This window comes from Malania oleifera, chromosome 13 (assembly GCF_029873635.1).
Source record: "Malania oleifera isolate guangnan ecotype guangnan chromosome 13, ASM2987363v1, whole genome shotgun sequence".
In the NCBI taxonomy this organism is placed as follows: Eukaryota; Viridiplantae; Streptophyta; class Magnoliopsida; order Santalales; family Ximeniaceae; genus Malania; species Malania oleifera.
In genome coordinates, this window is record NC_080429.1 from 13,653,696 (window position 1) to 13,725,784 (window position 72,089).

The 72,089-nt window shown below is 38.0% G+C and overlaps 2 protein-coding genes across 5 annotated transcripts in view; one reads left to right on the forward strand and one right to left on the reverse strand.

The window, feature by feature from the left end:
- The first annotated feature begins 3,198 nt into the window (after positions 1-3,198).
- LOC131145503 (F-box protein At4g00755) lies at positions 3,199-34,590 on the forward strand. Of its 2 annotated transcripts, none has more exons than XM_058094626.1 (6): positions 3,199-3,361; positions 4,502-4,701; positions 5,307-5,720; positions 5,830-6,008; positions 31,826-31,944; positions 33,771-34,590. In XM_058094626.1, exons 2-6 carry the CDS (start codon positions 4,566-4,568, stop codon positions 34,051-34,053), a joined length of 1,131 nt encoding a protein of 376 aa, XP_057950609.1. In that variant the 5' UTR covers positions 3,199-3,361; positions 4,502-4,565; the 3' UTR covers positions 34,054-34,590. The 2 variants fall into 2 exon arrangements, with proteins under 2 accessions (XP_057950609.1, XP_057950610.1); XM_058094627.1 differs by having other exon boundaries at positions 3,353-3,439.
- A 36,277-nt stretch (positions 34,591-70,867) lies between these two features.
- Positions 70,868-72,089, reverse strand: part of LOC131145504 (probable transcriptional regulator SLK2) — a 10,256-nt gene continuing 9,034 nt past the window's right edge. For all 3 annotated transcript variants that reach the window (XM_058094628.1, XM_058094631.1, XM_058094629.1), the window contains one exon: positions 70,868-72,086. In XM_058094628.1, coding sequence (XP_057950611.1) covers positions 71,164-72,086 — 923 coding nt within the window. In that variant the 3' untranslated portion in view covers positions 70,868-71,163. The remainder of the gene's footprint in view (positions 72,087-72,089) is intronic.

A 72,089-nucleotide genomic window follows, 5' to 3' on the forward strand; every position in this document is an offset into this window, starting at 1 on the left:
TTACCCCATTGACCTGTGTTGTGCGGTCCGAGACGAACTGAACTTAGCTGGGCTGGCCGACCAAACTAAATCAACGTACTTAAACTTATAAGTGAGATTTTCCATTATTAAGTCCTGGACTTAAACCAGGTGTGCACTCAGGAGAAATCCACTAACATAAATAATCACTCTGAAAAAGCAGTGTGGGTGCACTTTGAATCCGTATAAACTTAAGCTGCGGTACCGAGCATCTGTAACTTTGAACTTTCGTTGCCATAGAGGGGTTTGAAAATCATCTTATTATCATTTATGCAATTTAAAAATAATATCGTGAAAATCTCATCTTTACTCATATTTCATAAAAAAAAAATGTAACGTAGAAATAAAACTCATGCCACACAATTTTTGTGTTAAAAATATATATAATTTTATTTTTGAATAGAAAGAAATGCTGGAAAATTTACCCGAGGGATTGGAACATTTCTTAACCCAAAAATAGATGAAAGTATATTAAATATAGAACTGATATAATTAAATATGCGTAAAAATAAACTCATGGAAATTTTGTGGAACTAAGTAACATAATTAAAATTTACGTACAAAATAAGTTCGGGTATGAATTTAAAATAAAAAGAAACTAACATAATCAAAATTTACTTACAAAATAAACTCGGGTATGAATTTTAAATAAAAAAGAAACTAACATAATCAAAATTTACTTACAAAATAAACTCGGGTATGAATTTTAAATAAAAAAGAAACTAACATAATCAAAATTTACTTACCTTCTTCTTTTACCGTGTGCTACGAACACAATAGTTATCTTTAAGAAATGAGATCGGAAAAAGTGGGTGATTGAGAATTTATTCAAAAATTCTCTCTCCACCACAAATTCTTTCACTCACTAATCCTTCTCTTCCTTGGAAAATTGTTGTGAAAAATGAAGGTTGAGAGCTCCCTATTTATAGGAAAATTTTGGGGAAGAAATAGAATTTATAAAAATGTGGGGAGATGGGTGAAATTTTTTTTTTTTTTTAAATTAAAGAATGGGCAAGGGATGGGCAAGGTATGGGTTGAGTATGGGATAGGGATGGAGGCCATGTGGGAGTGCTTGCCACCATTCCCACTAAATAATTTTTTTTTTTTTTTAATTAATTACTTACCTAATTAATTAATCAATAACTTAATTAATTATTCTATTATTTTATTATTATTTTTTTCTAATCATTATTATTATCATTGTTATTAATTTTAAACTACTTTTAGTATTTATTTATTTTATTATTTTTGAACAAGAATTAAATTTAAATTTTAAAAACTCATGTGGGCCCCACATGGTCTTGTGGGCCCCACACAACTTCGAGACCCGAATGGATCCTACGTAACTCGAATAACTCTTATACGATTTTATGCATCCTACATAGCTTTGAGACTTGTGAAAACCTCCATACGGCTTCGGGACTTATGTGGGCCCCATACGGTCTTGTGGGCCCCGCATAGGATACCTATATTATTATTATTTTATCATATATCTCTACAAATTATATCAGTTAAAACATTATTTTATGTACTTATTTACGTATATAAACAGTGTCTTGTGGCTCCGGGACTCATGTGGACCCCACATAGTATTGTGGGCCCCACATATGATACCTATATTATTATTATCTTATTATGTATTTCGACAAATTATGTCTGTCAAAACACTATTTTATGTATATATACTTATTTACGTGTACAAATAGTGTCTATCCTGTTTATCCTATGAAATTCCATTTTGACCAGGCCGACCTCCAGGGAGCGACTGAGCCGCAATGGTCTCTGAGCACTCGCTAAGACAAGGTCTTTCTTAGGCATCAAATATGGAATCAAGGATCCTACAGAAAAATACTTATATATTGATATTAACTAAATGACCATTTTTATTATTTTATTATTATTGTACTTTAATCATATATATATATATATATATATATATATATTTTTGGGTCATCACATGTTGTGAATAACATTTTAATGAATAAATTTGCATAACTTATTTCTGGCTAAAAGAAAATAAAATTACAATACAATGTTTTTCCACAAAATAAAATGGAAGCAGACACTTGATAATGTTTCAATGGAATATGTTCTCATTGAACTTTCAAGATTTAAAATTTTCAAGCACTAAATAATGCATTCCAATAAAACTAACCAAGAACTAGTATAAATGTTCTTTAGATTTCACCTAATTTTCATGGCTCTAAGGTGGTGTTTGAGAGCATCCATTAAATATTTTGAAGCTGAATTCGTTAATAAACACAAAACCAAATTTGTTGAATAATCTGAAGGTCCTAACTATTTACACCAAAACTGAAATACTCATCCTAAATGCAAAATCAACTTCAAAGACAAATTATATTTTCCATTCTAAACCTTCTAATAATTTCTATCGAAAATTAAAAATGAAGCAGCAAAAATGTTGATAAATGCAAACCCAAAAAACACACATAAATATAATAACAAAAGTAGAAGAAGAAGAAGAAGAAGAAGACGAGGAGGAGGAGGAGGAGGAGGAGAAGAGGAAGAGTTACTGCCACTGGGGTCCGGCTTTGCATGGCGAGGTGGTGGCTGAGACTGAGAGTCTGAGACGCTGAGGATCGAGACGAGAGGCTCCAGAGGTGGTCCGATGACTCCGATGGCGAGGTAAGAGAGCTGCGGCCTGTGGGCGTGCGCCGTGCGAGGCAAATCGGCACTCGGCACTCGGCAGAGCGCAGAGAAACTGAGGAACAGAGGAAGCGAGAATAAACCCTAACTCTAATCCTCAATGACCCAATCCGGCAATCCTCGATTCCCCACTGTGAGAGTGTGAGTCTGTGTCTGTGAGTGTGGAGTGAACTGAGCGAAGGCATGAAGCCTTTTTTTTTCCCCAAGCCCAGGCCCCAAGCACCAAGCGGCCAAGCGAGCCAAGCCTGAGTCGCCCGCCGGCCCCGCCCTATTATTAATATATTATAAAGTATATTAAAAATTCGGTTAATCGGTTAATCGATATTTTTTTAACCGTTAACCGAACCGAACCCGATTAACCGAGAGTTTATAGAATTTTAACCGAACCGACCGAACCGGATTTTTTACCCGAATCGAACTGACCAATTTCGGCCGGTTAATCCGATTAATTCGGTTTTCACCGAATTATGCTCATCCCTAGATATATTATTATTATTCATTTTTTAGTCTCCCAACAAATTTATGTTTGGCATTTACTTGCTTAATTCCGAAGTTGGCCTCCCCCACTCTCTCCTGTGCCATCCAAATCTCTGGCTGTCGCCGACTCGCTCTCGCTCTCGCTCTCTCTCTCTCTCTCTCTCTCTGTTATGTTTGCCGTTGCTTCAGCAATCAGCAGGTATGTGCATCCTGCCGCGCTCTCTCTCCTTTTCTCTCAGTGGAAATTTATGGTGTCGGTTGCTAGATTGATTTCTGTGTAATTTCTAAAATTCCCCTTCGAATTTGATTAAATTCATGGAAGTGCGAGAATCGGAGCATTGGTTTGAAATGTCGTCTAATATGTATTACACATATGTCTCCTGGAGGGAGAAGAAGGGGTTTTCCCTGTTCTTGGGTTGCATTTATGTGCGATATAACTTCTTATGGTCTGTTTATGCAGATGTCCCTATTAGGTTTTGACAAATTTTGTTGTTTCCCCAATCAAAAGGTTTCTTTGTGCCACCGAACCCTGTGTTTGCTTGTTTCATTAATAGCTGTCTCAAATGAGTTCTCCTTTTTCTGTTCCATATCTGTCTGCTGTGGAGCGTCGACTTTTTTTTTTTTTTAAAACCCATAAATGAACCAAAAAAAAAAAAAATTAGTCTTAATCAGAATTCAGAAAATGGAATTTTTTTTGGGGTGAAAATTCAAACAAAAAATTCAAGATTGATGTGTTGAATTGTAAAGTCATTTTTTTTTAGCATTCAAAGTTCAATATGGTGGCTGCACTATTCATTTGATAGTTTTGAAAAGGAGACTTACAAATACCTATAAATAGGGAAATAGTGGTGATAAGAGAGAGAAATCAAGTGCTCTCCTAAAAAGTGTCTCAGTTGTAGCTTGTGTTTTAGTTTCTCCTATTTCTTAGAAAAATTTGTATACTCCTAATACAAGAGAGAGTTATCATTGTTCTCCTCTAATAATTAGAGAGAAGTTGTAACATCATTTTTTTACATAGTAGATTCCTTCTACTCTTGTCCGTGATTTTTTTTTCGATTTGTTTGGGGGTTTTCCACGTAAATCTCGGTGTCAATTCTTATTTTCTCATTTTTTATTTTAGCTGTGTGATACTGTTCCTACCCATTCAATTTCTTAACATGATGTGACACCGAAATGAATAAAGGATCTACTCGTATAGAACTCCATTGCATGGTATCTGATCTCCAGCAATACATATGACAGTTAAATTCTTACAAACACACAATTTATTTTCCTATGTTTTTGTTTGATACATTAACTCCTTGATGTACTGTATTGAATTTCTATGCACTTCAATCAGGTTTCTGGAGTTGCTGCAAGAATCAGGTTTTTGGAGTTGCTAGAAGGCTACCATTATCCCTTGTATGCCTACAATGGAGGGTTGTAGTGATTTTATAAAGTGGTTGGGCACTGACATGTCTATTAAGATTTTTCTGCATTTGGAGGATCCATCTGATCTTGTCCGCATTTGCTCGGTTTCAAGCTCTTGGCGCCAATTTGGTAAGATTATGGGTTTGAGTTATTTTGTTTTGACAAGTTATTAGATGTGTATATTGGCTGGGACATGGCCTCGATATGCTGCTTGGCAAATAGGATTTATGTGGCTGGCCCAAGTAGCTGCAAAAGAAAGCTTTGTTGTTGTCATCCCTGCTAGTTGGTTGCAGTCACTTTCTTTGTTCATTTAGGATTTCCAGCAGATGCTTTGCATGTTTTGTCGATCTCATTATGTGGATTTGCCTTAATTCATCAATAGACATTATCTGGGCTTTGTTCTAAGACATAGTAAGTCATTATTATTGAAATTTGAAAGGAACCTATTTTTCATTCTTAGCACTTGGAATATTCACTTTCCTGCCCTTTCTTGATGTTATTTTTCAGGATTTATTTGCAGACCTAGTAACCTACTTCTATTTGATAATAATTGTGGAGACATAAAACAATAATCTTTTCATTTGCGTAGAATAGCTGATTGTTATTCAATAAGTGAAAATGATATTAATTGTTGTATTTTTTTCACAACCTTGAACAGAAGTTGTGTCTCGTAAAGCTCACTACACTCTAATGTGTCAATTAATGATTCTAATAGTGGTTAATTTTTTTTGCAGTGATTGCAAATGAACTTTGTAAGCAGCTCTGCTTTAGAATATTTCCTGAAATGTCAAATGTTGCTCATATTATTGAAGTAAGCAACATGATAGAACCTGTAGAAATTGGGCCCAAGGATTCTACGGAATGGAATTATCTGAAAAGAAATCATAGGGTGTATGCCATTCTAGCTCGAGGTCTCACCCCAGTCATGAGAAGAGATTGCATATCAAGGGCCATTAGTGCATCCAGCACTGATAACTATCCTGAAGAAAGCATTCAAAATACTTTGGTCCCAAGTGATAGAGTTGATCAGAGAGCTTCATATTGGTCAAGTGAAGGAGCAAGTGATCCCAAGGTTCCTGAGATACTAATTTATAAGTTGATGGCTGATTTGTGTGTTATTACTGAAGTTCATGTCCAGCCATTTCAAGGTCTGTCCTGATATTCCTATGTACATTTCTTGTATATTTGTCTTGGAACCTGAATTTTGATTCAAAAAAGTTGTTTTAAACTGATGGAAGAATTTTGTTTCCATATCAGCATATTTTCAGTTTGGCCACCCTATATACTCAGCTAAAGCTGTGAGATTTCGAATGGGTCACTCTAAGTATCCACTGGAAATAGAGAGTGACCTCATAGATGAACCTGTGGTTGGTCATGAATTCTTTGACAACAGCTTTGTATGGACATATACTTCACCAGAATTTCCAATGGTTCAGGTGAGTTGCACTACCCAAATCTGGCTACTGTAGCTTTTTTTGTTCATTTGAAAAGGACAAGGGCATCATTTTTTGGGTTGTGTTATTGTTTTTCAGGGTAAGTTACAGCACAAGTCCTTGAAGTTTGACTGAAATCAACTTCACTCCCTGAAGTTGAAACTTCAAGGATCAGTTGAAACTTCAAGGATCAAATTATCACAGTATAAAATTCAAAGAGTGAAGTGCTATTCACTCAAACTTCAGGGACTTGTGAAGTGATTTACCTTTGTTTTCAATTCCCTTTGTGCTTGTTGGGTTTTAAAAATGGATAAAGCATTTGGTAAATGCATTTCTGATACAGAACATATTAAAATATTGGGGTTTATGATGGCTTATGTTGCAGCTGGTTCATTACAACTGGCATCTTGACAGCAGTGATGCCAACAGCAGTGTTAACTTATCATGTACATGGATGAAGGGTTTTGACTCCTCACTTTACTGCAATAGGATGTAGAATTATAGAAGAGTGAGAGAAAGAGTAGAGGAAAAAGGACATAGTGCTGGGGAAATCACTTGGTTAACACTTTAGACAACAATCTAATTTATAGGAAATATTAGAAAGAAGAAAACAAACAACAACAGCAAAATCAAGCCTTAAGTCCCACTAGGTGGGGTCGGCTATATGAATCATTTTTCGTCAATTTATGCAATTATGGATAATTTCTTTTGACAAATTCAGGGTTATTAATCCTCATTTCTTTTGACGAATTCAGGGCTATTAATCCTTACTCACTATCTCATTCCAAGTTATTTTAGGTCTACCCCTATACCTTCTATTGTCCCTCATAGTAATTAACTCACTCTTCCTTATTGGTGCACTAAGTGGCCTACATTGCAAGTGCTCAAACCATCTGAGTCGTCCTTCCTTTATTTTATCTTCTATAGGAGTTACACCTAACTTACCGCGAATATGTTCATTCCTTAATTTATCTTTTAATATTATACCATTCATTTATCTAAACATTTTCATCTCGACAACTTTTACTTTTTGGATATTTTGTTTCTTCGTTGACTAACATTCTGATCCATATAGCATAGTTGGTCTTATAGCCGTACTATAAAACTTCCCTTTTCATTTTAAAGATATTCTACGATCACAAAGCACATTTCTCCATTTTACCCATTCTATTTTAACTCTATGCATTACATCATCTTCAATTTCTCCTTCAGCTTGTATAATAGATTCAAGATATCGAAATCTACTTGTGTTATTTATTTCTTCATATAAAGTTTAACTTTGTCTCTAATATTTCTCCTACTATTACTGAAGTTACATTTCATCTATTTTGTAGTATTTCTACTTATCCTAAAGCCTCTAGATTCCAAAGTTTTTCTTCATAATTCTAACTTAGCCTCTACTCCGCCTCTAATTTTTTCAATCAATACAATATCATCTACAAACAACATACACCATGAAACCTCATTTTAAATGCTCTTAGTCAGTTGGTCCATCATTAAAGAAAAAAGAAAACGGCTTAAAGCAGATTCTTGATGTACACCTATGGCGATTGGAAATTCTCTAGTTTCTCCATCTATAGTCCTTACACTAGTCATTACTCTATCGTGCATATCCTTCTTGACATCACTATATCTACAGCATACACTCTTTTTTCCTAAAATCCACAATAGAACTTTCCTAAGTACCCTATCATATGCTTTCTCTAAGTCAATGAATGCCATACGCAAGTCCCTTTTCTTTTCCTTGAGCTTTTCCATTAATCTTCTTAAAAGATATATAGCTTCTTGGTAGATCTCCCAGACATAAAACCAAATTGATTTTTTAAGACCTTCATTTCTAGCGTTAATCTTTGTTAAACTACATTTTCCCATAGTTTCAATGTATGACTCATAAGTTTAATTCCATGATAGTTATTACAATTTTGAATATCTCTTTATTTTTGTGTATAGGTATTAAAATGTTTTTCCTCTATTCATCTAACATTTTCTTAATTTTTATAATTGTGTTAAATGAATTAGTTAACTATATAATTTCGTTATCACCTAAGCATTTCCAAACTTCTATTCGGATGCTATCCGATCCTATAGCTTTTCCATTTTTCATCTTTTTTTAGTACAAATTTAACTTCGTTAAGTCTAACTTTGCGAATAAATCTCATATTTTGAGTTTTTCCTCATTTGTCAATTCCTTTAAGCTTTTTATTTGATTTTCATCAAACAACTTACTAAAATAACTTTGTCATCTTTCTTTTATGTCTTCGTCCTTAACCAAGATTGTAGTAACCCAAACAAAAAAAAAATCTTGGAGGAGATGTTTTTAGATATTTATATATAAATATCTTGGAGGAGATATTTTTAGATTACTTAAAGGCTAAGTTATTTTTATTATATAACTCTCTCTCTCGCTCTAAGATCTCGGGTGGCTTGTTGCCCGAATTAACGATCCAACGTTACTACGTGGATCAGCGGGTGAATCTCTACAAGTCCTATGGAGTAGAATCTCGATTTGAGAATTTTCGGGGTTTTACCCCAAAGTTGAGGTAAGGGTCGAAACGAGCATAATGACTTGTAGATCTGTACTAAATTGGGTGATGTTGACGTATGATCTTTCGGTTTTAGGATTTGGGAATCCGTGTGGCTGTTTTGAGCCGTTTGGAGTCGTGTTTCGATATTCGTGAACAGGTAAGGGGATTTGTTTATATCAGTTATTTTTAAAATCTGATCTGGTAGAGCTGTAGGTTATGTTATACGGATGTTTTGGTTACTTGTTTGGAAAATTTCACCGGGTGAGATTGTCGGTTTTTCAAGTGTACGGTTTTCGGGAAAATTAGGGTTTCGGGTTCGTCTCCGTTTCTTTTGGAAAATCGTTTATTTGAATAAAACTAAAGTATATAGATGACCGTACCTTTATTTTATGTTAAACTGTATTTCCGGATCAATTATCATATGATTGTTTAATTATCCAAATAGGTGTGGCAGGAGAGGATATTTTGTGATGATTGAGTTGTGATGTGTTTGAAATGAAATATAGGAATTGGAGTTCCAAACTGTTTTCAGGAATGGTGGTTACTGACATGCCGGTTTCATTACCGTGGGGTCAATAATGACATGTCGGTTTGATTCCGTGGGGTTGAGACATTCCGGATTAATACTGTGGGGTTGTCAGACATGCCGGGTTAATACTGATGGTCGTAAATTGCCGGTTTATGCCGAAGAGTGTGAAAACACTAGGTTTGTGCCGGTTCAATACCGTGGGTCAATAATGACATGCCGGTTTGCCGGATTATGGTTACTAAAATGCCGGTTCAATACCGTGGGGTCAATAATGACATGCTGGTTTGCCTGATAATATCAAGGGTTATGGAATGCCGGTTCAATATTGTGGGTTTAATAATGACATGCCGGTTTGCCAGATTATGGTTATAAAACGCCGGTTCAATACCGTGGGGTCAATAATGACATGCGGGTTTGTCGGATAATATTGAGGGTCGTGGAATGCCAGTTCAATTCCGTAGGTTAATAATGACATGCCGGTTTGCCGGATTATGGTTACTAGGACGCCAGTTCAATACCGTGGTGTCAATAATGACATGCCGGTTTGTCGGATAATATCGAGAGTTGTGGAATGCCGGTTCAATACTGTGGGTTAATAATGACATGCCGGTTTGCTGGATTATACCGATGATTGTGAAATATATTGGAACTGTTTGTGAAAATACTGGAAATGCGAATGCTTTGTTTCTTATTGGAATAACACTCATGTGCCCACACATTGATATAACCTGATTCTCCTTTACTGAGAAGTGTCTCACCCCAATCATATAAATTTGTTTAAGGTTTTTTAGGTAGCCGGAACTAGCGTTTTGGAGGGTTTTGGAGCGTAGTAGTCTGTTAGTTTTTGTAAGTACTGTTGTGACTACTGAACTGTAGCCAGGATGTCATTTTGGATTATGTTGGATACCTTGGGTTGATATTTTGTATTATGACAGACTTAGTACTCTGGTATGAATGAATGTAATAGGTTGAAATATGTTCCGTTGCGTTATTCATGTGAATAGTGGTTGTGAGTAGGGTATCCGTGAGCCCTATCGGGTTGGACCCTCATATTTATTGGTATCATGGATGTTTGTATGATACATATACATGTTAGGTTCTTAGATCACACTCTAGGGCTCACTTTCGGGGTTTGGGGCGGGACAACTTGGTATCAGAGCAAACCATGTTGTTAGGTCTTGTAGACTTTGTTAGGCTTGATTAGGTGAACATACCAAAGTATAGGAATGTAAGGAATGGGTAGATTGAGATATGGGTAGAATAGGTCAAGAGTTGTCTTGTAGCTAAACAAGGATTCATTGACGGTGTTCTGTGTTTTTCTTGGACTGACGATTTCAGTAAAACCACGGCAAACCATTGATGGTTTCATGTCGATGCGGTGAGGCAGACATGGACCCGGGAGTTTAGATGTTAACATGATTATTTTACAAGGATTGTGTTAATTGTGTTATGATATAAGAATACTAATCTATTCTTATCCTGTTTTCAGAATGGAGCCCAAGGATAACAACTTGGACGGTAGCTCGTTGGGGACTTTGAGCGATTGGTCTCCTACCGTGCCTTGAGGCTTGACTGAGCAGGTCTTGTGGAAGATTGGGCGGAGTGTTAGGTGACGGGAACGTTCACCTACTGCTGTGGGTTGCACTATCGAGAAATTTACCTGTATGCATCCTCTGACGTTCACTGGAGGATCTGACTCAATAGTGGCCGAGAACTGGGTGTAGAAGACGGAGAAGATACTGAAAGTTCTGCACTGCACAGACGAACAGAGGGTTCTATATGCTACATTTCAGCTAGCAGGTGTAGCTGAGAGATGCTGGACGACTGCGAGTCTGCTGGAGGCTTAGAGGACCGGGCCATTAGAGATGACGTGGAGCCGTTTCAAGGAGGTATTCTTCGAGCGATACTTCTCAGCTTCCACCCGAGACACGAAGGTAAATGAGTTCTCAAGTCTGACCCAGGGAACCTAGACGGTGCAGAGATATGCGGTCAGGTACATCGAGCTATCTCATTTTGCTCCGTGCTTGATATTGAATGAGTATGAGAAGATTCGGAGGTTCGAGAAGGGTCTGAGGAAGGATATCCGTAAGCAGGTGGCAGTCTTGCAGATTCGGGAATTCGCTGTACTGATGGATAAAGCCACCATGGCTGTAGCTAGTCTTCAGGAGGAAGTGTTAGTCTAGGATCAGAAGAAGAGGCCAGCGCCTTTTGGTTCTCAGATTGGTGCTCGTTAGGGGCAGTGGAAGAAGAATAACTACGGTGCTGGTAAACGACCGGAGGTGGAACCACGGGGTCCACAGGGGGATTCATCTTGCGCATGGTGTCTTAGGTGCCATAGGTGGCATGAGGGTGAGTGCCGGCCGTTCACGAGTAACTGTCACTGTTGCGGCGAACAGGGCCATGTGGCACGAGTCTATTGTGCGTTGATGAGTGCTACGCCTGCACTGAATCAGTATGGGGGAGGTAACCAGGCGCCCCGGGGAAATTTGCAGAGAAACACAGCTTAGGCGAGAGTTTACTCGCTTACCCCTGCTAATGCGGAGAACGCGGGCGACATGGTGACAGATACCATGTTATTGCTTTTGAATAAAGCCGTTGTCTTATTTGATTCTGGAGCAACCCACTTCTTTATATCTGCAAATTTTGTGAAATTGTGTGGGGTTGAAACCTAAGTGATGGATGCGGAATTGTCCGTGGCGACACCATCGGGGAGTATGGTGATATGTAGGAAGAAGCTGGGGGATTATCCTATAGAAATTCAGGGAAGGACGCTACCGGTGAATCTAGTGGTATTTGACATGTACGGGTTTGATGTTATTCTGAGGATGGACTGGTTTTCCTCCAATTTTGCTATCATCTACTGTAACCGGAAAGAGGTAGTGTTCAGACCTCCGGATGGATAGGAGTATAAGTTTGTGGGATCGTGTGTGCGCTCGACGCCACAGATTCTATCGACAATACAGGCAAAAAGGTTACTCTTGGATGGGTGTAAAGGGTACCTAGCATGTGTAAATGAGCTACCACGGGATGAGTTAAAGTTTGAGGATATTCGAGTGGTTAATGAATTCCTTGATGTATTCCCGGAAGACTTACCCGGTTTACCTCCTGATTGTGAGGTGAAGTTCGCTATTGATTGCCGTCAGGAAAGGTACGGATTTCTAAAGTTCCATACCGGATGACTCTGGCAGAACTTAAAGAATTGAAGGAGCAGTTGCAGGAACTACTGGATAAAAGCTTTATCACACCCAGTGTTTCGCCTTGGGGAATTCCAGTGTTGTTTGTGAAAAAGAAAGACGAGTCAATGAGGATGTGCATTGACTACCGTGAGGTTAACAAGGTAATAGTTAAGAACAAATGCCCGTTGCCTCGTATAGATGATCTGTTTGACCAGCTGCAGGGAATGCAAGTTTTCTTTTAGATCGATCTACGGTTAGGGGATCATCAGGTGAAGGTTAAGTCTGAGGATGTGGTAAAGACTGCTTTCCGAACCAGATATGGCCACTACGAGTTTCATGCCATTCGAGTTGACTAACGCTTCGGTGGTATTTATGGACCTAACGAATAGGGTTTTCCATGAATACCCGGACCAATTCGTGGTGGTGTTTATCGACGATATTCTGGTATACTTGAGGAGTCCGGAAGAGCATGAAAATCATCTAAGGTTGGTGCTTCAAGTACTGCGGGAAAGGAAGCTATATGCTAAGTTGAAAAAATGCGAGTTCTGGTTGGAACAGGTTGCATTTCTGGGCCATGTCATGTCGAGGGGTGGTATTTCAATTGATCCAGGTAAGATTGAAGCAGGGGTTGACTAGGTGAAACCGGAGAGCGTGTAGGAGGTTCGGAGTTTCCTAGGACTGACAGGGTATTATCGTCAGTTTGTGGAGGGATTCTCTAAGTTATTTGGCACTTTGACACGGTTAACGAGGAAGGATGTGAAATTTGACTGGACCAATAAGTGTGAGCAGAGCTTCCAAGAGTTGAAACACCGACTGGTTACTGCTTTGGTTTTGACCATCCCATCTGGGGACTAAGCTTACCTTCAGTACGACACTTCACCCTCAGATTGATGGACAGTCGAAAAGGACGATTTAGATCTTGGAGGATATGTTACGGGGTTGTGTGTGGGACTTCGGCGGTAGTTGGATACGGTTTCTACCGTTGGTGGAATTTGCCTACAATAATAGTTTCCAAATTAGTATCGAGATGACACCATTCGAGGCATTGTATGGTCGGAGGTGTCGATCTCCTATGTATTGAGATGAGGTCGGTGAATGACAGATGTTGGGACCCGAACTTGTGCAGTAGACTTCTGAGAAGGTTAAATTTATCAGGGATAAAATTAAAATAGTCTAGAGTCGGCAGAAGAGTTATGCGGATGCTCGCCATCGGGAGTTAGAGTTTGGGGTAGGGGGTAAGATATTCTCGAGGATCGCTTCGATGAAGGGGGTGATGAGGTTTGGTAGGAAGGGCAAGCTGAGCCCTAGATACGTCGGGCCATTCGAGATTCTGGAGAGAGTCGGTTCGGTGGCGTACAAGATAGCATTACCCCCAGCACTGTCTAGGATTCACGACGTGTTCCACATGTCCATGCTTAGGAGGTATGTTCTTGAACCTTTGTATGTGATCAACTACGAGTCCTTGGAGCTCGGGGACACTTTAGCATATGATGCAATATCGGTTCTGATTCTAGACCGTAAGGAGCGGGAGCTACGTACTAAGAAGATTCCTCTTGTGAAGGTACTTTGGCGTAATCATGCAGTCAAGGAAGTTTCATGGGAAGTTATACGTCAGGAGTATCCTCAGTTATTTAGAGATGCTCAGAGTTAGTCAGGTAAGCATAGTGGTAAGTGGTTTGTTTGGTCTCTGGGAGAGCTTGTATTTGTAATCTCTCGAGACGTTATGTGTAACTATGGTATTCCTCCGCCATAAGTGAAGGTAGGTAATAAATTTGGGACGGGCCTGTTATGTGGGTGGCCGCCGGCTCTTCCTAGAGACAGAGCAGTTAAAGTTCAGACAATGTGATCGAAACAGTTGGCAAATTTCGTGGGCGAAATTTTATAAGGAGGAGAGATTGTAGTAACTTGAACAAAAAATAAAATAAAATCTTGGAGGAGATATTTTTAGATTACTTAAGGGTTAAGTTATATTTATTATGTAACACACACTCTCTCTCTCTCTCTGATCTCGGGCGGCTCGTTGCCCGAATTAACGATCCAACATTATTAAGTGGATTAGCGGGTGAATCTGTACAAGTCCTACGGAGTAGAATCTTGATTTGAGTATTTTCGAGTTTTTATCCTGAAGTTGAGGTAAGGGTCAAAATGAGCCTAGTGACTTGTAGATCTATACTAAATAGGGTGATGTTGACGTATGGTCTTTCGGTTTTAGGATTTGGGAATCCGTGTGGTTGTTTTGAGCCATTTGGAGTCGTGTTTCGGTATTCGGGAACAGGTAAGAGGATTTGTTTATATTAGTTATTTTTAAAATCTGATTTGGTGAACTGTAGGTTATGTTTATACGGATGTTTTGGTTACTTGTTTGGAAAATTTCACCAGGTGAGATTGTCAGTTTTTCGGGTGTACGGTTTTCGGAAAAATTAGGGATTCGGGTATTGTCTCCGTTTCTTTTGGAAAATCGTTTATTTGAATCAAACTAAAGTATAGAGATGACCGTACCTTTATTTTATGTTAAACTTTATTTCCGAATCAATTATCATATGATTGTTTAATTATCCAAATAGGTGTGGCAGGAGAGGATATTTTGTGATGATTGAGTTGTGATGTGTTTGAAATGAAATATAGGAATTGGATTTCCAAACTGTTTCAGGAATGGTGGTTACTGACATGTCGGTTTTATTATCGTGGGGTCAATAATGACATGTCGGTTTGATTCCGTGGGGTCAAGACATTCCAGATTAATACCGTGGGGTTGTAAGACATGCCAAGTTAATACCAATGGTCGTAAATTGTCTGTAGTAACTCGACCCCGAAAAAAAAAAAAAAAAAAAAAGATATTTTGGAGAAGATATTTTGAAAAGAGATATTTTGAGATATTTATGGAGGAGATATTTATTTAGATTACTTAAGGGCTAAGTTAGGATTTATTCTATAAATTCTCTTATTCTCTCTCATTCTCTCTCTCTCTCTCTCTCTCTTTAAGATCCTTTGCCGTTCGTCGTCCGTTTCCAAAAACGGACGGTACTGCGTGGATCAGAAGAGGAAACTCTATACTTTTAGTGAATCGGATCGTCGTTTCGGAGAGTTTTGGGTTTTCCCAAGAATCGAGGTAGGAATCTGATCCTAATTTTGATTGGATATTTGGATAGTAGTAGAAAACATAGTAAGGTTATGTTCTGTGGTTTTAGGTTTTCGGGATCTCGGGTTGTCATTTTGGACCGTTTTTGTACGAAGTTTCATTTCGAATATAAGGTAAGGGGAACTTGATTACAACAGCTGTTTTGGAAAATTAAACTGCTAAAAAACTAGTTTATGTTATTATGTATGATTTAAATGCTTATTTGTGAAATTCTACCGAGTAGAAATGCCGGTTTGACGATTTTACGGCTTTTGGTAAAAATGAGGATTTTAATGTGTGATCTCCAAATTTTACAAATATTGTTTATTTGTGTTTATACTATAGTTGGAGAGGCTCGAATCCTTTATTGATTCAGTTAAACTAAGTATATTGAATTTATATCATTTAGCGGGTTTTTGTATCAAACTTGGGTGATATATGTTGAAATGGAAATGAATGTATTTTCTATACTACTGATATAGAATATGGGAATGAAATTCCAATTTGTTATACTGACAATGTGATAAACAGAGGCTGGTGATACACCGAGCCGCATCAGTAAACAAAGAAGGGTAAACTGAGTGGAAAGACGCCGGTTTGAACTCGCTGGGATTATTTCTATACTATTGATATAGGGTTGAAAAATACTTTCTTTGCAAAGTTGAAATAAACTACTGTTATATGATACGACACGATATCGTAGCTAGATGTACACGTGCAACCACACCTACTAAACGATGTGGGTACCAAGATGGTCGGCTAGCAGGGTGAAACCATTGGCTGATATTGGGCCAATGGAGGCAGTTAGATCGTATGTAGGTACTCGGCAGTGTCTGCACGAACAGGGCATTGGACGAGTACCAGTGTACAACTCGAGCCACGGGGTAAAATTGGTTATAGGGATATTTTGCTGTTGGTCATCTGATAAATCATTAAATGGTCGAAAGATAGATGTGGGAATTTTGTAATATGAATAATGATATACCTTATGCATTACTGTATTGAAAATATTTGATTTATATTCCAGATGTTGAATGAAAATATGCATGTATACAGTCACACACTGTTGTAACTCCTTCTTCCTTACTGAGAGGTGTCTTACCCTATCTTACAACCTTTGTTTTCAGGTCTGTCCGTGCGTCGGTCCTAGTAGATAAAGAAATTGGGGTGGTTATTTTGGTTAGCTTACGTAAGCATCTAAATTTTGTACTAAACTTGATGAAAGTCTTTAGTTGGAGGGTTGTAATATAATGATTACTCTAAGTCCGAATGTATGTAAATTATGGATGTATTAGTGAACTCTGGTATAAGGCTAGTAGTAATCCCAATGGATGTTTGTGTTTTTCCGCGACATTTACATCATGATTATGTATGATTTACACCCGTATGTCCCTGTTTAGGGCGGGTTGTTTCCATATCTTGAACAAGTATAAGTATTTGATGTATGTGAGTGACACCTGAGTCCGTTTAAAGGGCCGGGTCGTTACAGTTAGTATCAGAGCCCATAGCCAGTCGGAAGTATGATTTGAATCATGCTGCTTGGTTCGGGATATGTGCTAAACTAAGAAGTTGCTAGTTGTTACAGTCTAGAATAAACCAGAGTATAGGACATGGCTATGACCTTGAGTTTTGTTTTGTATACCTGGAGACGAAAACAATTGGCAGACTTCTGTGTTTTTTTGGATCATTTGAAGGGTTTAGAAAATCATGGCAATCTATTGATGGTGTTGTTTCCAAGTGGAAGGGCAGAACTTGAGTTAGAATGATGATGTTAAATTAATGGCGTACATCGATATTCAGGATGTGGATTTAAGGAACTGAGTCTATAGTATGATAGTGTTAGTTGATGCTTAGGCTATTACCTTCTAATGGATTCTCGTAAATGTTTTCAGGATCGAATCCAAGGATATCACTGCCAATATAGATGGTAGTAGTAGTGAGGGTGCCGGCCTCGAGGCTGGTAACGACTCTACTAGTGTGTTACGTGAATTCGCACAGCAGCTTATGGCTGAGGTAGTGCGTACGAATAGAGGGCAGGATCGTCCTATGACTGAGTTGGGTTGCTCCATTGAGCAGTTCACCAGATTGAAGCCCTCTGCTTTTGTGGGCGGTACAGATCTAGTTCGTGCTGAGAATTGGATCTAGGAGATCGAGAAGATCTTAGGTGTGTTAAACTGCACTGAAAAGTAAAAAGTCACCTTCACCATGTTCAAGTTGGCAGGGGAGGCTGAGAGATGGTGGGGGTCGGTAAAGCAAATGGAGGAGCACCGACCGATACCGATAGTGTTGACATGGGCCTGATTCAAAGAGCTCTTCTTTGAATGTTATTTTCCGGCCACAATTAGAAACGCGAAAATAGAGGAATTTATGAATTTGACGCAGGGTTCACTGACAGTGCAGCAGTACGCTACCAAGTTCCAGGAGCTGTCTCGATTTGCTCCATTCGTGATTCCTGATGAAGTAAAGAAGGCTTGGAAGTTTCAGAGGGGTCTGAGGAGTGAGATCCGTAAGCAGACGGCGATTCTGCAGTTGCAGGATTTTGCTACGTTGGTTGATAAAGCCAAGGTAGCAGAGGAGTGTTTACTAGAGGATGCAGAAGTTCAGGTTACGAAGAAGAGACCAACGCCTCCTAATTATTCATCTGGGACAGGACAAAGTAAGTGGAAGAAAAATAGTGGTGGCACGTCCCAGAATGCCGCAAGTGTTCCACGTTGCTCTTTATGTGGTAAGAAACATCAGGGGCAGTGTTGGTTGTCTACGGGAGCCTGTATGCGGTGTGGTAGATAAGAACATCAGATGAGAGACTGTCCGAGGCAGAGGAATGACGAAGTCACACAGCAGCAATATCGAGGGAATGCTCCGACACAGTGTGGCAGTCAATAGGGGGGTACTGCCCAGGCTAGGGTATATTCTCTGACTCTTGGTGACGCTGAGAACGCTGGTGACGTGGTCACAGGTACTATTTATGTGTTTTTTCATGAAGCTGTAGTACTTTTTGATTCTGGAGCTACGCATTCTTTTATTTCTCGTAATTTTGTTAAATTATGTGGTTTGGAGGTGCAATTGTTGGATTATGAACTGGTAGTGACTACGCCGTCTGGGTCTGCAGTCGGGTGTAGTAAGTTAGTCCGTAACTTCCCTGTGGAAATTCAGGGAAGAATACTACTAGTTAACCTAGTGGTCTATGACATGCATGGTTTTGATATCATCCTTGGGATGGACTGGTTGTCGGCCAGTTATGCTAGTATTGATCGCCGCAGGTGGGAGTTGTTGTTTAAACCACCAGGGGAGCAGGAATTTAGATTCCAGGGGTCGTGTGTGTGTTCTACACCACGAATCCTTTCAGCTTTGCAAGCGAGGAGGCTACTCCTAGATGGCTGTCAAGGGTATCTGGCGTTTGTGAAAGATACGCCGGTTGAAGAAAATAAGTTGGAAACAATTGCTGTAGTGTGTGAGTTCCCTGACGTGTTTTCAGAGGACTTGCTAGGGTTACCTCCGGACAGGGAAGTGGAATTCGTGATAGAGCTAGTTCCAGGTACGGCGCCGATATCGAAAGCTCCATACCGTATGGCTCCAGCTGAATTGAAAGAACCGAAGGAACAACTTCAGGAGCTCCTAGACAAGGGGTACATTCGTCCTAGTGTTTCTCCTTGGGGAGCGCCTGTTTTGTTTGTTAAGAAGAAGGATGGGTCGATGAGGATGTGCATCGACTACAGAGAACTGAACAAGGTGACGGTAAAGAATAAATATCCGCTACCTCGGATCGATGATCTGTTTGACCAGCTTCAGGGCACACAGATCTACTCTAAGATTGATCTACGATCTGGGTATCACCAGCTGAAGGTGAAAGTGGAAGACATTCCTAAGACGACATTTCGAATTCGGTATGGCCATTATGAATTTATGGTTATGCCTTTTGGTTTGATTAATGCACCTGCAGCATTTATGGATTTGATGAACAAGATCTTTCACGAATATTTAGATCGGTTCGTCGTAGTATTTATCGATGACATCCTAGTGTTTCCTAGGAGCGCTGCAGAGCATAAGGGGTATTTGAGGCTTGTCTTGCAAATGCTTAGGAATAAGAAATTGTATGCTAAATTGAAGAAGTGTGAGTTCTGGCTAGAGCAGATTGCGTTTCTTGGTCATGTCGTGTCCAAGGAAGGTGTATCTGTGGACCCGAGTAAGATTGAAGCAGTAGTGGATTGGGCGAGACCGAAGAATGTTCAGGAAGTCAGAAGCTTTTTAGGTCTTGCAGGTTACTATCGTTGTTTTGTGGAAGGGTTCTCCAGTTGAGCAGATCCTTTGACGCGACTCACGAGGAAGAACGTGAGGTACGTTTGGACTGAGGAGTGTGAGTTGAGTTTCCAGGAGCTGAAACGGCGACTAGTTACTGCTCCAATCCTGACCATTCCTTCAGGGGATGGTGGATTCGTTATTTATAGTGACGCCTCTAAGAAGGGTCTTGGTTGTGTTCTAATGCAACAGAGCAGAGTAATTGCTTACGCTTCTCAGCAACTTAAAGAGTACGAGAAGAACTACCCGACACATGATATGGAATTAGCAGTGGTAGTATTTGCATTAAAAATTTGAGGCATTACTTGTATGGTGAAAAGTGCGAGATTTTTACTGACCATAAAAGTCTTAAATACTTTTTCATCTAGAAGGAGCTGAACATGAGACAACGCAGGTGGCTAGAGTTGATTAAAGACAATGACTGTGCTACTAGCTATCACCCAGGAAAGGCTAATGTGGTAACTGATGCTCTGAGTCGGAAGTCTGTTGATGCGTCTGTTTCAGCGATTAGAGTTCAGCACCAAATTTGTATGGATCTAGAAAGGTTGGGCTTGGAAGTGGTAGAAGGAAATCATCAGGCTGTGCTTGCCAGCTTGGTGGTGCAACCGACCTTACAAGAGAGGATCCGTGTAGCGCAAAAAGAGGATCCAGAGTTAGTTGAGGTTATAGAAGGAGTTCGGAATGGTTTAAAGCCAGACTTCAGTATTTCTGGTGATGGGATACTGAGATTCCGCGGCAAGGTTTGCGTCCCGAATGATGCCGTGATTAAACGGGTTATTCTAGAGGAGGCACACCGTTCGTTCTACACTGTACATCCTGGTAGTATGAAAATGTACCGGGATTTGAGGGAATCTTTCTAGTGGTCTAATATGAAAAGAGAGATCGCCCGATTTGTAGAACAGTGCCTGACATATCAGCAGATTAAAGCAGAACATCAGAAGCTGGCAGGACCACTTCAACCACTCGACGTCCCTGAGTGGAAGTGGGAACATGTCTCGATGGATTTTGTGACGGGTTTACCTGCGGCGATGCATGGGCAGAATGCCATATGGGTTATAGTAGATCGGTTGACGAAGACTGCACACTTCATTCCAATCAGAGTCAGCTACTCTCTGAATAGGCTGGTAGAACTTTATGTGCAGGAGGTGGTACGACTCCATGGTGTTCCTATATCTATTGTTTTAGATCAAGATCCGCGTTTTACATCTCGTTTCTGGAAAAGTTTACAGGATGCCTTGGGATCGCGATTGATGTTCAGTACGTCTTTTCACCCACAGACGGATGGACAGTCGGAGAGAACTATTCAGACGTTAGAAGATATGTTGCGGGCTTGTATACTAGATTTTGGTAATAGTTGGATGCGATATCTACTGCTTGTTGAATTTGCATATAACAACAGTTACCAGGCGAGCATAAAGATGGCACCTTAAGAGGCTTTGTACGGTCGTCGGTGTCGATCTCCGTTGTACTGGGATCAGGTAGGTGAGCGGCAGATACTAGGTCTAGAACTGATTCAGCAGACCTCTGCAAAGGTCGCATTGATCAGGGAAAGAATTAAAGCAGCTCAGAATCGACAGAAAAGTTATGCTGATACTCGTCGACGAGAGTTGGAATTTGAAGTGGGAGATATGGTATTCTTGAGAATCGCTTCGATGAAAGGGGTAATGAGATTCGGGAAGAAGGGGAAGCTAAGTCCTCGGTATGTCGGGCCTTTTGAAATCCTTGAAATGATAGGTTCGGTTGCTTATCGAGTGGCTTTACCTCTAGCATTATCCCGATTTCATGATGTATTTCACGTGTCTGTACTGAAGAAGTACATACCAGATCCATCGCATGTACTGAGTTACGAACCTCTAGAGATCAGTGAGACTTTATCATATGAGGAGGTACCAGTACTGATATTAGATCGGAAAGTTCAGCAATTACGGATTAGGGAAATACCGCTAGTGAATGTATTATGGTGTAACCATACAGTGGAGGAAGCTTCATGGGAGTTAGTGTCAGAAATAAGCCAGAAGTACCCGCAGTTATTTTTGGATGATACGTAATTATGTATAGTAGTATATGTGGTATGGTCTTCGGGAGAGTTTTGTGTGTGTAATCTTCCGAAGCATCACATTGTAATTACGGTATTCCTCCGCCATAAGCGAGGGTAGATAATAACTTCGCGCCGAAGCTGCTTTGAGGGCGGCTGCCGACTCTTCTGTAGGTCTCTGACGTAAGGTAGAGTATGCTTGGTATCAGTTGATGAATTTCGAGGACGAAATTCTTATAAGGAGGGGAGATTGTAGTAACCCGACCCCGGAAAAAGAAAAAAAAGAAAAAAAAAGAAGAAGATATTTTGGAGAAGATATTTTGAAAAGAGATATTTTGAGATATTTATATATAAATATCTTGGAGGAGATATTTATTTAGATTACTAAAGGGTTAAGTTAGGATTTATTCTATAAAATCTCTTATTCTCTCTCATTCTCTCTCTCTCTCTAAGATCCTTCGCCGTTCGTCGTCCGTTTCCAAAAATGGAGGGTACTGTGTGGATCAGAAGAGGAAACTCTACACTTTTAGTGGATTGGATCGTTGTTTCGAAGAGTTTCGGGTTTTCCTAAGAATTGAGGTAGGAATTTGATCCTAATTTTGATTGGATATTTGGATAGTAGTAGAAAACATAGTAAGGTTATGTTCTGTGGTTTTAGGTTTTCGGGATCTCGGGTTGTTGTTTTGGACCGTTTTCGTACGAAGTTTCATTTCGAATATAAGGTAAGGGGAACTTGATTACAACAGCTATTTTGGAAAACTAAACTGCTAAAAAACTAGTTTATGTTATTATGTATGATTTAAATGCTTATTTGTGAAATTCTACCGAGTAGAAATGCCGGTTTGACGATTTTACGGTTTTTGGTAAAAATGAGGATTTTGATGTGTGATCTCCAAATTTTACAAATATTGTTTATTTGTGTTTGTACTATAGTAGGAGAGGTTCGAATCCTTTATTTATTCAGTTAAACTATGTATATTGAATTTCTATCATTTAGCGGGGTTTTGTATCAAACTTGTGTGATATATGTTGAAATGGAAATGAATGTATTTTCTATACTACTGATATAGAATATGGGAATGAAATTCCAATTTGTTATACTGACAATGTGATAAACAGAGGTTGGTGATATACCGAGCCGCATCAGTAAACAAAGAAGGGTAAACTGAGTGGAAAGACGCCGGTTTGAACCCGTTGGGATTATTTCTATTCTATTGATATAGGATTGAAAAATACTTTCTTTGCAGAGTTGAAATAAACTACTGTTATATGATACGACATGATATCGTAGCTAGATGTACACGTGCAACCACACCTACTAAACGATGTGGGTACCAAGATGGTCGGCTAGCAGGGTGAAACCATTGGTTGATATTGGGCCAATGGAGGCAGTTAGATCGTATGTAGGTACTCGGCAGTGTCTGCACGAACAGGGCATTGGACGAGTACCAGTGCACAACCCGAGCCACGGGGTAAAATTGGTTATAGGGATATTTTGCTGTTGGTCATCTGATAAATCATTAAATGGTCGAAAGACAGATGTGGGAATTTTGTAATATGAATAATGATATACCTTATGCATTACTGTATTGAAAATATTTGATTTATATTCCAGATTTTGAATGAAAATATGCATGTATACAGTCACACACTGTTGTAACTCCTCTTCCTTACTAAGAGGTGTCTTACCCTATCTTACAACCTTTGTTTTCAGGTCCGTCCGTGCGTCAGTCCTAGTAGATAAAGAGACTAGGGTGGTTATTTTGGTTAGCTTACGTAAGCATCTAAATTTTGTACTAAACTTGATGAAAGTCTTTAGTTGGAGGGTTGTAATATGACGATTACTCTAAGTTCGAATGTATGTAAATTATGGATGTATTAGTGAACTCTGGTATAAGGCTAGTAGTAATCCCAATGGATTTTTATGTTTTTCCACGACATTTACATCATGATTATGTATGATTTACACCCGTATGTCCCTGTTTAGGGCGGGTTGTTTCCATATCTTGAATAGATATAGGTATTTGATGTATGTAAGTGACACCTGAGTTCGTTTAAAGGGCCGGGTCGTTACATTGTCGGTTTATGCCGAAGAGTGTGAAAACACTAGATTTGTGCTGGGTCAATACCGTGGGTCAATAATGACATGCCGGTTTTCCGGATTATGGTTACTAAAACGCCGGTTCAATATCGTGGGGTCAATAATGACATGCTAGTTTGCCGAATAATATCGAGGGTTGTGGAATGCCGATTCAATACCGTGGGGTCAATAATGACATGCCGGTTTGCAGGATTATGGTTACTAAAACGCCGGTTCAATACCATGGGGTCAATAATGACATGCCGGTTTGTCAGATAATATCGAGGGTTGTGAAATGCCGGTTCAATGCTGTGGGTCAATAATGACATGCCGGTTTGTCGGATTATGGTTACTAAAACTCTAGTTCAAGACCGTGGGGTCAATAATGACAAGCCGATTTGCTGGATAATATCGAGGGTTGTGGAATGCCGGTTCAATACCGTGGGTCAATAATGACATGCCGGTTTACCGGATTACACCAATGATTGTGAAATATACTGAAACTGTTTGTGAAAATACTGGAAATGCGAAATCCTTTGTTTCTTATTGGAATAACACTCATGTGCCCACACACTGATATAACCTGATTCTCCCTTACTAAGAATTGTCTCATCCCAATCATACAGATCTGTTTCAGGTCCTTCAGGTAGCCGGACCTAGCGTTCTAGAGGGTTCTGAGCATAGTATTATGTTAGTTTTTGTAAGTACTGTTGTGAGTACTGAACTGTAGCCAAGATGTCATTTTGGATTATGTTGGATACCTTTGGTTGATGTTTTGTATTATGATAGACTTAGTACTCTGGTATGAATGAATGTAATAGGTTGAAATATGTTCTGCTGCGTTATTCATGTGAATAGTGGTTGCGAGTAGGGTATGTGGGAGCCCTATCTGGTTGGACCCTCATATTTATTGGTATCATGGATGTTTGTATGATATAAATACATGTTAGGTTCTCAGATCACACCCTGGGACCCACTTCGGGGCTTGACAAAGACAATATGATCCTCACTTTTTATATATTTTACATTTCCTAAGTCCTTACTCTCCCTTTTTCTAATTTTAGCAAGCTTAAACATATCTCTTTTCCCTTCTTTTGTATTTAATCTATCATATAAACTATTGAATGATGCGTGTTTAACTTCACTAAGGGCCTTTTTTGCATTTGTTCTCGTCTCTTTATACTTTTCAAAGTTATCCATATTTCTACATTTTTGCCACATTTTATACCAAATTCTTTTTGTCTTTACGTCTTTTTGGATATCTTTATCCCACCATCAACTTTCTTTGCTATTCTAGAATCTTTCCCTTGATTCACCTAAAATCTCTTTTGCTATCTTTTTGATAGAACTAGCTAATCTACTCCAAAGAGTATTTGTATCTATCTCATCCTCTATAGTCTAATCCCCATCTTTGATCACTTTATCTTAAAATTTTATTATATTCCCTTTAAGTTCCACTACCTAGTTCCCTTACACTGATTTATTTTATCATTTTTCTTCCATTTTTTAATACATATATCTAATACTAAAACTCTATGTTGTGTGGTTAGGCTTTCACCTTGAATAACTTTACAATCCTTGCATGATAACCAATCTACCCTCCTAGTTAAGAAAAAATCTATTTGACTTTTATTTTGTCTACTTTTAAAGGTTATTAAGTGTTCTTTTCTCTTCTTAAAGCAAGTATTTGTTGTAATAAAATCATTTGACATAGTGAAGTCTAAGAAATTCTCCTTAGGCTCATTTTTGTCTCCATATACATATCCTTCGTGTATCTTCTCATAACCTTTATTATCCTTTCCAGTGTTTTAAAAGGTGTAAATGAGGCTTGCCTTGAAGCGTTTTAGGGCAAAAACGCATCAAGGTGTAAGTTAAAAGGTGCAAGTCCACAAAAGTGCACGCCTCAGGCGAGAAGGCGTACGTATTAAGCAAAAAACCTCGCCTTTTTACGCCTCAGCATCCAGGCGTACGCGTTTCAGTATCCCTGGCCAAAACCCAGAATGCAGCCTTTGCTCCCTCTTGAAGCCTCTGCTATTTCCGACAAAGCTCGACGAAGCCTCTGCTCTCTCTCGAACCCTCTGCTATCTCCTACGAAGCTCGTCGAAGCCTGTGCTTTCTCTCGAAGCCTCAGCAAAGCCTCTGCTCTCTTCGACGAAGCTTGAAGAAACCTTTGCTCTCTCCGACAAAGTTCGACAAAGCCTCTGCTCTCTCTTCGAGGCCTCCATTCTTCTCCTCTCTCAACGATTCCTCTCGACGAAGCCTCTATTCTTCTCCTCTCTCTACCATTCCTTTGTAAGAAGCTTCAGATTTCTTGACGAAGCCTCCAGTCTTCTCCGATGAGTTGACGAAGCTTCCGTAGCTTTCCTCAAGCTCCTTCCTCCCCTCCGACGACTCGACAAGCTTCCGTAGTATTCCTTTAACCCTTCTCCCTCTCTGATGATTCCTCTGTGGACCCTTCAATTTGATCTGCCTCTATTTATTTAGTTTTATATTCATAGAAATTAGTGGATGACTTTAATTTGGCTTTTTCTATATGCTTTAATTTGATTTTTTTTAATTCTTTTGGTAATATGACTCATGTTTATTTTTTAACATGTATTATTTGTGTTTTTTTTTTTTTAAAATCTAAAATTGGTTTATATGATATTTAAAAATTATATTTTTATTTTTTTCTCCATTATTCTAAAATTTTTCTCATTTTTTTTACTATATATAAATTGATCTTATTTATTATTATTTTTAAAAAATACAGTCCCAAAATGCTTAAGCTTCAATGCCTTGAGGCTTTTACGCCTCGCCTCAAGGAGGGTAAAACCTTACACTTCGCCTTTTAAAACACTGATCGTTTTCAATTTGTCCATTCAAATCTCCTCCTGTGAATATTTTCTTAGTCCCTAGTATGCCTTGTATAATACTATCCATATCTTCCCAAAATTGTCTCTTAATATTTTATGCTAAGCCTAGTGAGGAGCATAAGCACTAATGTTATTTATTATCTCTTGGCCTAAGACCATTTTGATTTTTATAATTCTATCCCCTACTTTGTTTACATCAATAACGCTATCCTTTAAGTTTTTGCTTACAATAATTCCTACTTTATTCTAATATTTTCCTTTTCCAGTGTATCAAAGTTTAAATCTTGATTTATCAATTTCCCTAGCTTTCTCCCTCATCCACTTAGTTTCTTGAAGGCAAATTATATTAATTTTTCTTCCAATCATTGTGTCTACAATTTCAATGCTTTTAGCCATATGTCGCCGTATATTCCAATTGTTGATCTAATCCTAGTTGTTTGAACTAGCTTCTTTACCTACCCATGTCCAGAATGATGCAGGAACTTTTGCATATTTGATACCGTATCCAAGCGCCGACACGGCGTGTTGCTTCGGGGCAACGACCTAGCCCACTTTCGACCACTTTTCGCTAAGTGCAATGCTTCGCTCATAGGAGGTGCCTCAACAAATATTTGGTAAGGATTCATATTATAGTGATCTGACAAATTTTACGTTGGCTGGCAACTACCTAACGCAACCCTCCTCCTTTACCCAGGCTTGGGGCTGGCTGCGTATGAAAAAATTAGGACATTAAATGCATCACAGACGTAGTTAAAGATTAGAAAGAAGAAAGTTACAAATATATTCATAGCACAGATTTTTACAAACCAACCGTCACGTTGCACAACTCTAACTAATTAATTAAATGAAAACATTTGGCTAGGACCTGACAAACTTCCAACCTTGTTCTTCTTAAGCTAGCTTGCAAAGAGGATTAAATTGGTCCATCCAATTTCTGGCTTCCCAGCCTTTGACAATTCTCACATGCCATAACGTACTCAATGCCCTCAATTTGGCAAAAGCATTAAGAAGAGCATCCACCACCAGAGGAATAATCACACTTCATGAGAAAATATCAGGCAGTGCACTTCAATTAGGTCAATGAAAGTCTGGTGATGGCTCTGACTTATATTTCTTCTTGATGGAGAACGTTTAGGAATTTTCATATGTGTTGCGCTTAATTCTCCTATAAGAATGTGACAGATCATGAGAGGAAGAATGTTACACTGCAGTCTTTCCAAAATTGAACAAATATTTGAGGCAACCAAAAATCATGGACTTTCAATTCCATATTTTTAATCTAGCTCTCTTGCATGGATATGTGGTTTGACCTGCAAACACTTCTTCACAGCTCTTCCCAGACACTGCATTGTATAACTACAAGATAAATAACTTAGCTGCAGAGTTATTTCTAACAAATCACCTGAATTTGAGTTGAAGTGCTAGGTGAGTTTTTTCTCCTGTGTTTCCATCTTTACTGAAAGCGCTTGGGATTTCTATTCAATAGTTCAATTACATAGGTTTCATCGCTGCCTTCTATTTCAACAATCATCGTTGCATGGTTAGGACACACTGCAACTCAATGGCCAAAATCTTGGCACTTTAACACTTAACTACTAGCTGGACCTCTGAAGTTGAACCAGGAAGCTCTAGACTTTTCAATGCAGTAGTAGCTTAAACACCTTCACTATACTATTCAATTTACTTACCTCATACCACACCACTGGTTGTCTTGTCAAACTGAAGGGTTGCTGTAGCTCTGGGAGGATCACACTGCATATCTCCCTCTATCTGAGTGGCAACTTGAACTGGATCAGACGACAGGTAGCAAGCTTGGATGCAATTGCTGTCTTCAACCCTTTTCCTGTGCAAAGCAATTATGACATCCTCTCGCATTCTGTATCTACAAGCCTAGCCAAATAATAGGCTCGAGTAGCCTTAACAGATCATCTTGCTTAAAATATTAGAGTTCTAGATGGACTCACTGCTGGGAGTTGGGGGGTGCAGATTGTTCTTGCTTTGCTTGCACCATCTCATACAAAATCTTGATCTCTCCATATCTTCATCTCCTAAATGTTTTCTGTTGTTTAATCCATCAAATTTGAGTGTATTCCTATAATTTATATTTGGAGACAACTTTTGTTCTTCATTCATTACATATTGCTGGAAACAATCCTCCAGAGAAAAAATCTAGTCATCAAACTGAGTATCACCATGAAAATTTTAATTTTGAAGTCTCTAATTCTTTTATTTAGATGATCATTCTGATGTTTGCACATTGTAAAGATGTAGAGAACTAAAATGGTCGTAAGCTGTAAAACTTTCCTGTCTAATAAGAGATTCAATTTTTCCCAAGCAACTTCAGTTGTTAGCTTATTCAGATTGTTGGTAATGTACTTGTGATTTCCAGGGCATTCTCAATTTTTTGTGCCTAATTGGATAATAGTTCAACCTTTATAGACATCACTGCGTGTTATTTTATTTTATTTTTAGCTGATTCACCCTTTTTTTTTTGGGGGAGGGGGGGGGGGGGGTTTGGAATTATTAGAGGAAATGGGCTGGTTTTGGTTGGGGTTTCAGATGGGGAAAGGGCTCAAATTTTTTTTTTTTTCATTTTCTTTCCTTTTTTTTGGGTGACTGGAGCTGGGTTGGATTGTTTGTGAAGGGGAAATCAAGTTGAGTCCAGTCTTTGCTAGAAGAAAAAAAAAAACAGAGAGAAGAAAAGATTGATTTTTTTTTTCGGGGGCAAGAGGTTCAAAAGTAGCAAGTGTACATATAAAATGCAAGGAAGCTTGACGACTATAAAAGTAGATACAAAAAGAAGAGGAGGAACCTGGCAGAGCTGCGTCTGCAGTGGCCACACATCGTTTGTTGATGTGGCACTCCTTTTGCAACCTTCGTCTATGATCTTTGGATGAGATGTTTGGTTGGAACATGAGGAACACAATGGTTCTGGCAGTATGCCCTGAGAACTTAAGCTAAATGAGCAACTGAGAGTGATAGCCGAGGGAGGAATTGCTAGCAGTGCATGACAGATGGTGGCAGGATTGGTGGCACTTAGCTCTTGTGTTTTGATCAGTGAGTGGTCTCTGATATTGGCGGCGGTGGTGATTATGATGGTTTGCATAGTGAGTGCCTGGAAGGGAATGAAAGGAGGGGGCTGCGGTTGAGAGTTCCAAAAGCTTTTTCTTAAAAATCTGAACCTTTGCAATTGACAACTGCAGAATTGTGGGTTTTCTTAGCAGTGGAATGGAAATGGGAGACTAAAAGAGAAGACAGGAAGAAAAGAGAGCAAGAAGGGTAGATAGATTTCATGGTTGTGCTGATGGGAAGAAGGAATTTTTGTGTGAAACCTAAAGATGAGTAGTAGAGAGAGAAATGAGAAGTTTGAATAGTAAGGTGGACCGGACCAGAATGCTCTCCAAAACCAAGATGCAGAATTTGAGAAGTGACGGAAAGAAAGCCAAACGGGGGAAGAAGAATATGGGGATTTGGGGAAATCAGTTAACATTCAATTAAAACTCAAATCAGTTATATAACATCATAATTTAAAGGAAGGACTAAAAAGAAGAAAATTACACATTACAAACATATTCCTGAGACACCTTTGCAAACCTGCCCCCACAGAATACACCTCTAATTGATTGATTGAACTACTAAACCAAAACATTTGGGCTTAGGACCCAAGAAGCCCTTGAATATATTTTTCTGAGTTGGGCTCCTAAGACAATTGAACTAGTCCCCATCTAACTTGTAGCTTCCCATCCTACATCATGATGTAAAGTCTTCTCCCTGGTTGTTGCAGATTTGGAAACAAAAATTTGTTAGTAGTCCCAATTTTGGAAATTGTAGAGCATAACTCACTTTTAGAAAATGTGTTTTGCGTATTTGTTTTTTGCAAACTAATTAAAACTGAAAGGCAAGAAATTGAATTGTTTGTAGACACACTGTTTGTCATTGATGTGGCCTTTGATCGAGTGGAATCAAAGTTGAAATGGAAATTTGATTCTGGCCTCATTTCCTTTCCAACATTTGTTTATTCAAAATTAATCTGAAATTTCCGTTATGTTGGAATGGGCATAACTTAATCAAAGGAATTGCTATTCCGTCATCCCCATGTGCAGCCACGCATTTTATTCTTGTGTTATTTTTCTTTAAGACAAAAAGGTGTGCAAACAAGTTTTGTTGTCCCAACTTTGTCCTCATCCCCATTCAAGTGCACCAACTGAATCATGACCCTCTCTCCCCTCCAACACACACATGCACAGCAGATGCCACTAGCTGCTGCTGCTCTACTCCCTCAAAACCTCCATTTCTGCTGGTTGCTACCTCTGCCACAACCACCATAGTCAGGTACTTAGGTCCATTCCGTCAGGATCTGCTACCCTGCCAATCTCTCTCTCTCGCTCTCTCTCAATGCTTCAGTGGTTTCTGCTCAAGTAAATCATCCATCTGGTTGTCATTCTCACTTTAACGCCATAATTGATGATATAACTTTTTCATAGTCAAATTTAAGTATAGCAACATTTGAGAGAAATACTAGCAGATAATTACACACCTTTTTGTTTGCTTGTTTGTTTATCTTATTTTCGCTTCAAACAATTTCAGTTTCACAATACTAGTAATCTAGCATACTTGCTTGATTTATGTGAAAATTGTGGGAAACTAGGTGATTGATTTTGATGAGGTTTAGAGATTTCTTATTTCTGCAGTATGCTGCATATATGATATCTTGAATGCATATTTAGTGCTCTATGGTTGCTCTTTTCCCAAAGTTTATTTCCATATGGTCAGTTCCATCACTACAACATTGGGATTGAATCATCCTGCTATTTCCATTTCATGTTTCAATTTGCATTGTTGTTTCGATTCCCTTCTAAACCAAATGAGCTGTGAGTTTCTATGATTTTGGGGAATGACTTGCAGCTCAGTATTCATAGTCCTGACTCTATAAATGCCAGGGGAAGAATCCATGTACAAGCACTGTCAGGATTTTCCTCCTGCTAATTCGATTATATTTGTATCCCTATTTCCTGTGTTGATTTCATTCTAACTCATTCCCCTTCTCCCTACTATTCCAAATGAGGGTTTTCAAACTGACTTTGGTAATGTGTGATATATTTAGAATATGATTTTCTTTTCGTTTTTCTTTTTCCTTTCTTTTGTCATTAAGTGCTTCTGCGTGCCCTATAAAGTTTGAATGTTCAATTTCATTACCATGAAACAGGAAAACTACCTGCAGACGTTTAAGCTACCAGAACCAGTTCTTTGTGTTGGAGGAATTCTGCAAGTTGAGCTGTTGGGTAGGGTTCAAAGACAAGAAATGGATGGTCTGTATTATATATGGTTAGTGCCTTAGTCCACTCTTTTTCCTGAACTTCTGCTCCAGTTTGATTATGGTTTCATTCTTGTAAACCAACTGTAGGGGTAGATCTCCTTTTCTAAGGCCATGGCCAATATCCTTGCTGGAATATTTTTTCTTTTCCACAACTGATAGGTCTAAATCATGGTCTATACATAGTTTGAAAGGTGTGTGAGACTTCTTATTCCAGGCTTATCTTATGGCAAAAGTACACACACTATGCATGGAAACTTGGGATATTTTTATTCTGGTCACATTACAGAGACTTCAAAACATTTTTTTCTCGTTTATGCGAATTTCAAGCATAACATTTTCATGTATTTGCCATGCACTACTGATTTAGGACAGGAACACAAACTGAGAAACAGAGAGGGAGGGGTAGAGAGAGAAATAGAAAGAAGAAGAGAAAAATGGAAGAAATTAAGAGGAACTGCTGGACAGAAAGTGGTGACAGTGCATAGTGTCGGAGAAGAACAGAAAAGAGAGGAGAATATGAACAGAAAAGAAAAAAGAAAGCAGTTCTGAATTCAAATGATAACTGATAGCTAATACAGTACGAAAAGTAAATACAGCGGACAATACAACTGAAACAAATAATTACAAAACAAACCCAAAGTACTTAAAGGGTACACCAAAATATGCCTTAATTTACTAATTTTAAACAAAACCCCTGATTTCAATATCTTCAAACAAAATATAATTGTTAAGAATTACCCAAAAGCGAACCTCCATCAAAATGATTGTTATAAGCTTGTATATTATTTATTTTTTTTCATGACTTCTTTTTCATTTTATTTAAAAATGAATGAAACAAAATGCAATGGAAATTGTCAGGAACAGTCTGAATGAGAGATCATGTGAGAGAGGGAAACCAAAAAATTTGCAAAGAAGTATAATCTCTGCAATGGGAAACTGAAAACTTCCACTCTGCAACCTGAAAACCTTAGCAATAACTAACTAGAATTGGGTGGGAAACTGAAAATGATGCAAAAAAGTATAACCTCTGTATCTGGGGAACTGAAAACTGAAAATTTCCACTCTGCAGTTTCTTTGATGTTTTATGAGCGAATGACCGCATCATAATTTTGTGCCTATGGATGAATGAATTTCTAAAGGGGCTGCAGTTTCCGACTTTGTAATGCATGTAAACACTTGCAGTTACAATTTTGAATTTAAGAATGTGTTTAGATTGGCTATCTTGTCGGTCTGACTTGGCTAAAGTTATTATAATGATGCTTTTTCTGTTATTTTTTCCCCCAAAATAACTAGAAGTTTTGGTCTAATACATGGAAACTTTGCTGTATCGGTGTATAGAAAAAAAAATCCAATTGAAAGTAAGCTAGGGGAGGCGTATTATGTTGAAAAATAAACGAGAGAGAGAGAGAGCTGCCACAGCATGTAAAGAAAAGCACATGGAGGTGGCCAGTGAAGAAGTAGGCTTCTACTCTTCATTTCTGTTTGTTGAGAAATTTTGGCCTACACAAATGAGCTTCGTATTGAAATTTTCTGGAGCATAGTGTGTGAAATGCAGATAAAAAAGTGGCATCACCTAAGCTATAGTCTCACCAGGCCCTCATCCCAGATATATACAATCTCGCACAATTGCCAAGTCTCACACACTATCCTTGTGAGTCTTGGCAGGGCCTCATTGTTCCAATTCTGTGCCATTTGTGTGCCCAAGACACAGGGCAGGAGGCCCTTGGTGCTGAGACACTGAGGTCATATAAGGCTTCACATGTTTCTTTCTCTTTTTCTTTTAAATAAGCAGAAATGGTTCATTGTATAATAATTTCTTTGAATATTGTTGCAGTGTCTCCCATGTTCAAGTGATGGGCCGGCCTCTCTTACGATCATTTGATGTCAAAATACTTGATCCGTCGGGAAAGTGTTCCTTGAAGCACAACCCTGAAGTGGATTGCCCATATCCTGTAAGATCAGCTGGAGGAGAAGCAAGTGCATCAATTGGATCACATTCATTTACAGCCAGATTGATGCAGGGAGGTGCAAGGGTTTGGGAACATATTGTTCCTGCAGCATTTCTTGAGAATGCTGCGTTTCAAGATGACGAATCAGATGATGATGTTTTCGACTAGTCTGAGCACTGTCGAGTGGTGATAATCCTCATTTTAATCTCCCCCCACCTCCGCTTTTAGCAGAAATCTTTTTTTTTTTTTTTGTTATCTTTTTGAATATTGTACTGTATCCCAAAAATAAAAATAAAAAATGGTAGTGTTGAACTATGAGGAACGGCGTTGCTGACAATCGGTGCTTGATATGGCGCCGAAGAGAAACCGGTTGAACTGGTATTGATCATGGTCCAGCGTTAGGGTGACCAAAATAGTCACATTCCAATGACTCCTTTTGAGTCAAATTTCATCGCTTGGAATGGTGTCCCAAATTGTATTCTCAGAAATGAATTCTCTCCGGCTCCTTGCTGCCCTGCATTTTTTTTTTTAGCTTTTTCTGAATTTTATGATTGTGCTTTCTAGCGAGGGGATGACTCTTCCTCTTTTCAATCATGTAATATTTTAGTATGTCAGAACGGAATGTGGAATGATTAGAATTGAAAATGGAATTAAAAAAAAATGGTATAATAAATAGGTAAAAGCAGAGTGATTCATTATAGCAAATATTATGTCAATGTTCCTACCATTTTTAAGCTGATGAGGGTACAGATGGTATATAGGAGTACGAAGTTTGGATTTGAATTTGTGTGAATTTTATAGGAATTTAATATATAAAATTATATATATATATATATATATATGTGTGTGTGTGTGTGTGTGTTGTTTAAATTTATATAAATTTAAATCTAAGTTCTAAAAATTCATGATCTTGAGCACAATTTTTGTTTTCAAAGGGAAAATATTGTTATAATTAGCTTGTGATTAATTTGTTTCGCTGTTTAATTTTCTCAAAATGAATTATTTTATACGAGCATTTTCTACTTGAGAGGTTATGTGCTTCCAAAAAGGTTTGCTAGTGCAATGATAGTGTGACGGCTTGAGATTTTTTCCCCCCTCTTCATACATTTTTCCTTAATTTAAGTACGTCTCACCCTATATGTTTCTCTTTTGTCTCTAAATAATGGAAGAGTGAAGAGTGAATATAATCTATCTTTGCATATTTTAGTTTGCCCCTATTTTCCAAGTTAAAAAGGCATGGGAAAAAAAATGCAATTTGTTCACCCCCAATTTAGGACATAAAAATTTAAAATTCGTTTTTGAAAAATGCAATTTTAAGTTTCAAAACCCTAAAATTGGAATCCATGATCACTGTGACCAATGAATTTGCCTTGTATGTGGAGTGATAGCAATTACAATCAATACCCATTAATCCACCTATATGCATAATTGATAAAAGAATATAGTACACCCACATAATTATATGGATCATAAATGAGTGAACCATATAGATTCAAAAATTGAGTTAGATGAATATACTAATCCTATCAATCCATTGAAATTTCCAACCTTATTAATTACAATAGTAATTAATCTATTTAATGTATTAAATTTAATACTCTAAGGTGATGTTATAATTTGAATCTTTATGTGTGTAATGCAATTATGTAATGTTTTGTTCAAATATTTATTTAATTATGTATATAATCTGATTTAGTTTTTGAAATTGGTTTGATTTAGATATATCTATAGTTATGTAGGTTGTGATTATAATATAGAAAATGTAAGAAACTTTCATTGATGTAGAGATGTCCTATAGATAGGACTTGTACAAGATATAATTATTATAGATTTAAAAGTATTTAAATAATAAATCAAAGAGATCCTATACTATTAAATACAAACAAATATTTAAGTAATATAATTGAAAAATCACAAATCGTCGTGGACTATCGGATATTAGCAAATTTTCAATTGTTAGGATTTGCGACTCAACAACAGGTGTAACTGTTGACGATTTGCAGTAATCCGTTGACGATTTTCTCACAGGAAATATTCTATCTCAAATCGTCGAAGCAACCGTCGAAAAGTATATTGAAACAGTCGACGATTAGCTAGAAAACTACACAATTTCCTTGATATGCCCACTCAAGATAGGTGTGCCATCAATTAAGCTGAACTTGGAGCACAGAGAGTGAAATTTGTGATGGGATAGAGCCTTAGTCAAGAGGTCTGCAAGTTGATCGTGGGTGCTAACATGAGATACTTGCAGGAGCTTTATCCGTCACGGTGGTAGGAGATGAGGGTATTCGTCCAATGGAAGGCACTGTTGGTATGACAAGATCCTTTGTGTTAGCACTTGAAACTGACAGAGAAGACACAACGACATGGGCAGAGGAAGAAAAAAGAAGAACACATTCATCAAAAACCGCATGCCTTGGCACATAAATGCGAGAGGTAACAAGGTCCATACACCTACAAGCACTCTGAGAACTTGAGTAACCAAGAAAGAGACCATGCAGAGATTTTGGTTGAAGTTTATCAATGATACAGGGTTTGAGCCATGGGTAACACTCATAACAAAAAATATGCAACTTTTTGTAATCGGGTCGATGACCAAACAAACTTTCAAAAGGATTTTTATTTCTTAAAATAGGAGTGGGCATACGATTTATTAAATAAACAACTGTCTGAAATGCATAGGACCAATAAAAAGGAGGAAGACTCGCCTAACTCAACATAGTGAGACCGGTTTTGACAATGTGCCAATGCTGATGTTGTAATGCCCCGACCCGCCACATGGACTAAGGGTGCTACTTTAGTGACGTCTGTGTACCTCATAACAAATGCAGCAGAAGTAATGAAATAATCTCCAAACATACATTACTAGAGTTCTAAGTTCCTTTCATACATAAAAAATTTCCAAACATCCATATTACAATTCGACCCAAAAAGGATAACTAGTTTGGTCCATACAACCATTATACAAGTCTAGAGTCTTACAACATAATTTACATACACCTAAGATCATATGGATCTTCCCAAAAAGAAACTATTCTAACTTTCACTCCCTGATCCTGCTAAGCACAATACCTGTTATTTCCTAAAAAGATTATTTGTATATTGGGGTGAGAAACTTCTCAATAAGGATGATCAAGTTAATATCAGTGTGTGGGCATCATGCATTTAGTGCTTACAGAAAACATTCATTCTTCATTTAACTGAAAATAACTATTTTACATTGTACGTACTGATACAGTTGAAAATACTTGTCTCATTTTCCTGATATAAACAATTCATTAATTACATAACACCATTTACATAAATCTACAGATATGTATAAAAGACAATCCCTGGGACTAAACGCCATGTATAAACCCCCATGGTCAGGGTTGTGCGGCTTGAAGGCTGGACAAAGCCTGGGGTGATCAACCTAGATAAAGTCAAACATACATTCGCGTCTTACTCCGACTATGCAGTCATCCAAAAATTTCTTGCGTGGTTCCGATTGACCTTCCACATCCTGAAAGTCCAAGCTTCCAGGGAAGGTACACCCTCTACTGAGGCTAATCGACTAAAACCACCCACACCACTCTCGCAGTACATTGTGGGCGCACACGGTCATATAAAAAAGCTCTAGCAACAGTATTGTGCTCATAACATAAGGGTCTTCAGGGTTCCTAAAGCATATCATGTAATTTAAGTAATATTAAACCATATTTCAACTCATTTCATATAAAACCTGTCATAGTATAAAACTCGACCCTTGCGGCCATCATATAAAGCCCGGTCCTCGCGGCCATGATACATATAGTTTGGCTCTCGCAGCCATCATACATATAAACACCCTGCATTTTCACAAACAGTTCCAGTATCTCACAAACATTCATCATTTTGGTTAATAAGTAGTACATACACATCATTCACTTGCCACACAAATTCCCGAATTTTAAAACATAGCCCATAGGCAACCAAGAAAAATATAGCAACGTCGGTTTAGAAGATAAACCAAACTTCCTATCGTTCATTTATACTTAAAATAGAATAACATATATCCTAGGTTTGAAAAAGGGTCTTTTAAACGGTTGGTTTTTGAAACATCAACTAAAAACATAAATATAACTAGACACGATAAAAATAAGAACTTTAATAAAACTCAATCGAACTTAAACAAAGTTTAAATTTTAAAGAAAGAACTAATTTAATTTCTAAAAAAAAAACAATTTTTTTATTTTTGTAATTTATTCTTTTTTTTAGAACCAAATCGGACTTTACTTAATTAATTAAATAACTCGAAGCACTAATTAAATCTACCGCTAAATTTAATTGAGAGAAAATAAATAAATAAATAAACTTCAATAATAATAAACCCCCTAAACAATATTCAAAATTTAAACTTTTCAAGTATAAAAAAATTAACAATATTCAATTAAGATAAAAAAAGAAAAGGAAAAGAGGAGAGAGAGAGAGAGAGAGAGAGAAACTTGAGCAGCAGGAGCCTTGAGGGAGTCCTCGGGTGGTGTGGCTGGCCATCTCGGGGTGTTCTGGAGCAGAGCTAGTGGTTGGCCTTCTCGGGGTGGCTCACGACAGCAGCTTGCAGGAGCAGTAAGGTGGCCGCAAGCTGGAGCAGCTTCAGTAGTTCTTCTTGGCTAGGACAGCTGGGAGGCAGGAAGAGCAGCAGGGATGCACAGCATAGCTGCTAGGAATTGCAGCAGAGATGGCAGCTGGTGGCCTGGCTATGGCAGCAGCTAGAGAGGGACGGAGGACTAGCTACAGCAAGGAGGAATAGAGAGAGGAAAGGAGAAGGGAAAGGGAAGAGAGAAGGAGGGAGAAAGAGAAGGAGAAAGGAAAGGGAGATAGGTCTGGTGCGTCGGGGCTGGCAAAGAAAAGGAAATATAAGAGGAGGGGGAGAGAGTGCTCTACGACCCGCGAGAATACCCGACCTGGCTGCACGGCTGGGTCACATCATTTAAAAATTTTATTATTTTTTCCCTTTTGTTTTTCTTTTTCTTATTTTTTTTCTCTACGAACGAGGCCAATTTTGATCCTTCTGGAGGCCGTATCTCTCAAAACTTGAAACACTAAAGTCATACCTAATCTTCTCATCTTTCTCTAAAATTTTGAATCGTCTCAATCAGAGTTCAGATCGAAAAGTTATGCGCGTATTACGAACTTATTCCAGTTTTAGCTCCCGATAATTTTTCTGTGATAAAAAAAGACCAAAAATTCATAAATTATTTAATAAAACCTAAATATTATAAATAGGACACCTTGTTAAAATATTTAAAGTAATTAGGCATTTAATGAATTGAAATGCCTAATTACGCAGTTTAAGCGCGTAATCACACCCCCCAACTAACATTTTGCTAGTTTCTAGCAAATAACATGAATGAATTTAAGGGTGGTGTCCACAATTACTAACTCCAGCAAACATGAAATTAATACCCATGTAACACAATCATACCGTTTCACATACAGGAATATAACTGAATTTCATACAAGTTCGTTCATATTCAATGCACACAACTCTGAAGCACGTCACTCATGCAAGTTTCATCGTTTATATAGCAATTAAGAATAGTATACTCACATGAAGTTAACCAGTGGTACAATTTAGAGTTAATGCGATCATATAAGTTCGAGTATAAACAAGTAAAATCTCGAGTTGTATGTGATGTGTGTGACTTATTAAACTTAGGATACTAGTGGACACCTACAAAATGGTTGTTTTGACTCAACCTAACTGGTATACCCTCAAGAACACTCAAAAGGAATGGGTTCACTCATCGTATGTGAGGAGGAGTGTCGCGATCAAATATCCCACATATCACAAGGAACAAACGCTAAGTATATGGAATGGACTAGTTTGAGAAGGATCTAACTTATCTATAAGGTGTCGGGTCCTTCACCCTAACATCTTCTCAACTACTCGCCATGTCCAACCGAAACCACCCTACATCAGCTTATTCACAAACTGGGGGTGAATACATCTGAGGTATTAAACGGTTGAAGAATCTTCATATGTGGAGAACATGTGTCGTGTCCTTGACTTTTTGTGGTTCTTGTGTGGAGCAGACATTGAAATTTCATTTCATGTGCATTTCTATTTCTTATTCTTTCTTCTGCTCATTCTTTATTTTCTATCTTTTCTTGGTCAATTAGGACAATTATTACACTTCTTTTGTTGTCTTCATACCATCAATGGGAATTAAGCTCGAACAGTGGTCCATGAATTAAGTCTATTTCTAGGGGCGACTCAGCCTTCACATCTTGAGTAGGCTGCAAGACCTTAAGTAGGCTATAAGACCTAGGTGTCTATCTCTTCACTAGATGTCACCTTTAGGCTAACAAATCAAAAACAAAGACTAGTGTACAAGGAATCGTCCAGAAGAAAAGAGAACTGAGTTTCGTGAACTCTGATATGATGTTAACACTCAAAAGGGACGGTAAATAACTTAAGGATATCTCACAAGATGTCATAGTCGCCACGGGTATTCTCTCAATGCTCACAAGGAACCCTAAGTGCAATGAATCATGTGAATGTGTATATTCAGTTTCGTGAGATGCTGTGTAAATACAAGAGTTTATATAGTCATATTAACACAAGTGTACTACCAATCAATTCTTCATAGAGTTACAAAGTCATATAAAGAGAAACTACACATAAATGGCTCGAGTGTGTAATTCTTAGGTTATATGCAAGTATGTGAAGGGTATAATATCAGTGTTAATCATGGCATGATCGTTTATCCTCAATACTCTCTCTTTCTTTCTTTATTCTTTTTTTTTTCTTTTTTTATTAATATAAAATCCAACAAGTATACGTGCACAATGTCACATGCAAATGCTCACCCCCCCCCCCCCAACTAAAGTGGAACATTGTCCACAATGTGAAAGTATAGGGGAAATAGAAAAAATGTGCACTGGAGAAGTAAGGCGTACCTGTGTAGAGAAGTAATGGAAAAGAGAAACTCAACTACAAGAAAATGTACCTGAAAATTAACTAAAAATAAAATAAGGTAAAACAAAATGAAAAGAAGGGAAAGAAAAACATCATAATTGTCTGGCGGAGGCTCTAGAAGAATTTCGTCTGGTGGGTGTAGGTCTATAGATTGAACTAGCGTGTCTCCAAATTTGAGCCGCCACAATGAATTAGTCTGCATACCTGCACGAAAGTTAGCCTCAAATGCATTAATACTCTTCAAAATACCAAACAATACATGTGCAGATTGACTTTCTTGTTTTAATAAGAAAAGATCTTTATCAGCATATTTTTCGGAAAATTTACTTCTTTACGAACTGGTTTTTGAGGAAAAATTGTTGGAACAGTTACCTTTAGTTATTCCAAAACATTAGTATTAAAAGTTTTACCTGGTTCCTTGAAGGTTAAACATTCATCATTCTGCTCACCCTCTTTATCAGGTGTACCAATCATCTTACCACTGCAGGGATTTGCTTCATCATTGGACTCCTTGACATTTATTCCAGTCGGGAGTGACGGTTCCACAGTTGCCAAGCTCTGAGGATAAGGTACCACATGATGGTACTCCTTATTAGTATCAGACTCCTCATTAACTGACCGCTTCACGTCTAGACCCACTTCCTTTGGTTTTTCTTTGACTTCATCTGTCTCAGCCGTAACTTTCGGTGCTGGAACAATTGGTTGTTTGTCAATGAGCACCTCAGGTTGGGAAACTTCTTTCCTACTTCTCAAAGTAATGGCAGCCTCCGCTGTCTTAAGAGGAACATTATGAATTTATTGTTGTTGCTACTGGTATTCTTGAGGACTAAGCTGAAGTTCCATTGGAAATTCCTCTTTTTCTAAGTTATCCAATTGGGTGCTTATCGCATTAATGGTGTCCCGCAATTTATTTATGTCTTGAGTATACTGATTGATTTGAATTTGCATGAATTGCTGGAAGGCATCCTCAAGAGACATCTCTGGTGGAGCAGGTGCTGCACTAGATTGAAATCTTGATGGCGCACAACTTTGAGGGATTTGTTGTGACTGATACTGAGGCGGAAGAGTGTCTGGGTAATCTGTTGGCTCATATCTATCTCCGCCACTGATTGTGCTAATAAGTTGTACTGTCATGGGTGTCTGATTGTATCGTGTATTCCATTGTGGAACACTTTCAGCTAGGTAATCAAAGAATGATAGTACCTTATCCGGTTCCTCGCTAAAGAGTTCTCCATTGCACATGGTCTGGACAAAGTGCTTGCAATTAGGAGTAAAAGTTGTATAGAAACAATTAACTAACCTCCATGATTCAAACCCGTGATGTGGATAAGTACTTAGTAGATCCTTGAACCTCTCCTAGCAAGCCCGAAAAGTCTCGTCATCCTGCTGCACAAACTGAATGATCTGTTCTTACGAAAATTGAGTTCTTTGTGAGGGACAAAACCTATGTAGAAATTCACTCTCCATATCAGCCCAATTAAAGATAGAGTGAGGTCTTAAAGAATTAAACTACATCTATGCCCTATCCTTCAAAGGGGCAAGAAATAAACATGGTCTAGTAGATTCATCAGTTCTAGCACGAGACCAAAAAAATATTGCCAGTCAACTTGAACTCCGTCAGGTGCCGATAAAGGCACTTAGATTCCGTCCCGTAGAACTGAAGTAGCAACGACTTCCTCCCGTGCTGCATCATGAAATTAAGTTCGTTATTAGGTGAAGTAGTGTAAGATGGTGCAGTGGTGTATTGAAGTTGCAAAAAATCCATAAGCGTGTGTGGTGCAGGTGCAACCATAATTTTTTTTTAAAGCTCAATTCTTCTTTTTTTTTTTCTTCTTTTTTTTTTTTCATTTTCTTTTTCATGAGACTAATTAAAATGATGGGAAAAACACTAATTTGAGACTAAGACCGACATTCCCCCGCAACGGCGCTAAAAACTTGACTCACTCAAAAAATGAGCAGCTTGGAAGTTATCCCAAGTATAGGAGTTTTGTCATGTAATATTTAGCCCAAAGGCCAGATCGTCTCCTCAGGGAATGCAGTTTAATATCAAATTTTACGATTTTCTAATCGAAAATAAAAAGTTATTGAACTCAGTTCAAATTCAAGATTTTCAAGACTGTTTGAGATTTCTTTTGACAAATTAAACGAGTACGCAAATTAAACCCTAATCCTAGCATGCATTGAATTAAATAACAAGAACGGAAATCTTACGTCTAATCAGATAGACATTGAAACACGCGTTAAACTTCGGAATAGAAACTAAAGACGGTAACTTTAACACGTAATAATAAAGCTCAATTAAACACAAACTAGTCCTTAAAGTATAGTGGTAAGTATTCCCGCCTGTCACGTGGGTGAGCTGGGTTCGACCCCCGGCAACGGTGCAAAAAACTTGACTCACTCAAAAAATGAGTAGCTCAAAAGCTATCCCAAGTATAAGAGTTCTGTCGTGTAATATTTAGCCCAAAGGTCAGATCGTCTCTTCAGGGAATGGGTTTAATCTCAAATTTTACGTTTTTCTAATCGAAAATAAAAAGTCACTGAATTCAGTTTAGATTCGGGATTTTCAAGATTATTTGAGATTTCTTTTGAAAAATTAAACGAACATGCAAATTAAACCCTAATCCTAGCATGCACTGAATTAAATAACAAGAACGGAAATCCTACATCTAATTAGGCAGACATCGAAACACGTGTTAAACTTCGGAATAGAAACTAAAACGATAACTTTAACACGTAACTAAAACACACAATAATAAAGCTCAATTAAAAACATACGTGAGTGATAAAAACCGAACCTTTAACAAAATTAAGAACTTGAACCAAATCAAAATTTAAGGCAAACAAGAATTCGAACAAAATTTAAATCTTTGATGACTTAAACAATAACTAGACACGATAAAAATAAGAACTTTAATAAAACTCAATCGAACTTAAAAAAAATTTAAATTTTAAAGAAACAACTAATTTAATTTCTAAAAACAAAAACAATTTTTTTTTCTTTTTGTAACTTATTATTATTATTATTTTTTTTAGAACCAAACCGGACTTTACTTAATTAATTAAATAACTCAAAGCACTAATTAAATCTACAGCTAAATTTAATTGAGAGAAAATAAATAAATAAATAAATAAACTGCAATAATAATAAACCCCCTAAACAATATTCAAAATTTAAACTTTTCAAGTATAAAAAAATTAACAATATTCAACTAAGATAAAAAAAGAAAAGGAAAAGAGGAGAGAGAGAGAGAGAGAGAGAAACTGGAGCAGCAGGAGCCTTGAGGGAGTCCTCGGGTGGTGTGGCTGGCCGTCTCGGGGTGTTCTGGAGCAGAGCTGGTGGATGGCCTTCCCGGGGTGGCTCATGGCAGCAGCTTGCAGGAGCAGTAAGGTGGCCGCAAGCTGGAGCAGCTCCAGCAGTTCTTCTCGGCTAGGACAGATGGGAGTAGCTAGGAGGCAGGAAGAGCAGCAGGGATGCACAACATAGTGCTAGGAATTGCAGCAGAGATGGCAGCTGGCGGCCCGGCTATGGCAGTAGCTGGAGAGGGACGGAGGACTAGCTACAGCAAGGAGGAATAGAGAGAGGAAAGGAGAAGGGAAAGGGAAGAGATAAGGAGGGAGAAAGAGAAGGAGAAAGGAAAGGGAGATGGGTCTGGTGCGCCGGGGCTGGCAGAGAAGAGGGAGAGTTAGGGAGAGAGCGAGAGAGGGAAAGGAAGGAGGTGCGCTGGGGCTGGCAGAGAAAAGAGGGAAATATAAGAGGAGGGGGAGAGAGTGCCCTACAACCCGCGAGAATGCTCGACCAAGCTGCATGGCCGGATCACATGAGTTTAAAATTTTATTATTTTTCTCCTTTTTATTTTTCTTTTTTTCATTTATTTTTTCTCTACGAACGAGGCCAAATTTGCTCCTTCTGGAGCTCGTATCTCTCAAAACTCAAAACAGAAAAGTCATACATAATATTCTCATATTTCTCCAGAATTTTGAATCATCTCAATCAGAGTTCAAATGGAAAAGTTATGTGCAAATTACGAACTGATGTTAGTTTTAGCTCCCAATAATTTTTCTGCGATATAAAAATGCTAAAAATTCATATATTGCTCAATAAAACCCAAAAATTATAAATAGGACACCTTGTTAAAAGATTAAGAGTAATTAGGCATTTAATTAAAAAGATAAGTCCTAATGCACGAATTAAAAGACCTAATTATGCAGTTTAATCATGTAATCAACGAAAAATAGCTATTTTACATTGCACGTACTGATACAGTTGAAATTACTTGTCTAATTTTCCTGATATAAATAGTTCATTAATTACATAACATCATTTACATAAATCTACAGATATGCATAAAAGACAATCCCTGGGACTAAACGCCATATATAAACCCCCGTGGTTAGGGTTGTGCGGCTCAAAGGCTGGACAAAGCTTGGGGTGATCAACCCAGACAAAGTCAAACATACATCCGCGTCTTACTCCGACTACGTAGGCATCCGCAAATTGCTTGCGTGGTTCCGATTGCCCTACCACATCCTGAAAGTCCGGGCTTCCAAGGAAGGTACACCCTCTACTGAGGCTAGTCTGCTGAAACCACCCACACCACTCTCGCAGTTCAGTGTGGGCACACACGACCATATAAAAAATCTCTAGAAACGGTACCATGCTCAAAACATAAGAGTCCTCAGGGTTCCTAAAGCATATCATGCAATTTAAGTAATATAAAACCATATTTCAACACATTTCATATAAAACTTGTCATAGTATAAAACTCGGCCCTTGCGGCCATCATATAAAGCCTAGCCCTCGCGGCCATTATACATATTACTTGGCTCTTGTGGCCATCATACATATAAACCCCCTGCATTTTCACAAATAGTTCTAGTATCTCACAAACATTTATCATTTCGGTTAATAAGTAGTACATACATATCATTCACCTGCCATAGAATTTCCCGAATTTTAAAACATAGCCCATAGGCAACCAAGAAAAATATAGCATCATCGGTTTAGAAGATAAAACCAAACTTCCTACCATTCATTTATACTTAAAATAGAATAACATATATCCTAGGTTTGAAAAAGGGTCTTTTGAACGGTCGGTTTTTGAAACATCAACTAAAAACATAAATATACTTACTCCAAAAACATTTTGTATGGTTCAAATACATTGAAAAGTTGACTTAACTTAATCCCCTTACCTGTTTCTGAAAAAGAAACCAAAATAGATAGAAAAATCAAAACCCTAGCTTTTCGAACCGGTAAGACTACGAGATCCAATGTGCCGGGAAGGGAGAGAGTGATCCGGGAAGAAGAGAGAGTCCGTAGAAGCCTTTTAGTGAAAAATAATTGAAACCCTAGCAGAGCTCCAAAATAAGAAATTTGAGATTCCTTAAAAAAATGAGTTCACTTCTATTTATAGGTGAGCAGCCTAGGAGAAAATCGGTGTCGGTTTCCCTTATTCCTACAAAATAGTCGCCAGTTTTCTTCCAGCTTGCAAAATCGTCGCTGGTTTGGGCTTTGACTTACCAAATTCCTTATTTTTATTTTATTTTCCTTTATTCCTATCTTTTATATTTATTTCCTTCTATTTCTGGGTTCGAGTTTCTATAGACATTCACTTATACCATTTTGCTGAGCTGTATAAGGAACAGTGGTAAGCCAACTAATGGACTTAAAGGAGAGAAAATGATGAAGAGCTTGATATTCGCCCTCATTATCGGAGTACAAGTGTTTGATGTGAAAAAAAAATTATTTTTCAAGTAGCCCTTTCGATTGACCAAAAATGTTAAAAACATCACTTTTTTTTTTTTTCAGATGGGAAACAACCAACAATATTTAGTAAAGTAATCAACAAACAAGAGATAAAACCGAAACCCATCAAGTGAAGTGGAAGTCATAGGCTTCCAAACATCAGTATAAATATGTTCAAGGGGATGATTGCTAACAAGAGAAGTGGAAGAGAAATGCAACTTGTGACTTTTATTGCATTGACAAACATTACAAATAGATGATGAAGAGAAACGAAACACTACAACTAGAGGGGAAAAAGTACGAACAACAAAATCAACTACTTTATTCGATGGATGCCCAAGTCGTCTATGCTAGGTGTAAACTATTGTTCATTCACCAACAAGTGCTAAAACAGAAGACTTTTTAGCGGAAGACGCCATTGGTATTAGATAGACAACATCCTGACATTTACTGCGAAGAAGAGTCACCCTCGTTCTCCGATCCTGCACAAGAAAATAAATTGGGTGAAACTCAAGATAGAAATTATTGCTACAAGTGAAATTATGAACAAAGATTAAGTTCTTGTGAATATTAGGAACACAAAGAGTATTAGTCCATTTAAAAGGCTTTGAGGAAGAGGGAAGAGACATAGAGCCAACATGTGTGACTCGCAAACTTGAGTCATTGCCAATGACGACCTCATTCGTGCCATCAAACTCCGAGTGAATAGAGAGATTGGAAAGATCGGAGGTGATGTTGTGAGAAGCATCGGAATCCACAAGCCACTTTTTATCAGTGGATGCGTTGGTAGCGACACAATTTATAGACTTCACTCCTAAAGTTGAGTAACAAGTCATGGACAAATGGCCCACTTTGTCACACAACTGACAAATAATCCAAGGCTTACCAGACTGGTCCTTGTGATTATTGTGACCAAAGTTGGACAGATGCTAACCATAGGAACTAGGGCCGAAACGTTGGTTACAGTTGATTGTGGAAGCAGGAGTGCGACATTGAGTGGCGTTCCCAGTGGCAACTATGATGAAATTGGAAGCGTCAACATGTCACAGATAACTTTCGTGGTCGACTAGAATTTCATGAAGCTCCTCAAATGTGAGAGAAGTCTTACGAGCTTAAATAGGTGCTGTAATCTCACAAAATTCAGGATCAAGATTGTTGAGGACATACAGAGTAATGTCATCCGCTGAGAAGGAAGAGTCAATCATAGCAAGTTCATTAACTAAAACCTTGATGGCATGGAAATACTACAAGACTGAGCGAGACTCTCGCTGAATGAGAGTTGACTCCTCCTTAAGTTGCATAACACGAGTGCGTGAACGATTAGCATACAATATTTGCAACTTGGACCAAGCATCATGAGCAGTGGTTGAAGCGACAATGAGCGGCATAACCAGTTTGGAGACAAATGCTAGGATGGCATGAAGGATTAGCTTATCTTGCTGGAGCCAGTACCAGAAAGTTGGATTGGAGACACCTACAGAAGATGAACCGGTTGAGGAGGTGCTGTTAGAAAGGATGCGTGATGGACATATGGTGGTACCATCAAGATAGTCCTAGACGTCATAGCCAATAGGCAATGACGTCAGTTGGGTGCGCCAAGAAGGAAAGTTGGAAGGGGTCAGCTTCAAAGGAAGCTGAGAGCCGACATTAATGGCAATAAAAGAAGAGTTGCCACTGCCAAGAAGCTTGAGAGTGTTGACAATAACGGACTCAGAGGAAACGACCATTAGGAAAAAAAAAAACTCGTCATAGGAAGAGCTCTGATACCATATAGAAAATGCATGACACATTCATTGATGTAGAGATGTCCTATATATAGGACTTATACAAGGTATAGTTGTTACAAATTTAAAAGTATTTAAATAGAAAATAAAGAGATCCTAGACTATCAAATACAAACAAATATTCAAGTAATACAACTAAAGAATCCTAGATCGCCGCAGACTATCGGATATTAGCAAATTTTCAACTGTTAGGATTCTCAGCAATTCAACTATAGGCGTATTTGGTGAAACCGTCGACGATTTTCTCACAGCAAACATTCTGTCTCAAATCGTCGAAGTAACCATCGAAGAGTATATTGAAACCGTCAATGGTTAGTTGAAAAACTACACAATTTCCTTGATATATAATATTGGTTATATACTCATCATTTATAATTAAATTACATAATTACAAAATTATGTAGTATATGTAATTTTGATTTGGTTTGATTTTTCAATCTAATTAATATATATATGCATGTACACATTTTACGTAATTGGTTTCAATTTAAATATGTCTGTAATTATATAAGTATGTAATAATGTTAATTGTTGATTACATCTATCATTTAAAATTAAACTACATAATTACATAATTAATACCATTATTTGAAAATCTATCTACATTATTTTGTAATTATGAACAATTTAGTATGAATAATTCATAATTATACAATTATAAATGTGTGCAATTAGTTTGGTTCACATACATGCAATATGTATGTACATAATTGGTTCAATTTAAATATGCCCATAATTATATAACTATGTAATTATAGTATTGGCTATACTTAGCTATCATTTGAAAGTAAACAACATAATTACGTAATTAACACTATTCTATGTACCTAATTTCGTAATTATGAGCAATTCAATTAGAATATGTACCCAATTACACAATTACCATGTACATAATTGATTTGGTTTAGTTATTAAAACCACTTTAAATGCATGCATGTATGTAATTGCATAATTAATTTAATTTAGATATGTCCTTAATTATGTAAGTCATTGTTATTATTGTATTAACTATATATATAATTTGAAATTGTCTCTTAGAAGGCAACCCAATGTTTAAAGTTCAAGACATTGAGGTCTCAAGTTCGAAACTTGAGAGGTGAGAAGGAATATGAGATGGGACTTGAGAGATGGGCACCACACCCACTATGTAGCCTAAGTATAGTATGGACTTCTAATTGACCAAAAAATGAAACAATTTAATGTAAAAATTAACTTTTTTTTTTTTAACCATACTTGTCTTCTTATATGATTAAATCAATTTAATGTAATAATTAATAGGAAAATATATGCTTACATTCCGTAAACTATATCATCTATAAGAAATGCCCTTTGAAACATTTAAAAGTGACACTTATACCTCCATATTATTTTTACGATTGCAAAATGCAACTTCCTTTAATTAACAACAGTTAAATCTTTTTTTTTTACATGGCATTAAATGATTATTAATTTTTTTAATAGAAAAACTCACCTTCATAATTTGAAATTACTTGGAAAATAGTTTCTTGAATTATAGGAATAAAAAATGATAAATAATTGATCAATTAATTAAATAATTAATATCTGCATTGGATGGGTAATATATTTTATATTAATAAAATAGTGTATACTTGATATACCCCAAATATATCACCTACCCTAAAGAGAAGGCATGTGCCCAGCATTAATGGGGGAAATCACCTACTAAGTCAATCACTCAACTAGAGCCATTGATGCCAGCCATATATTGACTGGAGTGATCCATGCTTGCGCTATAATGATTAGAGTGATCCACGCCAAGCGCTATAAATGACAGATCTACCAGGGTCAAACCTGGCTAGTATAAAAGGGGTACTACGTAGAGGTTAAGGTATCTCATTCTAACTCAATTTCACTATTACTTACAACCTCTTTAAAGCACTCCCTTACTTAGGCATTAGAGAGATCCCTCGGAGTAGACCTCAAGTCCTCCAAGCCGCGTTTGTTTTCATCTTTTTCAGGTGATCGGGATCGAAAATCTCACCGGAGGTCAGATCGACATTTTTGGCAGCAATAGTTGTTGTCGTCTGTGGGAACGCTTCTGATAGGTTTTAAATTTTTGATTCTCGGTCCCTGCATCATGACAACAACCACCAATTCCAGGTCCCACCCTGCTGCGGGTGATCAATCACCCTAATATGTTCATTCTGCACCCGGAGATCGTTCGGGAGTGACAAGGGAGGAATTCCTTATCTTCTAAAGGAGAATGGAAGCCTCCCAAAAGAAGATAGAGGACATGTTCAACATGCTCTTACAGCAAATGAGTCATGGAGAACTTGCCCTCCACCAGCAACTGGTTGATCATGACTCACAGGAGAAAGCAGAAGACCAGAAGGAGAGTAGTGGAAAAACCAACCCCACAAAGAAGATGGAGGATGCGAACAACGTGGGAGTCAATGAACAACGATTGAACGAACTGGAGGAGAGGATCAAGAAGATTGGCCAAATAGAAAAGATGACGAAAGAGGCTCGTTCCAACCCATCTTGCATCGAGACCTCATTGAAGTCTTCAAATCCACCCTTTATCAAAGAAGTGATGGAGGTCTCGTTGCCAAGTAAATTCAAAATGTCTACCTTAGAAAGGTATGAAGGCTCGACCGACCCAGATGATCACCTGGATACCTTTAATGTGTTAATGCAACTACAAAGCGCACCAAATGCTATCATGTGTCGTGCATTTGACGCCACCCTTAAAGGGAATGCCAAGGCATGGTACCAAACCCTAAAACTTGGATCCATCAAATCCTTCTCTGAGATGGAGCAACAATTTGCCAAACACTTCATCAACCACCGCATGATGGCAAAGACCTTAGCTCATCTGTTGAACCTGGTCCAAGGAGAAAGGGAAACGTTGAAAAAATTCAAACATCGCTTTGTCGCTGCTACCTTAGAGATTCGCAACATGGATCATGGGGTAGTATTGGAAGCCCTAACCACGACCCTCCAACCTAGGAACTTCTTCTACTCCCTGGGGAAAAGACCTCTAGCCGACATGGGGGAACTAATGGTACAAGCACAAAAGTATATCAATCTAGAAGAAGTAATGGACACAAGGAGAGACCAAGTTGATTTGAAAAGAAAGAGCTCAAGGGATACAAGGGAGGCCTCCAAAACAGGGAAGAAGCAAGAGAGTAGCAAGCTGCAGAGCAGCCCTAGGGAGTTAGGACATACAAGTAAGTTCTAGTCCTACACTCCCCTAAATGTCTCGTGAACCAAGGCAGAAGGGGATGCGATCTTGATTATGGGACCCTGATCCTCGAAACTTAATTGAGGGCTTGCTGGTGGGGGATGGCAAGACGTAACGCCTCACAGCGAGTGCCAGGGTATGCACCAGATGTGGTCATCGAAAGATAGAATTGCTTATAAGTAAACATGATCTAGGGAATGAGGAGATAGAAATATTGATTTATGGAACTGTTTAGTTGTTTTATATGTAAACATGAATGTTATAGTATTAAATGTTATATATATGATACACTAAAACTCATGGGCCACACACTAATAATAATTTATTCCATCCTTACTGAGAGGTGTCTCACCCTATCCATATCTAACATTTTTTAGATACCATGTGGAGTATGACAGTTATCAGAGTGCGCAGTGAAAGCGTGGGTGGGATAGAAGGTCCTTGGTTAGAATTTTTAGTATTTTATTTATGTTTTTGATGACCTCAGAACCTTGTTGTTGTATTGGGATTTTTATTGTAATAAATGTTAATTTTTAGTGCTCTGGTAATGGTTATGGAGATCTTTCGCTGTTTTGTTATATGGTATCAGAGATTTATTTTAAATAACACTCCAGACCCCAATTTCGGGTTTGGGGCGTTACATAACATGCCCAAAAAGGAGATTGTTTCATAAAATTGCACCTATGTCAGTCATATCTTTGAACATTTTGTGTGCCTCTATTAAATTATCAAACTTTGCGTACATATCTATAAGTGCATTCTCTATCACACTACTCGATTTTAGCCCAAAAGATGAACACAACTCATTAGGTAAAAGAAAATCGGCCCAATTAACGAGCAACACTCGTGAGGCCAGAAGATTGCCCAACAAATGAGCACAACTCATTAGGCAAAGTTGGCCTAACCGAAGAGCAATGCTCGTGAGGCCAGAAGACTGCCCAATAATTGAGCACAACTCATTAGGAAAAATCAGCCCAATTGATGAGCAACACTCATGATGCCAAAAGAGCTGTTCAGCAAGAATTCCCCACGAAGGGCAGTTCGTAAAAATGCCCCAATAAGGGCAGCTCAAAAAAAATACCACCAAAAGAGCAGGTCGGCAGCTTGCCAGAATTTCCCACGAGGGACAGCTCAAAAAAATGCCACTAGAAGAGCAGCTCAGAAGAATTCCCCACGAGGGACAGCTCAAAAAAATGCCACCAAAAGAGCAATTCGACAGCTCTGAAGAAGTCAAAAAAATCACACCAGAAGAGCAGCTCGGCAGCTTAGCAAAAATGCCACCAGAAAAGCATCTCGACAGCTTGGAAGAATTACCCACGAGGGACAACTCGGAAAAAATGCCACCGGAAGAGCAGCTTGGTAGCTCGGAAGAATTCCCTATGAGGGACAGCTCGGAAAAAATGCCACCAAAAGGGCAACTCAGCATCTTGGCAAAAATTCCATCAGAACCCCATGAGGGACAGCTCGACAAGAATGCCCTCAGAAGAGCAACTTGGCAAGAATGTCCTGTGACGCCCCAATTTTTCTTGCGATTTTTTCATTTACTAATTATTTATCCACACCAATCAGCCACGTCATCAATTCTGATACCATACATATCACCTGACACGCATTGGGCACCGGTATACCGGTCACATTATAATTCAAATACTTATCAGCGGAAGACAATATATACAGACGCCACAACGAATATACATACCAAACTATAACCCATCAAAAAATACATACATCAACAAATATCCCAAAATAACAACACTCTAGGGGAAACATCCATCCCTAGATCAAACACTCACCCTGTATATTAGGGTCCCTACTCCACTCTATCAGCGAGCTCTATTACCAACTCAATCTCAGTTTCCTGAAATATTTAATACTTGGGTGAGACACATCTCAGTAAGACGGAATAAGTTACTGACAGTGTGTGGCAATATAAGTGCGATTACATCAATACACACACACACACACACACACACAGATATATATATATATATATATATATATATATATTCGGTCAAAAACATTATTCATATGATATGATTTTTGATATGTGCAAATAGCTATATAAATATAAAACACAACAGTTATAAACTTTATATCTCATTTCCCAGTTTCATTTATTTTTCTCATCTTCCATTCATTTAAGTTTATTTCCATTATATCATTCTTTTCTCATTTATTCGGCCCATGAGTATCCTCAGTAACCTTTCCATATCGTGTCTGTAACTCATGGCCATTTTCAGTCTGTTGTCCAGTCCATGGGTATCCTCTATAACCATAACATGTCGTGTCTGTAACCCATGGCTACCTTGAGGATTTTTCTTCACGCCATGCTTCTCCCCATGGTCAAGGTTAGGCGGCCCGAAGGCTGGATCTAACCACGATTGGCCGACCCTGTTAGATCAAATAATACCATATACCTATCTGTAGTAACGAATGACCTGCCATATACCCTGGTCTGGAATCCAAAGGGTAAAACTCTACTCTCGGCCATTCGCACTGTCATGCCACATGCTCCACAAGTCCATGTGGTTGCTCTTTTCAACCACTAGTATCGGTATCGTGCTCAATATCATAACCCATCACCAGGGTCTACATATCCATCCATCAGGGTTTTTATTTCCATTATTTCACTTTTCTCATATCAACGTTTCCCACATCAATACATATATTCATTGCAGTTGTTACGCTGCAATATTCACAATTCCAGTATTCACATTTCATTTCCAATATTCACATTTCATTTCTAGTATTTACACCTCATCATTCACAATTCAATTCCTATGTTTCATTATTCATATTGCAGAATTTCACGTTGTAATATTTCCATTATTTTCATTCTATATTCATAAAACAATATTCCCAATAGATTTCTCATTTTCTACTGTTTCATTCTCAACATTTCAATTTCACAATTCATCTCGTAATAACATATAAGAAAATATGGGAATATATCACTTTTCATATATTTCATCATTTGCAGTATGCACATATCAGTATTTCCTTTTTTTTTTTTTTTTTCCATTTCATAGAAAATCGTTTCCATATTTCCCATATTCTACATTTCTCAATATTCGCATATATCAGTGTTTCATATTTCCATTATTCCCATAAAATCATTTCCGTATATACATTTATCCCTTTTCAATATTTTCCAGAAAATCGTATAACATCTCCACATTTAATTTCATTTTCTCAGGGATATTCATCATCATATCATTTTCCCAGATTTCCCATTTCAAATCACATTTTACACAATACATTTCATAATTTTCATAAAATCATGTCACACAATTTCTCATCTATTATTTATACCATCATAATAATAATTTCATGGAAAAATACAAAATTCATTTCACATATATTTCATAAAAATATCTGCTATAATTTATTCCCCTTACCTATCTTACTGAGATGCTCACACAGTTCAATCTTGAACCCATGGCATTTCCAGCACAAAAATCTACAATTTTCAAATCTACAATAATTAAATAATAATTAGCTCCTTAATAACCCCCTTAGCCTAATTTTGGGATTATGCCTACGACGACCCCACGAGAAATCTGCTCTACTAGACTTGTAAATAATCATCCCTGGATTCTCGTGATAGTATTTGATCGTTAATTGGGCATAAGATTTACGAGAAATTGAGGTAAAAGTGAGAATTGAGCTTACCCTAGGAGATATGCCTACGTCGCTCCTATGACAAATCCGCTTCGGTAGTAATGTCGGTGGCAGAGAATGGAGTTCAGCGGTATTTCTTGATTTTTGATCGGGCGAATATCAGCCGAGAAATAGAAGGAAGTGGGAAAAAGAACAAAGGAAAAACGGAGATCGCTAGGGGTGGGGGGTTGCCTCCTTCTCTGTAATTTTGAAGCTTAGATGCTTTGTGAAGGATTTCCTTCACGAAGCTTTATAAGTTAAGTATATTAAATTATAATAATACTATATTATATACTTTTACTTTTATATATATATATATATATCAAATATATATTATATTATTATTTAATTAGTAATAATAATCATTTAATTAATTATTATTATTTTTGAAATCACTCCACTAATCTTGTATAACCATTTTTGGGGTTATTACATTCTCTCCTCATAAAATTTTGTCCTCGAAATTTTCTATTCATCACATTTTTACCCCTAAAAAAAAACACCTTAATTTTATTAATTACCCTCACTTATGGTTGAGGAATACCGTGGTTACAAAGAGGGTTCTGGGAGATTACAACTATTCAAAATTCTCCCAAAACCATTCACATTCCAAAACTAAAAACTCTATCTATCATACGTTACACTATACAAATCAAAATACAACATTATTATTCACTCTTATTTTGACTAGCTTAATTTTAAACTCCACTGAATAGATATGAGTATCTCTGGCGCATCTTGTCCTCTAATTCCTGAGAAGCCTCCTCAACGGCATGATTACACCATAAAATTTTACCGGTGGAATCTTCTTCGTGCGTAACTCCTATTCCTTCCAGTCAAGAATTTGCATTGGCACTTCTTCAAAAGTCAAGGTATCTCCCAATTCTAATGCTTCATAACTAATTACATGGGAGGGGTCCAGGATGTATTTCCTCAATATCGAAACGTGAAATACATCATGTATTCTTGATAAAGCAGGTGGTAAAGCCAGCTTGTAGGCAACTGGACCCACTCGCTCAAGAATCTCAAATGGCCTAATATACCTAGGCTCAGCCTACCCTTCCTCCCAAATCTCATAATCCCCTTCAATGGTTCCATCTTTAGGAATACATGATCCCCTGTGTCAAACTCTAACTCTCGTCGGCGAGTATCAACATAACTCTTCTGCTGGCTCTGTGCTGTACTGATTCTGTCTTTAATGAGTCTGACTTTATCCTGAGTCTTCTGAATCAGCTTTGGCCCCAATAGTTGTCTCTCTCCCGTCTCATCCCAATATAAAGGGGATCGACACCTCTTGCCATACAATGCCTCATATGGTGTCATCTTGATGCTGGCCTGAAAGTTGTTATTGTAAGAAAACTCAATCAGTGGCATATATCGTACCCAGCTACCTCTGAAGTACAACACGCATGCTCACAACATGTCCTCCAAAATCCGTGTCACCCTCTCCATATGCCCATTTGACTGAGGATGAATTGCCTTACTAAAGGATAATTGAGAACCCATGGCTCCTTGCAAACTCCCCCAAAAACGGGATGTGAACCGTGGGTCTCGATCTAATACTATGGACATAGGAACCTCGTGAAGTCTAATTATATCCCGCGCATACAACTCTACCAATCTGTCGATGGAGTAGTTAACCCGGATGGGAAGAAAGTGGGTAGTCTTTGTCAGTCTATCAATGACCACCCAGATGGCGTCCTGTCTCTGTTGTGCCAGCGGTAATCCCGTGACAAAATCCATCGATATATGATCCCACTTCCACACAGGAATAGGAAGTGGTTGCAATTGTCCCGTTGGTCTTTGGTGCTCAGTCTTTACCTGCTGGAACATCAAACATTGTCCTACAAACTCGGCTATCTCCCTCTTCATGCCGCTCCACTAGAATGATTTCCGAAGATCCCTGTACATCTTAGTACTACCCGAATGAACAGTATACATAGGTCTTTGCACTTCTTCCAAAATAACCTTCTTAATCTCGGGATCGGCAGGCACACATAATCTGGTACGGAACCTAAACGCTTTGTCATTAAAAATACTGAAATCTACCTCCTGACCATCTCGTAGTTTCTCCATAAGCTTAACTAATTCCACATCATATTTCTAGGCTGCTTTAATTCTGTCTTGTAAAGTCGGTTGTAAAATCAGATTGGCGATAAACACTTGATGATCACCCTCCACCAACTCTACGCCGAGCCTTTCCAGATCCATTTGAATCAGGTGTTGTATTTCCACTGTAGCTACTGATGAATCCACTGACTTTCGGCTCAAAGCGTCAACCACCACATTTGCCTTCCCTGAATGGTAGTTGATGGTGTAATTATAATCTTTGATCAATTCCAACAACCTTCTCTGCCTCATATTCAACTCTTTATGTGTAAAGAAATATTTCAGGCTTTTGTGGTCGATAAATATCTCATACCTAACCCCGTACAGATAATGCTTCCATATCTTCAATGTGTGGACCACCGCCGCGAGTTCTAGATCATGCACGGGATAGCTCTTCTTATATTCTTTAACCTACCTAGATGCATATGCAACAACTCTCTCGTGCTGCATCAACACGCACCTAAGTCCCCTCTGGGACGCATCACTGTATATGTCAAACTCTTCCACTCCTAATGGAATGGCTAACACTGGAGCAATAATTAACCGCTGCTTCAACTCTTGGAAGCTCTGCTCACATTCATAGGACCATTCAAACCTCACATTCTTCCTCGTGAGCCGTGTCAAGGGGCTTGAGAGTCTGGAAAAACCATCTACAAAATGCCGATAATACCTTGCCAGACCTAGAAAACTCCTGATCTCCTGGACATTCCTTGGCCTCAACCTCAGCCAATCCACCACTGCTTCTATCTTACTTGAATCAATGGATATGCCATCCCCAGAGATCACATGCCCCAGAAAAGTAATCTGCTTTAGCGAAAATTCACATTTCTTGAATTTCACATACAATGTTCTTTCCTTCAATATCTACAACACCAGTCTCAAATGATGTTCGTGTTCCTCAAAACTCCTCGAATAGATCAGTATAGCATTTATAAAAACCACCACAAACTGGTCCAAATACTAATGGAACACTCGATTCATCATATCCATAAATGCTATTGGGGCATTAGTCAAATCAAATAGCAACACGAGAAACTCGTAGTGCCCATATCTGGTCCTGAAAGTTGTCTTCGACACATCCTCCACTTTAACTTTCATCTGGTGATAACTTGACCGAAGGTCAATTTTAGAATAAACTTGAGTCCCTTGGAGCTGATCAAATAAATCATCGATTCTAGGAAGAGGATATTTATTCTTTATCGTTACTTTATTTATCTGTTGGTAATCAACACACATCCTCATGGTCCCATCCTTTTTCTTTATAAATAGCACCGGTGCTCCCCAAGGCGACACACTAGGCCTGATAAATCTTTTATCTAACAACTCATACAACTGAACTTTTAACTCCTTCAATTCAACTGGAGCCATCCTGTAAGGAGCTCTAGATATTGGTGTCGTCCCTAGAAGTAGATCAATTGCAAATTCTATTTCTCAATTTGGTGCTAAATCAAGTAGCTTTTCTGGAAAAACTTCTAAAAATTCTCTAACCACCGGAATGTCAGCCTATTTTAATTCTTCTTTTAGCATCTACTTTATGTAGGCCACATATCCCTCGAAACCACTCAAAAGTAACCTCCTCGCTTGGATGGCAGATAGCAACTGTGGTGGAGCACGCACACGTGACCCCACAAATCTACATTCCTGCTCCCGGGGAGGTCCGAACACCAATTCCCTCTAATGACAATCATTGCTAGCATAGTGAGCAGTCAGCCAGCCCATTCCTATAATTACTTCAAATCCATGAATCTCCAATATTAACAGATCAGCTCACAGATACCTCCCCTGAATTATCATGGGTAAGTTTTGAATTACTCTCTGACAAATCCCTACCGCCCTTGTTGGCGTAGCTATTGATAAACTAACTCCTAACTGCTGAGTTTCAAACCCACACAATTTCACAAGTTCTCGGGCAATAAAAGAGTGGGTCACCCCTGAATCAAACAATATAGTAGCTTTAAATGACAATATTGAGACGGTACCTGTCACGAGGTCTCCGGCTGCCTCTGCATCTTCGGGTGTCAATGCATAAACTCGTGCCGGAGCGACATTCCTCCGCTATCCACCATGAGGTGCCTAATGACCTCCTTTGTATGCTCTTGGAGTAGATGTTGTCGCAGGTGGTGCTCGGCAGTCTCTTGCCATATGTCATGTCTAATAGTACCAATAATAAATTGTCTTCTTGAGCTGGCACTCTCCCAAATGTATTATGTAACATGTGGGGCAAGGAGGGGGCATCTTTCTGCCCTGTCATGCTCGATCTCCTCCTCCTGGTCTTTGTCCCCCTCTATTTTCATATATCCTCCAAGGCCCTCTGCTGGACCCGGCCTGAAATCCTGAAGGTACTGGCCTCTTCCCCTGACTCTGCGCTACAGCACCCCTCTGCATGCCACTCTCGATCACTGCAGCTCTTTCAACCACCTCTACAAATGTCTGAGCTTGGAAGCCGATAAACTGCTCAAATAGATTCTAGCTTAAGCCTTCCTTAAATTTCCTTGCCTTCTTCTCCTCATCCGGTGCCAGATGTGGGGCAAACCGAGATAGCTTAATAAATTGGGTTGCATACTGCTACACCGCCATCTGCCCTTGTGTCAGGTGTAGTAACTCTTCCGCCTTTGCTCTCCTGACAGTGGCGGGAAAGTATTAATTGAACAAAAATCCCTGAATCGGCTCCACGTCACCAGTACAGGGTCCGGTCTTTGTTCCTCAATCAACCTCGTTAATCTCCACCAGCGCTTTGCTTCCCCAGTCAATTTAAAAGTCGCAAACAATACTTTCTGTTCATCTATACATGGAAGCACTGTCAACATATCCTCAATGTCTTGGACCCAGTTTTCAGCTGCTAGAGGGTCCGCTCTTCCAAAAAATGATGGGGGTCTCATCCGCGTAAACTGTTCAATCGTGCAGCTACGCTCCCTAGAGCTTCGAGCCATCTCAGCCATCACTTGCTGGGTGACGCTACGCAAAACTGCATCATAATCTTCCCCCCCCCCCCCCCAATTGGAAGGTCCTGCTCCATCACCCCTAGTATTTGTGTCGCTACCTCTAGGGTCCATCCTGAAAAGGAAACAACCAGTCTCAGAATTCTATCACCATCTCACAATCAATATATACATTAATCTATAACTCATATGTCATCCTTCTAAAATCATCTATCTCATCATCCTCAAATCTCATTTAAGATTCAATCCTATCACTCAAAAACAAGAACCAGTGATAGTGTCCATGGTTTTCCTAAAATCGTCACCTCAGGAAAAACAAAGAAACAATCACAGAACTCCTGCCTCCAGGTTGCAAGAAAAAATCCTAAATTCCCAACCTCATCCTCTGACAATCTCCTACTCATTTCTCATTCTATCCTCTTCCTATTTCCTCAAAATCCATTCCTAAACTCTGGTATTGTATTTTGCTATTTACTAAAGTCAGCAGAACCTAACCAACCTCAGCTCTGATACCAAACTGTGATACCCTGATTTTTCATGCCATTTTTTTTATTTACTAATTATTTATCCACACCAATCGGCCACGTCATCAATTCTGATACCATACATATCACCTGACTCACATTGGGCATCGGTATACCAGTCACACTATAATTCAAATACTTATCAATGGAAGACAATATATACATACGTCACAGCGAATATACATACCAGAGTATAACCCATCAAAAAATACATACATCAACAAATATCCCAAAATAACAAAACTCTAGGGGAAACATCCATCCCTAGATCAAACACTCACCCTGTATATTAGGGTCCCTGCTCCACTCTATCAAGGAGCTCTATTACCAACTCGATCTCGATTTCCTGAAATATTTAATACTTGGGTGAGACACATCTCGATAAGACGGAATAAGTTACTGACAATGTGTGGCAATATGAGTGCGATTACTTCAATATACATACATATATATATATATATATATATATATATATATATTCGTTCAAAACATTATTCATCTGATATGAATGTGCAAATAGCTATATAAATATAAATCACAGCAGTTATAAACTTTATATCCTATTTCCCAGTCTCATTTATTTTTCTCATCTTCCATTCATTTAAGTTTATTTCCATTATATCATTCTTTTCTCGTTTATTCGGCCCATTAGTATCCTCAGTAACCTTTCCATATTGTGCTTGTAACTCATGGTCATTTCCAGTCTGCTATCCAGCCCATGGGTATCCTTTGTGATAATAACATGCCGTGTCTATAACCCATGGCTGCCCTGAGGATTTTTCTTCACACCATGCTTCCCCCCATGGTCAAGGTTAGGCGGATCGAAGGTTGTATCTAACTGCGGTTGGCAAACCCGGTTAGATCAAATAATACCATATACCTATCTGTAGTAACGAATGGCCTGCCACATACCCTAATCCGAAATCCAAGGGGCAATAAACAATTCTACTCTGGCCCATTCACACTGCCACGCCACACGCTCCACGAGTCCGTGTGATTGTCCTTTTCTACCACTAGCATCGGTACCGTGCTCGATATCATAACCCATCGTCGGGGTTTACATATCCATCCATCAAGGTTTTCATCTCCATTATTTCACTTTTCTTATATCAACGTTTCCCATATCAATACATATATTCATTGCAGTTGTTACGCTGTAATATTCACAATTCCAATATTCACATTTCATTTCCAACATTCACATTTCATTTCCAATATTCACACTTCATCATTCACTAATCAATTCCCATTTTCATTATTTATATTGCAGAATTTCACGTTGCAATATTTCCATATTCATATATCAAAATTCACATATCTAGTATTTTCATTCAATATTCATAAAACAATATTCCCAGTAAATTTCTCATTTTCTACTGTTTCATTCACAGCATTTCAATTTCACAATTCATTATAATAATATATAAGCAAATATGAGAATATATCACTTTTCATATATTTCATCATTTGCAGTATGCACATATCAGTATTTTTTTTTTTTTTCATTTCATAGAAAATCATTTCCATATTTCCCATATTCTACATTTCTCAATATTCACATATATCAGTGTTTCGTATTTCCACTATTCCCATAAAATCATTTTCGTATATACATTTATCCCTTTTCAATATTTTCCAGAAAATCGTATAACATCTCCACAATTTCATTTTCTCAAGGATATTCATCATCATATCAATTTCCCAGATTTCCCATTTCAAATCACATTTTACACAATACATTTTATAGTTTTCATAAAATCATATGCCACACAATTTCTCATCTATTATTTATATCATCATAATAATAATTTCATGGAAAAATACCAAAATTCATTTCACATATATTTCAACCAGTATTTCATAAAAATATCTGTTATAACTTATTCCTCTTACCTGTCTTACTGAGATGTCTAAATAGTTCAATCCTGAGCCCGTGGCATTTCCAGCACAAAAACCTACAATTTCCAAATCTACAATAATTAAATAATAATTAGACCCTTAATAACCCCCTTAACCTAATTTTGGGGTTATGCCTATGACGATCTCACGAGAAATTCGCTTTACTAGACTTGTAAAGAATTATCCCTAAATTCTCGTGGTGGTATCTGATCGTTAATTGGATTTGAGGTAAAGGTGAGAATTGAGTTTACCCTAGGAAATATGTCTACACCGCTCCTATGACAAATCTGCTTTGGTAGTAATGTCGGTGGCAAAGAATGGAATCCAACGGTATTTCCTGATTTTCGATCGGGTGAATATTAGCCGAGAAATTGAAGGAAATCATAAAGAGAATGAAGGAGAGACAGATAGATCGCTAGGGGGTTATGCCTCCTTCTTTGTAATTTTGAAGCTCAAATGCTTCCTGAAGGATTTCCTTCAGGAAGCTTTGTATGTTAAGTATATTATATTATAATAATATTATATTATATATTTTTACTTTTATATATATATATATATATCTAATGTATATTATATTATTATTTATTTATTTATTTATTTTATTATTATTATTATTATTATTTGAAATCACTCCACTAATCTTGTATAATCATTTTTGGGGTTATTACATGTCCTCAGAAGAGCAACTCGACAAGAATTGCCCACGAGGGATAGCTCGACAAAAATGCCCCCAACCGGCCTCCCTTGAGTTCGGCTCGGCAAAGCTAGGAGCGCAACAAGATCGGCTTGGCAAAGTTGTGCTAGCCTCAACCTCAGCTCGGAAAAGCCAGGAGCGTAGTAAGATTGGCTCGGCAAAGTCGTGTTTGCCTCAACTTTAGCTCGGATTAGCCAACATCCCAGAGTTCGGCTCGGCAAGCTACGCATAAGAAGACGGTCACTCAAAAAATTTTCCCACGGGCATTTCCCCTATCGGCCCAAGCCTTTGCTCCATGGACTAAGCCTAAGTAAGAAATCTCCCATTAAAAAACCACGCATCATTACTTTGGATTGGGTTATCACCCGAATCAAACACAACTAGGCTCCACAAAAGCCCAGGAGGAACAACTTTCGAACTTTAGGAATATGGTTCAAAACTTTGAAACTAAGGGGGAGGGGGCAAGTGATATACCCCAAATATATCACCTACCCTAAAAAGAAGGCATGTGCCCAGCATTAATGGGGGAAATCACCTACCAAGTCAATCGCTCGACCAGAGCCATTGACGTTGACCATTTATTGACCAGAGTGATCCACGCTCGCGCTATAATGATCATAGTGATTCACGCCAAGTGCTATAAATGACAGATCTACCAGGGTCAAACATGGTCAGTACAAAAGGGGTACTACGAAGAGGCTAAGGTATCTCATTCTAACCCAATTTCACTATTGCTTACAACCTTTCTAAAGCACTCCTTTACTTAGGCATCAGAGAGATCCCCCGGAGTACACCTCGGGTCCTCCAAGCCACGTTTGTTTTCGTCCTTTTCAAGTGATCGGGATTAGAAAGCTCGCCGAAGGTCAGATCGACATTTTTGGCAGCAACAATACTATATATGAAACCTATGTACTATATTTTACAACTTTTACATATTTTCACATAGAATATATTTTATGAAAACTTAATAAAGGAAATAATTTTCATTTTTTTATAAAATTGTAATGCATTTATGTATATAGTTGATATCTAAAACTTCACAACAATTTATTTGTTATTGTATTAAATAACATTTGGCTATGAATTTTAAAATTATTGATTTTACTTTCAAAACCTTACCTCTATGTTTGGAAATGTCTTAAATTTAAATTTGGATTTGGATTTTTATTGAACTTAGACAAAATGTAATATAAAATTATATCGAAATTTGTCTAAATTCGCCCAATCCAAATCCAAGGTTCAAAATCCATGCTCCGAAACATAATGTATGGGTAGATTCAATTTTGAACCATATGGTTGCTTTTTTATTTTTTCTTTTTTCTTTTTTTCAGAAGAAGAGAAATATATTGGTAAGAATGCGGAGGAAAAAAATAATAATAATCTTTTGGACAATTGCATGAAAATAAGATGAAGTTTGGCATGTAGTGTTATTCATATAGTTAGAGAAGATCTAAGGTCTGGTTGTCGAGTAATTCTTTGATTCTTACTATAACGACCCGGAAAATTTGAACTAATTAAAATAAAACGAAATATAATAAAAGGAAAAAGGGGAAAATAGAAGAAAAGAGAAAAAAAAATTTAAGGATTAATGAGCGGGCGCTCGTCAATGAGCTGGAATTTTCTCATCGACGATCAGTCTTCTAAGCCTTGTCGTCGAGTATGCATGTCTTGTCGATGAGGGTTTACCGAGAGAGGTTCTCACATTCTGAATTTCGTCGATGAGATCACGATCTCGTCTACGAGTGGTGTTCTTGGGCTTGTCGACGAGTCCCAATGTTTCATCGACGTGGCCACGTGGCAAGTTGCTTATAAATAGGGAAAAATCATATTTCAGTGGAGGAATTTTATTTTTCTTCACTTTCACTCTCTACCCACGGATCCTCTGCCTTCTCTCTTCGATTCTGAGATGGATTTAGCTTGATTCGACAATCAGAAGTTACTACGAGACTCCTGGGAAGATTCTTTACAATATAGGAGGAGCGGATTTTCAATTTGAGAAGTTTGGGAAACATCCCAAGACCAGGGGTCTCATTTTGTTCGGATTTGAGCAAGAATCCCGAGGAGTAGGTTATCCAGGTGATCGAGCTTAGATAGCTCCAGAGCGGGGTAGTTTTTGTGAGTTGAATATATCAGAACGGATATGTATTTAGTTTTACGTTTAATATATTTTAAATTCTAGTTTTGTAATATGAAGAATAAGATTGTAATTATATGGATCTGCATATGTAAATATAGAATTCTGGTATATTTTATTTGAGGTTATTTAATTTGTTCCGCTGCGAGAGTGGTATCGAGACACGTGTTCATCTCATAACACTCCGAGCCCCACATGGCAAGTCCAGGGCGTTACAGTTGGTATCAAAGCATAACGTTCTTGCGGACTTTAGGAGGATTAATACCAGAGTATAGGTTTGAGTTGAATGAGGGTAGGAATGGGTAGATTAGGGTGTTGACATAAGTTTGAGTTTGTTTCTTAGCTTGGAGGCAGAAATCCCTTGATGGACTTCTGTGATTTTCTAAATCAGTCAACGGTTTTAGAAAACCATGGTAAATCCATTGAAGGTGATATTTCTGAGTGGAGAAATTGAAATTTGGAATTTAAATTTGAAAGTTAAGATGATTGTGGATAAATGGATGATGGATATTTAATAGAGGATTTGAATATTAAATTGGTTCCATGTTTTGTGAGTATATCAAATATATTAAGATGTGGAGATTCTAAATTACCTCTATTGTATATTTATATTCAAGGATGGATCCTAGAGGCAAAGGCGTAGATGAAGGAGGAGGAAGTGAAATGGGAGGGACGAGATTGACACCTCTCGACTGTTACGAGGAATAGCTCGTCAGGTTAGGGAAGAAATGAGATGGGACTTCGGGAGATCAAGCTACCCACCAGTACACCAGGGTTGCACGATTGACCAATTCACCCATCTAAAACCTTCGTATTTTGAGGGTGGTACTAATCCGATTAAGGCTGAGATGTGGATGCAAGAAATGGAGAAGATACCGGTAGTGTTGAACTGCACCGAGGAGCAGAAGGTTCTTTTTGCCACCTTTAAACTGGTTGGAAAAGTTTAACGATGGTGGCATGCAATGAAACTATTGGAGGAACAGGGAGCAATACCTATAGTGATGATCTAGGGTCGTTTTAAGATGGTCTTCTACGGTCGATACTTTCCCGCCACCACTAGGAATGCGAAGGTGGAGGAATTTTTCAGCTTGACTCAAGGGCGTAGCTATTCAGCAGTATGCTGCTAAATTTCTGGAACTATCTCGTTTTGCACCTTCTATGGTCCCAGATGAATACCAAAAGGCTAGATGGTTTGAAAGGGGCCTAAATCAGAAGATTCACAAGCATATGGTGTGTTTGTAGATTCAGGATTTCACGGAATTGGTGGAGAAAGCTACTGTTGCAGAGTTAAGTCTGTAGATAGGTATAGAGGCATCATAACGAAGGAAAAGGGCTGCATCTCCTCATTCCCAAGAAAATGTCAGACAAGGGTCGTGAATGGGAGACAGAGATGTTGCAGGTCAGGGATCAAAAAGAAATGATCAAGGATGATAGGACAATTTGTCACGTCCCCACTGCCCTAGATGTAGCCAGCGGCATTGAGGAGAATGCTAGAGTAGGGGTGTCATATGTTATAGATGCAGCAAACATGGTCACATAGCCTAGGATTGTCAAGAACCGCCGAATAATGCACCAATTCCGAATCAGAACCAGAGGAACAACCCGATGCCTCGTGGCAATGGTGCCCCGGCACGTGTCTACATGTTGGGTACACCTGAGGAGGGCAACACTAAAGGCCCAAGTAATATGTTTATGTTAGCATGTGTATTAATTTTATTTAACTTTGCATGATTCGGTGCTATATATGTTTAGGTTGGCTGAAATTTATAAATGTGTGTAGTTAACTTTTTGGTGTGTAAATGGGTGATTAACGAATTTCAAGGATGAAATTCTTTTAAGGAGGGGAGAATGTAACGACTCAGAAAATTTTAACTAATTAAAATAACAAGAAAGATAATAAAAGGGAAAAGGGAAAAATAGAAGAAAAGGGAAAAGAAATTTTTAAGGGTTAATAAGTGGGCGCTCGTCAACGAGTTGAAATTTTCTCGTCAACGAGCAGTCTTCTAAGCCTCGTCGTCAAGTATGCATGTCTCGTTGACGAGGGTTTACCGAGAGAGGTTCTCACATTCTAAATTTCGTCGACGAGATCACGGTCTCGTCTACAAGTGGTGTTCTTGGGCTCGTCGGCGAGTCCAAATGTCTCATCGACGAAGCCACCTGGCAAGTTTCTTATAAATAAGGAAAAATCATATTTCAAAGGAGGAATTTTATTTTTCTTCACTTTCTCTCTCTACCCACGGATCCTCTGCCTTTTCTCTTCGATTCAAGCCGGATTTAGCTCGGTTCGACAATTAGAAGTTACCACGAGACTCCTGAGAAGATTCTCTATAATATAAGTGGAGCGGATTTTCGATTTGAGAAGTTTAGGAAACATCCCAAAATCAGGGGTCTCGTTTTGTTCGGATTTGAGCAGGAATCCTGAGGAGCAGGTTATCCAGGTGATCGAGCCTAGATAGCTCTAGGGCAGGGTAGTTTTGTGAGTTGAATATATTAGAACGGATATGTATTTAGTTTTACATTTAATATATTTTAAATTCTGGTTTTGTAATATGAAGAATAAGATTGTAATTATATAGATTTGCATATGTAAATATAGAACTCTAGTATATTTTGTTTGAAGTTATTTAATTTGCTCCGCTGCGAGAATGGTATCAGAGACACGTATTGTTCTCATAACACTCCAGACCCCACGTGGCGGGTTCGGGGTGTTACACTTACTGTTAAAAAGTGGCTACGAAGAGTGAAACTCAAATAAAAGGGTATTAATATATTTTTATTATTTAGTTAATAAACATTATCTTCCATTACCCTTTGATAGTTTACGGGGTGTAAGTTTCACTTTAAAAAAGTTTAAGGGAGCATTTGAAATAAATGATATAGTTTAGGGGGTGTATGTGTGTTTTTTCCTAATTAACATAATTATTAGTTGACAATATTTTTTTTTTTTTCAAAACAACCTCATTATATACATAGTTAATTTCAAATTTAAGAGTTTTGATTAATTTATAAAACTAATTGCTTGACCTTAATTAACAAGAAATTTTTTTTTTAATATGTTGTAGAATACATTAAATGATAATTATAAAAAATACATATTTGGAATGTAGTTACTAATTTTGTGATTTTAAATTAAAAATATAAAAAATTGAGAGCTCATCAAAACTGATTTATATAATTTAGTAAATAGAAAAACATTTATTAGTGCAATGACTTACATCTATATAAGATTTGTCTAATTTAATTTAAAAACAATTCATCGGTGTATAGTACACACACACACACACATAGTTGAATTAGTTTGATTAGTAAAATTAAAATTTTGAATTGGAATCGTGGTGTGAAATTGTATCAACCTTATATTAGTCTTGCAAAAATATAAAACTCTGAAGAAAAAAAAAACTCATGGTCACACACTTTTAACTTGAATATTTCATGCATCACATTAAAATTATATCTACTAATTGAAAAGTAAGCCATAATTTCGGATCTTTACAAAATACCTTGACCTATTGGTTATACTAATTATTCCATTCTTGATATTATAATTATGACTTTGGAAAAATTTTAAATGGAATTGATGATGTGCACCTCATTTTATAAAAGATTGTGTCACATGTCCTAATTTTTCAATTATAAATCACATTATTAGATATGTGATATCAAAAACATTTTACATAATTTTTTTATCTATGAAAATTCATTTACTGTTTAAATTTTTAAGCAAAGTATATATTGGCTAGAATTTATTATTTATTCATCCTTGGCTGCTTATTATTCAAATGTTTTTATGAGCAATTTTATTATTATTTTCATTATTATGGAACCTTCCTTTACGACCCATAGTTAATTTAAGGTTATAAATAATATGTAAATGGATTTTCACAAGTGAAAACATATGTAAAATATTCAAAATATTTTTGAAATACCAAAATTTTGATATCCCAACACCTAATAATATGACTTAAAGTTTGTAATTTGATTCGTATGAAGTTGAAATGGGTATTTTTAAAATGTATAACATATTTATAAAAATATTTCTTGTGATCTTTAGCTGTTTAGCTTTTCAACACTAATATTGTTTGATAGTTCCGATTATTCTCTGCTGGATTTGGAGCCTGATTACTACTCCACAAAGTGGAAATTGTGTTTAATATTTTCAAAAAATAAAGAATCGTCCTCATGGATAGGACATAGGTTCCTGAGATGGAAATGAAAATTGCTTCAATGAATAACACTAAATTCCTTGGAATTTTTCTTTCTTCCCATTTTTTCATTAACCCTATGCTAAAGAGGTGATACCCCTAAGCTTAAAGGAACTACTGTATCATGGTCTAAGGAGGTGTGGAAAAGTGAAAGTACCCCTAAGCATGCTTTCACTCTTTGACTGAGAATTAAAGGGAAATTGCTTACATGTGACAGACTCATTGATTTTGATGGGGATTTGAATTGTACCTTTTGCTGTCAGGAGTCTGAATCTATAGATCATATCTTCTTCAAATGTAGATTCTCCTTCCTTGTCTAGAACACTATTAGAGAATGGTTGGGTTTTAATAGGGCTATGTCAACACTGAGAGCTGCAATGAAATGGCTACGAAAAGAGGTCAGAGGCACTAGGATACATTCGGTAGGCACGAGAGTTGGCCTGACCTCTACTGTTTATTTCCTATAGAATACCAGAAACAGAAGAAGATTTGAAGGTAAATCCATATTCTCAAGGAGCTGATTGTGACTACTCGGAAACATATATATATATATACACGGTGGTTTATGACAAATTTGATATATAAACAATTGGACAACTGCAATCTCATAGTGAATCTCCATTTTTGAGTTTTGGAATGTTGTAATTGGCCAACTAGCCCCTCGAATGCCCAAGTTCTTTTGTAAATTTGATTTATGACTTATTGCTTTGCAATCTAGAAGGGACTTGTATGCCTCCCCTTACCTGGGTATACCCTGTGAACTATGTAAAAATACATCTTGATCAATACATTTACATTAAAAAAAAAAAATAAGAGGTGATAATATTAAAATTCATTTAAATTCACCCAAATCCAAATCTAAATATATAATTGAAAATTTATTTCATAACATTAACAAGTACAATTTGTATTTCAGAAAATATATATCTTGCATACCTAGGACCTGCATATTACTCTACTACATATTTATATATACCTACTTTCACAAAGTATGTTCATGAAAACAAAACATAAAGTGTAAAACCCAAGGAATTCAAAATGCAGATGTCTTTGATGCAATCCCCTGCCACCAAAAAACCAAAAACTAAAAAATAATAATCTTGGACACTATTATGGACTTCAAAACCTCCAAACTAAGCTCTGTAAAACCCAAAGAAATGAAGCACGTCAACATTATCAATCGGGGTTAACTCAAAGGTGGGTGTGAGTTTTTGTCCAATAGATTACACTTGCCAAGACTTGGAAACCGAAAGCCCACATAACGAAACTTGCTAAGATACCTAAGGATATGAAGTACTAGACACCGTCCCGACATGCTCAATAATTAAAAATGGTAAAAATAAAACCCCAAAAAGAAAAGAAGAAGAAGGAAGCTGTTTCAAATATCCCTGTACAAAGAACGACTGTTGAAAACAAGCAACAGGGTTATATTCTGTTAATCACGCTTTCCAGCCATAACCCATACTATCCTCGAGGTCACTGTTAAAAAACCCATTCTCAGTGAACTCAGGAGTTATATCCTGGACCAATTCATCTGACAAATGAAGATTTTGAGGCAACTCTTGAGCTCTATGGGTGAATCCGTTGCTGTTGTTGCCAGCGCCAGCAGCAGCAGAGGAGTCGCTGTTTGAAGCAGCTTTGAAACTGTTGCTCCTGCTGGGTGTAGGACCGCCAACACTTGCTTGCACATTAGGGCTGGTTGCAGCTGCTGTTGAATTATTGTTGTTTCCAAACCCAACTCCATTCCTCACAAAACCCCCATTCGACGTCTGCCCAGAAAGGGACTGCTGCTGCACCCCTGACCCGCTGTTATTAGTCATCTCCTGCAGAAGTTGCTGGATCATTTGCTGCTGCAAAGTCTGGCTGGCTTGAGAGGTCTGTGGGTGGCTCTGTTGGTGCAGGCTATTAGGGTTGAATGAACGCTGTTGAGTCTGCTGCTGTTGTGGTTGCAGATGAGGACTTGAGAAGCCACTAACTGGCATACTTGAAAGGGATCCTTGCATTAGAGCAGACTGCCCTTGATATGTTGAAGATGGACTCTGGTTAGAATTGTTTAAGGAAGATGACGCTTCTGTTTGAATCGAATTGGGGTTCGAGTTCATTGAATTCTGTCTCATCAGCAGATTCTGGTAGTTAGTCATGGCCAAAGCAGCCTGCGGTGAACCATTTATAGCTCCTCGACCAACCATATGGTGGTTATTGACCATGTGGCCGTTCAGTCCAGGATGCAATGCTATTAGTTTGTTCAGGGCGTTCCGATCTGTTGGCAGACCCTGTACACTTGCTAGCTGCTCCATTTCCTGCATTTTTTGCATCTGGAGCTTGACTGCACTGGCGTGCCGAGGATAGGTTTTCAAACCATCTG

Coding starts and splice junctions, on each gene's coding strand:
- LOC131145503 (XM_058094626.1), top strand. CDS start 4,566: ATGCCTACAATGGAGGGTTGTAGTGATTTTATAAAGTGGTTGGGCACT. Junction 5,721..5,829: donor TCATGTCCAGCCATTTCAAG/GTCTGTCCTGAT, acceptor TTTCCATATCAG/CATATTTTCAGTTTGGCCAC. Junction 31,945..33,770: donor GATGGTCTGTATTATATATG/GTTAGTGCCTTA, acceptor ATATTGTTGCAG/TGTCTCCCATGTTCAAGTGA.